The sequence below is a fragment of the Taudactylus pleione genome, unplaced genomic scaffold, assembly GCF_031769625.1.
Source record: "Taudactylus pleione unplaced genomic scaffold, aTauple2 ptg000395l, whole genome shotgun sequence".
Taxonomy (NCBI): Eukaryota; Metazoa; Chordata; class Amphibia; order Anura; family Myobatrachidae; genus Taudactylus; species Taudactylus pleione.
Window position 1 is genome coordinate 6,107,762 of NW_028284796.1, and position 72,089 is coordinate 6,179,850.

Consider the following 72,089-nt stretch of genomic DNA (forward strand, 5'->3'; position numbering starts at 1 on the left):
CTCTAGCAGGACGAGTAATAGCTCCTGTAAGAAAGTATATGGATTTGTGACAAGCTTCTATACGCCTATCTGTAGTCTCCATCAAGGAGGTTGCAGTATGGATGGGTAAGGTGACATTCTTAACCAGACGTGTTACATGAGAATCCACTGATGGGGGAACTTCCCATTTAGTGCAATCAGTAGCTAGAAGAGGTTAAAAGGAACTTAAACGTTTTGGAATTTTAAAACCCTTTATCGGGCATATTCCATGCTTTACACATGTGATCAGATAACTGATCAGAGTAAGGGAACACTGGTAAAACTACCTTTTGTCATTTAAAAAATGGTTGTTTTTTCTTAAGAGCGGTTTGCTCACAAGAGCAGGTATATTTAATTTAGAGGGTGGCTCCTCGTCTCCTGAGACAGAGTCAGAGTGTTAGGTATGCATCTTCTGCCTCTCCAATGATAGATCAGAATCAGATAACTGGGTGGACTGGGAAGATAGCATGTTTAGTAGGTAAAGGCTTTTCCTTTTGCAGCATTTGTTGAAAAACTGTAGAGGTATTAGCCAAACTCTGTACTGAGGTAGACAGTGGGGGAGGCAAAGGATTTGCAGGGAGTACCTGCTGTGGCCCATCCAACAGGGAAGGCTACCACGGGGACTGCTAAGTGGTCCACAAACTTTATCAGGACCCGCGAATAGGCAGCCCAGGGTGGGCCCTGAGGAGGAGGGGCCTGAGCTGAGGAGCCTGAGTCTGTGCAACAATTTGTACAAAGACCATCCTGAATGAGGTCCTCTGGGGCTAAGCCCGCTAAGCAGGACTTCCTAGAAACCAGAGTAGGAGCAGCAGCATCAGCCTGCTTGTTATTCTTTCCTCTGCCAGACATAGCCACAAGAATAAAACACACAGTATGATACAGTGCAGTGAACACCCTGCAATATGTGTAATATGGCACAGTGTAGTGTGCAACCGCTCTATATAGTATGTGACAACCCTCACAAATATATAGATGTGAGGTACAATGAACCCCCTATACCTTACTAAGCCAGAGTAAATTAGAATAAAGGGAAAGGTACTACAATCAACTACACAGACCGCAGTGGCTGGTAAAATATAGCGCTGTATAACCTGGCCCGTGGGAGAGGTATACAAGGAGACTGACCCAGCGTTCCCAGAGACCTGTGAAGAAGAATATGGCTGCCTCATGTCTCTGAGGGGGCGGAGGGTGAGGGAGGAGCAGCTCAGGGAATGGCTAGACCACAGTGGAATGGTGGCCTGAGCTAGGGGGGCTGCAGAGAGAGCGCCTTCTCCCCGTGCCAATGTTAGCCACCGGGTCCCCTAGCCTCTAAATATGCCTCTGCGCCAGTATATTAATGCCCCGGTGGTTTAGTGGAGTTGTGGGTGCACCAGTGTCCACATCAGCACCTCCGGTCCTTCTCCTGAGACTAGACTGCATAAAGATGCGGGCCCCCACAAGCGGGGTCCACCTTACCTGTCCCCTGGACTCCAGGCTGCAGTCTGGGGAGCTTGCTAGCTAGTCCCCCCCAAGAGCCCCGTCCGGAGTACCTAGCCGAGGCTTGGTGTCATGGCGCCGCGGAGGGGTGATGGAGCAGCAGCGCAGACGTCCAAAGGACAGTCTTTTGCTGCTGCTCAGTTTAAAACACTGGAAATAAAAAAAAATAATCATAAAAATAAGCTTGGGCTGCTTGAAGCAGCCCCACTGTTAAAAATGGTGACCCAGTCCTGCCGGACACCAACGAAACAGAGTTGTCCTCAGGCTGTGGGCGGGGTATAGGGGGAAGGGACCGGAGCATCCTGGGATTGAAAAGCTTTGCTGTTGGTGTCCAACCTCCAAGGTCCCACCTACACCCCATTGTCTCCCTGTGGAGCCCAATGGAGCCTGAAGAAGAAATGAGCAATATCTGCAGACTTGGGGATTCTCATGGGTTGATCACGGATCTGTAATTGAATCGCTCCAGGCACTTCACCCATGGGAACAGGCCACGTGACTCAACCTTTGACTAATTGAATCTGGGCCTTAAAATACATTAGTGTCGCTATGAACGCACATACCTTTATTGACATCAGATAGAAAAAAAAAAACAGTGTGCCCTCTCTTTAGTCAAGTACCTTTTGCAAAAAAATTTATACGTATTCAATATAGTGATGGGTGCTAGCTGAAGCTGTTGCAGTACTAATATACTAAGTGATAACTCAGAGATGATATTTGGAAGGCTGACAATCTTCCCATAGTTGTCTCACGGAGTATTTAACCACCTCATGCATCTTATATACAATCTTGAATAGACGTGGGTCTGAAGCGTAACTGTAGTTTGTGTCATTATTGAAGAGATGTGCCCATCCGATCTGCAGTCTATAGCCAATCATCAATTTAGCATCACATATTCAATGTCACTGGACTTGAAATGCTTAATATGAAGCGAAGTCTAGGTGTCATGTAGGGCTAGATTTACTGGCTTTTTACCCTCAAAATAAACAATAGCATTAATACTAAATGCAAAACATCCCTGGTTTTGCATTTAGAATTATAGGCGGTTTAAATTGCAGGGTCAAAATTGCCCAGAATTGACGTCTTGCAAAAGCCACTGCTTCGTAAATCTAATCCGTAATCTTTATAAAATGATCATGTTGTCCTTTTCCCTACATAACTGAAGATCAGTCAGATTGGCAGTGTCCTTAAGCTGGGTACACACCTGACAGATATATCTGCAGATGATGGTCGCTCATACACACTGAACGGCCATCTTCTACTTGTGCCCACGGGTCCCGGCGGCCGTGTCCCGCCCCCTCCTCGCGGCGGCTGCTGTGTGTGTGCACGGGCGGTCTGCACACTGCCCGTACACACTTGCCTATGGACAGATAAGTCTGCAGACAGATATGGGTACATCGCGGGAACACACTACTCAACGGGCAGCAGATACATTGGCTGATCAATTGATTGGCCAATGTATCAGTCAGTGTGTACCCAGCATTAGACTAGCTATTACAGATGAGGCCTCCACAGTGATATCTCTTTAGATTGGTATTTTACACCTCGCATAATGGACTTTTAGGACATGCTTATTTAGAAGAAAATAAAAATAAATAAATAAATAAATAAACTAGCTGGCCTAAATGAATATAAACAAATGCAGCACTATTTTGTAAGCAATTATTATGGCGTGCATTTCATTAAATGGTAATAAATGAAAGAAAATGGTAACTTTCTACATTTAAAAACACCTTGAGCTACATAGATTTAACACAAAATACAACACATACATCAGAAAATAATTAAACAGTATCTAGTTTATTACATATAGAAAGATTTTCCAGAATTTACAAACAACCACATTGCTCATTCCAGGGAGATTTCATTTAAAGAGCCAAGTTTCACTTTTTTTTTTTTATTTTTTTTATTTCTAAACTTTTTTCCTTTATGTTTTACATTATGTACAATGGAAGACTGTTGATTTCATATTTTGAATTTTCTTGTACCTGTACAATGGTCTTATTATTTTTTTTTTTTTCAAACCTGCGAGTAGCATGTGTAGGGTCTTCAGTTCCGACTATCCATTTAGCGAAACGGCAGCCCTATCTGGCACAGATGGAGTTAAAGCACATCACTGTCGGGAGTGCAAAACCAATGTATTCTTATTTACGCTTATATTACAACTGTCACTAAATAGGACTGACAATAAAAAGTCCTAGTAATCTAGGTCCCCCCTTTTTTTTTTCTTAGAAAAAGGAGAATAGTACCCTACCTATAATATTATTAGCCTTACTTTAGCAATTACCCAGTCTGAATACCTTAAGAGTCCCACATAAAAAGATGGGCTCGAGCAGAAGAAAAAGTAAAATAAAAGTACATATATAAATCAAAACCTATGTTAAATATTTAATTCTCACCAATCATTATTAACAGTTTTTCGTAATTAATAATTTACACCAATGATTTGTAATAGTTTTTTTCTTTTCTTGAAATCTTCAGCAGCAACTTAAATTGAATGAGTTGAGAACAATGTGCGAGGCAGCGAGTCAATGCGCACTGCGGCCTCTAGGAGGATCGGATCGTTGAGGTTGACTCCTCGGTTATAGTAGCAGAGCGGACTGTACCAGTCCAGATGTCACAGTGCTTTTTTTTTTTTGCTTGGCACAACAGAGAAGGTGCTGTTAGGTCAGCTGACTCCTGAGGTTTGCGTGTGTAGTAAACAAAGTGAAGTGGATGCAGCGTACCATCTATTGACGAAAAGGATGTGAGGTCCTAGTTGTGATGTGTGGAGGCTACCGAGAGTCCATAATCCCTTGAGATTCATAAAAGGGTGATTTGCTGAGGTGGCAGAGGTTGTTATTCTGGAAACAAAAACAAAAAAAATGCATATGAATATAAATACACTTAGAACAAATAAAAAAGTTGTACAACAAACAAAAAAAATAAATAACCAATGCGGTGATGTTATTTGGAGACTTGACTAAAACCAGCTGTAGAAAATCTTAGGAGTACAAGTTATGACGTGCTTGACCTATTCAGTCAATATGGCTGTTGCAGGTCTCCGGACTAGAGCTACATTTCTCTCCAAGTTGAGTATAATGTAGAGAAAGACATTTCTGATTTGAGGTTAAGCCCCCTGAAATGTTACATTTTTCGGAGGTGAAATACATCTGCTAATCTGTTTTGTGTTGTATTATTTTTTTTTTTTAAATGCAAGCTCATGTGAATATACAAATATGGAGTAACCAACAAGCTAATGCCAAGCTATGCAGCTTTTGCAATCCTCACCGACTGTACAAAATCGCACTTCATGCATCATCTTACAGAAGAGAGAAAGCACTGTCAGCCCCACAAGTTAATGTTCATCAGTACAGACTTATCAGGGTTCAGCAACAATAGCTGAAGAGACGGGGAGTGCTAAACTCTTTGCTTAGATTACAGTCTGGGCTCACCATTGTTTCTCATCAACAGTCGTCAGTATTTCCTTAACAACCTATAAAACAGCGCTCAACACAACAGGCTTAGTGCAGGGGATCTCGGGCTACAGTGAGCTCAGCGAAGGATCATTTAATGTCACTGACATCACTGCTGGCAGCTTCACAACAGGGAAAACCTGAGTTTAATCTATTTCCTACTTACCGCCAGCAATAGCTGGAGTCCCCGATAATACAGCTTTGTGGTTGGAACTGGACATTTTTGCTGGATTACTCAATCCCTTCCTGGCAAGTATAACATGTAACCGAAAGCTACAATGGGGCACATTTTTGTAATGGTTTGTGTTTCACATCTGCTCGAAGGTGTGTTTTAAGGAGACTAAACCTTTCATCTTTAATCACAAAAACAGGAATTATTACATGATAACTCCCCATTATATTAGCATGTACCTATCATTATATTGTGAACTGGAGATAACATACATGAGTAAGAAAAGCACTAGGCTCCGACATAGCGAATATGGTTTTGCCACTAAACCAGATACTACTTAACTCTTGCCACTTCCACAGGATGAACTCAGGAATATACGTAGGAATCTGTGCTAGTCACTACAGAGAGGCTCCAGCACCTACAGATGCTCCCTTTGTGGCCTCAATGTTGTTCTGCAGACAAACCTATTACAGCGAAGATGGAATCTGCTAAATCTTTTAAGCCTCTCACACACTGAACAAAGTTGCCAATGCTTAGCTTGCAGTTCAAGTGCTAATGCAAGCCTGATAGGTGACTGCACTCAGGCCTTGGCTATGAAAGAAGAAAAACTTTAGCTCACATGCACTCTATCAGCAGTTGGCCAGACACACACACAGACCCGTCATAGACACAGAAGGGCCCAAATCTGAATGGTCTCAGGCTCATTCTCCACAACTGCTGTTTAGTGCAAGGCAAGAACTTCACACTTCGTTTTGGACAAAGTTAAATCTCAGAAAATGTAAATCTCCTATGTAACGCAATTGGTTCCTGCACAAGGAAAACTTGCTAAACTAGAATTAATTTACCATATATTTTGTGATGACATGAAAGAACAAACAAAAATCTTAAGGGGAGATTTATCAAAGCTTGGAGAGAGATAGAGTACCAACCAATCAGCTCCTGTCATTTTACAAGCTGTGTTTGGAAAATAAGTTAGGAACTGATTGGCGAGTACTTTATCTCTCTCCAACGTTTGATACATCTGCCCCTATATGTTTTAAACTATAGGCAATTCAAGATATCAGTAGACTTAGAAAGGTTCATCCCTTTGCATGGGCGATACAATAATTAGAAGTAGTGTTCATTATAGCACCCTGCGCCGTATCAGTGAGGGGGGCATGTATTAATTTTTAAGGGCAAAATTTTATACGTGATGTATCACTGCAGCTACAGTAGCTGTAACGATAGATCACGTCTAAAATTTTGCCCTTCGAAATTAAAATACGTGTCCCCTCACTGATTAGGTGCCGGATGCTATAATGAACACTATAGAAGTATTTTACCTATATGTTATAACGATAAACATATAGGGAGAGATGTATCAAAGCGCAAAGTGGACAAGTGGAGAAGTTGCAGCAGCCAATCAGCTTCTAGCTAGCAGTTACCAAGTACATTCTATACAATGATAGGTAGAAGCTGATTGGTTGCTATGGGCAACGTCTCCACTCTTTAGCTGCTTTGATACATATCCCCAATAATTCCTTATGTCTCCATCACTGAGACTTCAGCTGCCAGTCATGGGGGCCAGGAAGAACAACAAGAACAATTCAGAGATAGAAGTATAGTTAAGGGTTACATAAAAATAAAAAATAACATGTGAAATAAAATAAATAAATATTGAAACTAATATGTATTCCTTTATTCAAGGGCTTAAATTTGTAAGTTTGCCCGAGATAAAGGGATATTTAGATTTGTAGTTGGTTCTTTCTATGAGGAACGCATTCAGCGTACTTACAAATTAAATCTGGGTTTCTACTCTGCCCCATAATTCAGAGGAACATCTAATGAGGCAGAGAAAAGACGTCATGTCTGGTTTCATCTAGCCATCTTTAGAAGTCTTGCAAAAGTGATCATTAAAGTTACGTTTCCATATGTATAAGCCGTATTCTGGCCATTGCTTAATAATTTAACCATTACAGCACACAAAATCTTGCAGAAGAGCAGACTGACAAATGTGTACAATTAGGAATTTGGTTACATAGGCTTCCAGACAATGCAAACCTAGCAAAGGCTTTCCAGTACAGCAATCTGAATCATGCACTTAATGGGGTTAGATGTTTTTATAGCTTCATCCTCTTCTAAACTAAAAGCAAATGCATTATTGGGAGCTTGACAGAGTGAGACTCACACTATCATGATATTTTATAAAGGGCAGAATTGCTAGAGGAGTACTATTTAATGCCAGTTAGTGTGTAGCTGTAACACTATTCTCTGTTTCTACATGGCCAACCCAGCCACTATTATTCTTACACTGTGGAGATGGACTGTGCTATGGAAAAGCTGGTGCATGGCATGGCTCAATAACTCGGACAGGAATGGTCCAGCCCATAGGGAAAAGCTGGAGGGTGAGCAGATGGGAAGGGTACATGGGTTTGTGCAGTCCTGCAGGCATCACGGAACATAGCAGTGGTGGGGCTAGTGAGGTCTATAGAGAACATCAGTCATCAGGGTGAGGGAAGGGAAACACTTGTCCTTGTGTCTGTGTGTGACCTTATGGCTGCGTTTATAGATTCCATTGTGGCTGCGTGTGTATGTGTCTCTGTGTGCAACCATGTGGTTGTGCGTCTTTGTGTGTGTAAGACTAGACACTGTTTGAGTATGTGAAGGTTACATTATTGAGGCAGTGGATCTTGGGAAGAAATTGAAGGTGCTCGGCAGAAATTAATTGAAGGGGCGGAAGGAGGAAGAAAATTTCTTATGGAAAAGGTGCTGGGGGATAAATTAATTGGTGAAGGAATAGGGACAGAAATAGGGTTGGGGAGAATTTTAGATGGAGGGTGATGGGGGATAAAGTAAGTAAAGGCCCTTGGGAGAAATGTAAAGGTACTGGGGGACATATTCAATTCTGTGGAAGTGATTTTGGAATTTTATTGAGCTAGGAGGCATGAACTCACCTAAAGGATATTAACAGATTGAGGTGGAAAGGGCATGAATTGATCTGGGTTGAGGGACGTGTAAACTGACATCGTGCAGGAGTCTTCTGAATCACCGAAACAGAGGCCCCTCCATGTGATTATAGGATAGCGGTATCACAGGAGAGTCCTGCTATCTATGCAAGTCAAGAGCCATACACAGATCATTTTGAATTTAAAGGTGGCATTCTAGGTTGAGTCACCTAGGACCACCACTAGTAAATGCAAGACATCTGTCTGTAGCCCGTTGTTTGCTGGAGGAAATCCCAAGTAGCAGCAATGTGTCCAGGTCTGCTGATGCCAATTTCAGCTTCAGCCCTCCAATCCACACTGAGCTGCGTCCAGCAGGGCACCGACTCCAGCACAAGGGAGTGATGCATTCGCAGTGAAATAAAGAATACTCCACAATGCATGCGCTGAGCTCAGGTCTGTATGTCGCCTGTGTATTAATGGAGCTTTGATTGCAGAAAGTCTCACAGTCAATATAGAGTAATCATATGTTGGCTTTATTTAAAAGAGAGAGAAAAAAAAAACACAACCCCCCCACAAAGATTAAAGTTTCCATACATCTTTTTATAGTTATTTTAAATATGACTGCATGTAATATCCAATATATAAAGAATGCTTACAGCTAAATTATATTATGGCCAATGCATCTAATTTAACCGCCCCATATTTATACCTAACAGGCCCATTTCCATAGAGAAATGCACAGGGTAGTTGAAAATAATATATTGTGTGTATTGTAATGTGTGAGTTTATTGTGCATATATGTGCATGGTGGTTCCTGAATGTGCAATGAATGCATCCCTCCAAAATGCCAATAATGTGGCGAGGACAATCCAGATTTGGGGTTTCTACCAATTGCAAGCAGGACATCTTGTTCTGCCTATAAAGATTGTTAGGATATAGGTACTATATACAACCAGAGAGAAGGGAGAGCGGATAGAGGTGGTTTGCAAGACAGTCTAACCCCCCCCCCCCCCCCCGTTCCTGGCAGCAGCACACACTAGGTTCCAGATAAAAATTGCCAGCCTGCCCCTTAGTACTGAGCAATACAGAAAGGAAAGACCACTAAGAAAAAAAATGGGGGAGGAGAGAGAACTGGAGACTGTTTGCAGCTTAAGAAAATGAAAGCTGGATAAGTAAAACCAAATGGGTATTAGGAGCCAGCCAATAGAACATACATCTAGGAGGAAAATATTATGGATTTGAAAAATACCTAGAAATACCAGAGATATGGATATCAATATGATTAAGGAGACTGTAGTGTGCGAGATTCAGTGTACCCTTCTATAGTCCGTTCTGTCTGCTGCCTTATAGTGTTGGAGCCATGCTTTCTTCCAGTGTGTGCGTGTTTCCGCCCGCACTACATACTGGTAGTGAAAGAGGTTTCATGCGGTATTCCATGATTAAATGTTCTGTGTAGTGATGAAGCAGTCATGTGTGGCAGGGAAAGATTTTCCAAGAACGTGAGTGTCATGAAGGATTATTATTGAGACCGGCTATTATGGACTTCCATCCAAAGACCCTCTAGTTCAACTAGCCCCTGGCAGACTGGCCATACCCTCCATTTAGGTGTAGTGTAACTGGTGCTTGCCACAGTTATGAAGAACAGGTCCAAAATACTAGTGACTAGTCAATAAATAACTGTAAATTTAACGGTCTTGGACATTTTCAGAGGCCTTTGTTGAATCTTCAGATTTACTTGTGATCCTTTTAAAAGTTGATAACTTAAGTATGGACAGAAAAGTCCAATGATACCATTTTATATAAGGGGTGTGACCATGTGCCACTGCTACTGTAACTGATCTAGAATGAATTCAATGCTTCATGCAGCCATCACAAAATATCATGCAACTACAAAGCTAGGAGAATACACAGGACCTGTTAAAATGAAAGCTGTCCTGCCAGTTTAAACTAAAGGCATGCACATACTATATATAGAAGTGATGCCTCAGCACCAAAGCTTTGTAGCATCTTCAGCGCCAGGAAATGCCAGGATAAACCCTCAGAGGAGAGGAATGTTTGGACAAGAGATTCAGCATAAACACAAAACAAGAATGCTCCAGTATCAAAATGTAATAGAACTTTCTCTTCAGTACAATACAGTATTTTGCTTTCTCATTTACTAATCACCAGCTGAATCATGTGCCCAGCTAGAGATTAGTACATACATATTTGAATTCCAGTGACTACAAAATACGTGATGAAGCGCGTATTTACGCGCTACAGACGATGAGGGACTGTTTTGTTTTTCTTAAATGACCAGGTCCTGCCCCCCCCCTTTCCGGGTCCAAACCTCTTCATGCAAGACCCCAGCCGTTTCAAAGACAGTCTGCAAGAAGCACCTGGACTGACTGCTGTGGTGGAAGCCTTTTGTGTGCTGCCAGTGTACACTGGAACCCTTCTGTGTGGTGGGGCCCTTCTGTGTGGTGCCAGAATTCTCACAGTGTTTGCTGGGAGCCTACTGTGCAGTGCCAGTGTTTGCTGCAATATGTTTCGGCAGTGCCATTGTGTATTCCTTTTTTTCTATTAACAAAAATGTCCCAGGCAATCAACAGTTAAAATAATTAGTCAAATTTTTACACTGATTCTCCAATTAATTCTTAGGTGCAATTCAATTCAGCAGGTTGTGTGCCAGCACACACTTACAGGTATTACAGTACAGATGTGTCCTCATACATCTAGCCTCAATATGCCACACGGAGCGAGACGCCTGGTGTGAGGAGCCACCACATCCCGTGTAACTCTGCTAGTGCCGGGCGTCTTTTTTTGCCGAAAATGTGTCTTAGTCGCAATGTGATGCCACAAGGACGCACCAGGAGACTGCACTGATTAATTTGTGACACGTGTCTAACTGTGTGTGACGGAGTCTGTAAAGAGAACTTGACATGGAAAACAAAAAAAAGCAAAAGAGATGCCCAGCGCTAGCTGAGTCACTAAACCTGAGGCTGTTTGTCGCGACTACAGCAAAGATGTGCGAGGACACATCTGTATACCAAACATTGCTTATTTTTCCTTTTATCTTTATGAGGTGCGAGCACAGATAAGCAATGATTCTCTTACCTCTGATATCCTGCTGAGTGTCATTGTGCATGGCTCCTACAAGACCCCAAGCTGAATTTAATTGCCCCCTTAGTGTAGGGCTTGATGAACCTGCATTTCCTGTACTTCATATGTAGTTTGGCCATGATATCCAAAAATAAGGGCAAGTGTGAATAAACAGGAATGTGAGCATCTGCTGGAGCTGCGTCACAGAAGCTCAACAGTATCTACCCTCGTCACATAATGAATCCCATTCAACAGCCATTATTATAGAAATAGTTGATTTCATGCCAAGGAAATACATTGCATCACATGATGCATATGGCAGAAAACATAGTAAACCAGTCTTGAATGGATAAAGATACACTATTGGATACAAAGGCAGCCAGGGCTCAGCAAGCTCCCAAGTAACCCATCATGGCATCACAGGGTATGTAAGCGCTGCTAGCTCACAAACTCCAGCAGTAAAAAAAAAAAACACAAAGAGAGAAACACAAATCAATCCATGGTCTGGAATAACTGCATTTAAACCTCAGCAGCCCAACTTAAAGGTCCAAATATGTAATTTAACGAGTGTCCACACAAAAGAATAAAAAGATGCCAAATGTAGGGCAGCCACTGGAAGAGCAAACACAAAGTAGCCTGTGCTCCTTTATTTATAAATGTTAATGTTGCAAAACTTATATATTCAAGGCCAGCTCTGGGTAGCCACGAGTATGCCCCTAAATCACACGATCAAGGACATAACACTCCCTAGGGAAGGGATACAGTAATGTGCGTGCAAATACAACTCATTTACTTCCAAACCAGGGATAACTGCTTTTTGTTGGTTAAACATACATGGTCATTACTTGAAATGAAGTTGCTAAAATACCAGTGACACCCATTGTTCCCAGTTATGTACAGGTATTAAACCTTCTAAACAACATGAAAAAACTATAATGCCCATAATAGTCATAATGGACTTTAGGGCATGTTTTGTTTTTATTTTAACACTGGTTTTAAACATCACATACTACTTTATAATTAGATCTTCAACTGAGTAGAACGGTCAATAGAGAAGTTAAGTTGCTCAGCCGAACCACTTACGCAGAAGGCAAAAGCTTGCACAAATACGCAAGCGCAACCCTCATCTGATCAACACCACGACAGCCCTGCAAAGTAATGCGCTACTCTCACATGCCAATTTACCCAGATTAGGGCATGAAGATTAGGCAAATATTAATTTCACGTCAAAGGTGGTTAAGAGGCGTGGGGGGGGGGGGAAATCAATCGTCAATTAAGCTTTGGGCACTACTGCGTTGTAAAAAATCCAGACTTGTACTTTCCAGTGTAAATAGGTTATATGTTCGTGTCCTGCATGCAAATGTAATGGATAGAAGGTAGTCTCTATCAGAAATGTATTAGCTAATCTTAAAAATTAGTTAGATGCTTCTGCAATTGCTTTGTTAAATTATATATAATTAAAGATGAGGGAGCTTTGACAAGCTACTCTGTAATCAAATGTTTTAGAAATGTAACGTAGTACACAATCTGTAACCTGCAGGTCAGCAGCGTCATAAATGTCTCTGTACAGGCTCCAGGCGCAGACATATGCAGGCCTCTTATAAACTACAGTGTTTACCGTTCGGACTTGCTCATACATGTTCATCCACAGTACACTAATCTTATGGAACACCTATAAAAGGATAACACTGCAGCAGCATTATCATCATGTTGGACTATTAATAAGCAGTTTGCCAGCGGTAAATAAACACAATGTCAACAAATCACTGTGTGTGAACTAGACATTACTAGACGATATTTTGAATCCGGCTGTAAATCTGGTAGAGAGGTTTAAAAAATATATTGTAACATGCATTGTTTCCAGTTCTCACTCCAAATACCAACTGCTACATTATGTTGAGGTTTCCCATCACCACATTTAAAATAAGCTGAGGAATCAGTATTCCCTCACAACGTTAGACCCTTATAAATCAGAACAAAATAATTCCCATCCTTAAACCGCCTATCTGCTGTTTTGTTTTGTTTTTTAGGCCTGAAACACACAATAAAAATAGAATTAATATTTTGTATGTACGCTCTTACAGGCAGGGCCTTCCTCCCTCTTGTTCTTCCCTAAAACACTCCATGTCATCTTGTCTCCTTCAGCGACTGATTCGGTTAGGTCGCCCATAAATTGAGTACAGGATCAAATAGTACGGAATCTATTCACACCCGCAACTCGCCACTGTATGCTCCTACTAGGTTCAGCGAGATGCCTCACACTTGTCTGTTAAAATGTTCTACCCATTCTGCAGTGTTTGGTACTTATGCTATGTAGTTAATCTAGTGTATGCCGTGGTGTATTACAGTAGTTCCCAAACAGGGTGTTTGCGAGGACACTTGCAGGGGTGCCACGGGTTGATTGTCCAGGACAATGTGATAGGAAAAACCAGTGCTGGCAGCTGCCAAACATAAAACGTGTGTACAAACAGAAACACAACTCTGTCATCCTCAGGTTCAGTTTTGTGATGGTGGACAGATAAGCTGAATTGACTTCAATAATAAAAAAAAAAAAATTCTGAATTTCTCTATAAGAAAACTTTGTCTTTGTTTGGGGTGCCGTGATTCAAGAAAGTGTGGCAACTGGTGTATTATACTCAGTTACTGTGAATTTTTTTTCTCGGTTTACCCTGAAGGGCAGTGCATACACTTTGAGGTGCCTTATAAGTAAAAAATAATAATTAGTGTCTACACTAGTCTATTATAGCGGGGAAGTGTGTGGTTCTAGCAACTAGTAACACTATAACCCGCTGGCTGGACATAGCGTTATACCACAACTGCAGCTTAAATGGGTTGCCCACCCTTGGAATCATAAGCAAACATTGCGCAAGACATCACAGAATTCATATTCATAATTAACAGCAATTCAAAACTGAAAGACGCAAACATTTCAGAACATGATTCTGGTAAGAATACACATTTACCTTAAAAAAAAAAATAAATAAAAAAAAAAATAAGTTTAATCTTTTCAGATATAGTTTTATTTGCAAATCAAATGTTTCACATAATCTAATAATGGGATAAATGCAACGGCTGTCCTGTGATGCTGTGCGTCTTATAGCAGAAGTATGAAGCCGTTATTCATATAGTATAAAAGTTCATTGCAGATTTACCACCACCAGGGGGAATACATATCTATAAACCACCAAAGAGAAAGCCATTAAAACTCTGGACATTTAGAACTTTGTGTAGTACTTGCACATCACAAGAGCCCCTTATTATGTTTAACTTTGAATGGCGCTAGAAAGCTCTTGGGATAAGGTTACGCAGAAAGTAAGCAGGAGGCAAAGAGGGAGTGTACTGACCAATGCTTCCCTGGATTCTCGCCGGACTGTTTCAAAGCACTCTAATCCTGGAATGCTTCCAGCTGGGGAACATGACGCACTCACCAATCTCTGAACGCATGTGGGCCAGCATGTGTGACAGATGAATTATTTTTAAACTGCTCATAAGGATGTTTAAAGAAGGGGAAAAGGAAGCATGGTATTACTATTCATTAATTATACTTAAGGGCTGGGGACAAAAGATAACCATTTGCAACATATGGCGTAACTAGGAAAAATCAATTTATTACATAACACGTTCAAGGGATTAGTCTCCATCAGAGTGACTAGGATAGGTAGCACGGAAGCCTAACGTGACAGGAGAAGACAAATGTTCTACAGACGTCATCCCAAAGAATGTAATAAAAAAAAGGGGGGGGGGTAAGTATTACAGGACTGATGTCTGAATTTAAAAAACAATCCATAAAACTACAGATAAGGAAAGTGTGATAATCTCAAACTACAGTTGAAAGCGGCAAAAAAAAAAAAAGTTTGAGGACAAAGACAAAAACAAAAGGTGGTATATACTGAATGTGTGCCACAGAAGACCACATAACACTTGACCGGTCAATTCGAACAATAAAATAAAACGTGTTGTAAGTGAAAATAAATAACTCTTTCTTCCACTATCACAGCAGCTGCTGTATGTTCTGAAACGTTAAACATGAATTAGGAAATGCCTAGTATATAATGTCTAATAGCCTTGCAGCACCTTCCCGACACCAGGACGTATTGTATTGCATGATCATTTATACCTGAAGCCATCCTGAAAGGGACATCACAAGGGCAGGCACAGTACAGCGCTGAGGGGAGCGAGGTGCGCCAATGTTACAATATGAGTACACGTTATACGTACTGCTCTATCATCTAGGACAATACTATGGTTATAACCGGTAACAAACACAACTATAGAGGCAGTATTCTTTCAGCAGAAGTTTAAGGCTTAACCTAGTAATTACATGTCATACATTGACATAAAGTCTTGGTTTCATATTACATTGTGTTTTTCTGTGGATTCCTAGTAAAGCAAATGAATCCACACAATATAGATGCGTCTGAGCACAGCAGGACATAGGGTTACAATTGCAGGTCACTTGCGAGTTTGAAGTACTACATTACTGCTGTTTATGAACAATAGTAATATTATACTGCTGTTCAGGGCCAGTAACAGGTACAGAGGTTATGGGGCCGATTTAATGATCCTCCAGTCCACCAATACGTGCCCATACATTGCCGATATCTTCTGTGATTTGCAGATCTTTTAATCCAAAAATCAGGTCTGCAAATCATGAAAGTGGCCATACATCATCTCAAAGGGATGTAGTTATGATGCGGCTGCCGGTCTCAATCCCGACACCGGAATCCCGGCAAGAGATTTACCATAGGTGTCAACTATACAGACACCTATGTTAATCCCGACGCCAGAACGCCGAGAGGACGCCAGACCGATCATCCTCAGCCGGGGGTAAGTATACACTTAGCCGGGGATGGAGGGTTAGGTTTAGGGACCCCGGGGGGAGTTATGGTTAGGCACCCCCCTGGGAAGGTTAGGGTTAGGCTAGGGGAGGGTTGGTTAGGTTTAGGGTTAGGCACCCCTAAGGGAAGGATGGTGGAAAAAGGGGGGAGTAAGAGGGGTAGGGATAGTATACTTACCTGCACTGTCTGGATTTTGAACCATCGGGCTGCCGGCGTCAGGATTTAAACCGCCGGGCTGTAGTCCGGCGGTCATTCATACTGATTCCATCTCAAACGGTATTCATTTTACTAGTCACATATAAAGAAAACTGTTCTATTGGCAAAACAGTCTGCAAACCTTCTAATGTAATACAATAGCAATCTACATGGTTGATGAGCAATATTGAACCCAAAACGTTGCAGATTTTTTTACCCAATCATCTGCAAAACGAAGAATTGCCCAATTCATTGCTGATGTATGGGCACCATACGGTACGTCAGGTTTTAGATGCACTAACTATCTGGCTTTCAAGTTTTGTCCATCCACGTTTAACCATGCAACACGGCATAAGATATGCAGTACAAAAGACAGAATTGCCTTTGACCTATAGTTTTAAAAACAACAGAATTAATGTTAAACAAGCCTGGTGTAAACATTTAAATCTATTGCTGTTTTGACAAACCGCGCCTTAGTAACTCCACCCAAGGTTTCTATGTGTATATAGGCTAGGAGTATATTAAAGTATATCAAGAATAGAATTCAAGGTAAACCGAAAATAAAATCGACACTACGTACTGATAAGTTTAGAACTGAACCAAAATAATAAATAAGTTGTCACTCCCATCGTATCTACACAATGCAAAGAATACTTAAAAAAGCAACTCAAGCAGTTTACTGTAGGTATAAATTGAGCATATCACTGAGGCATCATCCCTCAACTAACCCTAAAGTCAATCAACCCTTTAACTTTTCTGTAATGGAACAGGCGGTTATTACAGAAATAGGCACTAGGTCGGTATTCAATTGTTATAGCGCGCCCAACCTCCCATCTAAAGTGACGGGAGATTGCGGGGTGCTATTTAATGGTTGACGATTTTTGCGTTGATCGCGCCCATAGTCACTTTCGCTTATTTCAGCTCACACCTCCCAGGGGGTGCGAACTGAAATGGTACGCCGGCAGCTGATCGTGCCCGACAGGAGCAACAATTGAATAGCTCCTGTCGGGCACGGAGTAAGGCGAAACAATTGAATTCCGCCCTAGATGTTTGACACTGTAATGTTACTGCTTTGCTGCAAAGAATTGCTTTTGTGTCACTAGCTGTGTGTACTGCATGTGGCGTGTGAGTGTGAATACTTCATTTCAGCTTGTTTTTGAGATTGTGAACTTAAAGGTCAAGTCCTGGCAATTTAACTGTAGTAACCTTTAGAGAGCCCCCAGTGAGCCTGTGCATGACTCAAAGCCATACTTGAGATATGAACACAAACACACAGAGCTGGATGGAGCCTCACACAGCAGAGCAGAGCTGTCAGAGCTGCTCCCAGCTTCCATTAGAGCAGTGCATTCAGCAGCCTCTGCCTTCCCTGCTGCCTCCATGAAAACCAATACCTCCAAGCTGCACCGTGTGTTGTTTATGTGCAGCTAAAGTTAGCAGCTGAAATAGGCACCGTGGAAAATAAATCAAAATTGTGCGTAGGTATGATATAGATATGCTGTGAAGAAAACGTACGAAACTGGAAACGGGGAGAAGAAAGAATAAATAAATACATCAGTGTCACACACACACACACACACACACACACACATTATATATACACACACACACATATATATATATACATACACACACAGATTTATGTATGTGTGTGTGTGTGCTGCATACAAAATTGTTGCAGGTGCACAAAGATCTCGTCTATTTATGCGATCAAACAGACATCATGGACCACAGAGTCTGCAGATTGCGTAAAATCGCATATATTGGTATAAACAGCATGGGCTTCATGCTCGATGATGTAATAATTGTTTGCCTCTGATTTAACCCTGAGTGTCTCATATAATTGGTCAAGTGACCTTGGTGAGGACTGTCACATCTGCGCTCTGGATTAGATTTTAAAGTTGTACATATCATAAGACTTGTACGTAAACATATTTTTGCAGATACCCTTGTGTGTAGTAGACAATAATTCTCCCTGAAGATGCTGTAAGCAAAAAAAAAAAAAATTATATATAATACAACATTAATGCTTTGAACAAATGAAGAGAACAATCCTGTTTTCTGAGTTTATGGGAACAGAGTGGTCTCAGCGAGTAGATTGGTCTAGTATTAATTTCCTATACAGCAAGTACTTTCCAGAAACAGTGATGGCAGGTCTGGACAAGCAGGGACGGCCTCCTCTTCCTTGAGTCTTGCTTACCCTTACCCCTGAAGGGGACAGCATTCAGGGAGGCAATACTAGGGCTAGAACAAGGACACTCTGGGGTATATTTATCAAAATAATTTGTTCAAAGTCACCAATTCTTGGCAGCTTTGAGCAAATTCTTGGGGCCAAAACGCAAAGAGCGTCCAACTCAATTATTGTCCGTTTGGGCACCTGTGCGCACCCAAAAGCACGGGGTTTAGCCAAGTATAGCAGTTATCTAAAGTCTTGCTTTACCGCACATTTCTGCTCCCACTTCAGGAGGCTGCGAGAAGAAAGGTGTCTAATCGCGGCTATGCACGACTGAAATGAGCAACTGAACTGCTCCGGCGGGGCGCCCATTAGTTTAGGCACCCTATAAAACAATTGAGTCGCCCCCTTTGAACAAACCATGTAGTGCAAATGCATTTTACATGTTGCATGGACAATTTTAAGTAGCATAATGATTTATGTGATGGTGAGGACAATGCCTTGTGCCACCGATTTACTACAGTAAATTACTTCTAACATACAATAATATACATTTGCCATTCATGAAGAAGCGGGACTGTAGTAAAATAGAGGCGTTGGAGGTTTGGTGTACCCACTCCACAGCCCTGATTCCTAGGTCTGGGACAAATCAATACACATAATCTAGCCATTGAAACAGCGACTACAGAACAACACATAGTAACATACAGAATTCACAGGAAGTAGAATGTGTGCACTGAGCACCTACACCACAGAAGCGTGTTATAGTAATCTATGGGGAAGAGACCGGATTAGCTCCTTACAGCCAGATATAGACTATAAAACACATTTCAGAGACAATCGGTTTTTTTTGTATATATGCTTATATCTGTGGGGGAGGGAGTAACATTCTCCTGGACATTGTATGTGTTTTACTATATGGATGTGAGGAATGACATCTCAGCACAGGGTCACACGACATTCCCAGCAGTTTGTTTTGCTCTAGTTAGGACTATTTTTAGCCTCTTTTCATTGCAATTGCTGAATTTTCTCAGCGCCTTCCTTTTATATCAGCTTGTGGTTTTACAGTCTTCAGAAGTATGTAGAGCTCAGAGAGCGTTCTTTGCCTGGGAAGAATAGAGCAGAAACGCATGCCAAAACCATTATAAACAAAACTGCACTTCAGCACTATTTGTGCCACGCGTCAGATACCCATGGCTAAAACTCTGTCACCACAAAGAGAATAAAGAACCGGGAAGCTGATCACACTGCTCGCAGTCAGAAAAGGATATATAGATTACCACAGGAGAGGGGGAAAGCCTACTCTCCCTTCCTAAACGCACATTATAACTTGCATCAGCCAAATATCTCTGTTGATTCAGCAGTGGACACATTGCCTATAGTTTCACAGATCGAGCGATTGTTATCTATTGCATGTGTGATTGCCGCACTGCGCACGTGCAGCAATTGCATTGCGATTACGTTCTTAGGTAATGGAGGGGTGGTTAGCAAAACGCAGGCGTGTCTGACAGTTTAAACGCTGTTTCATGGGCATGCATAAATTAGGCATTGCGATCTCCTCCGCAGCATGAGAGCTCTCAGCGTGTCAGGAGAGCTGCAGTGTTTGCGGCTGGTCAGACTTAAATTATACGCTGCGAGATTGCCCGATGTATGTTTACGCACGTCATCAGACAGATGAGAAGGCAGCAGTGGACATCCCTATTCTCGGGTAAGCTTTGGAAGGCATTAGCATATTTTCACAGCTGCGTTCCGAGCGGAATCACAGCTGCGAATGCATTAGCGTCTGCTGCTGAATCAGGCCCTTAAATAAAAGCTTCAAACAAAAGTTCCTCTATTTGTTCAGGTACAGTGAACGGTGTTCCTGATGCGAACATAGGAAAACAATGTTGTGTACAGCTCAAGTGCATTGCAGCGATATCCAAACCTGTAATGCTTAACCTTTGTCCCTATACCCTCACTGAACCTAGCAGAGTGTTCAGTGAATTCTGACTAACTCCAAACAGATAACCTCAATAAAATATACACATCACTCCTTGGCAGTACAAATACTAAAAAAAAAAAAAAAAAAAGTTAACACCAGAAGTTAAGAGAAAAAAATTATTGAGAAAAAAAAAATACATTGGTGCAAATAAGTAGTATTCCGCAATGAATTTAGGGGGCAAGGGAGCTACTCAATTGTTTGCGCAACCAGCCCCTTTCTCGCGCAACATTGTACAGGATTAGCCGCGTTGAGCAGCTCCTCCCATGCCAAGTGTCTTCAGTTACGGCACGACCCTTAGACAGGAATATACACTGCCATCCTGTTTATACTGATAGCAACACATGGCAAAAAAAATAAGCAATGCTGAAGGTGTAGACTCGGCAATCTCTCCTGAAATAGCGGACAGAATCATGATGTCAGCACTGACGACACAGACAGACACTGGACATATTCAGGACGCAGTCCTATAACATTTGTTTGTACTTACTCATATTTGCAAGATTTCTAGTTTGGAATGAGAGAAGCACATACACTGAAAATGAGAGCAGGCCCCACTTTTTGTTTTTAGATCAGGAACATCCTGTGTGCATGTTACGAAATATCAGGGGAACCATCAGTCAATTGCCTTGTTTTCAGGAAAACTCCACAAATATGCAATAGAAGTGCCACTTAAAAACAAACAAGGATGAGTAGATAAGCAATCCTGCAATACCCCCAAACGCAGACTATAACCTCCTTAGATATATGCAACTACACGTCAAATGGAAATTGATAAATTGGATGTCTCATCTGGCTTTTTGTTCCCACACGCTCAAAATATAAACATCAACCTTTTACACCATGCTGGAACAGTTCTAGATGTATTTTTCCTTCTATTGCTTCAGCATCTGATGAATTTACTTATTCTAAAACTTTTCAATTCAAATACAAATCTGGATTACATTTTCTGGGATCACGTTTGATATCCTGCCCATATAGAAAAATATGTATATGTAACTATGCAGCATTTGGGTTTTTTTTATTTTTACTTCCTTGTCTAGCAGTCTTCATTATAGCCTTTTAAAGTAAAGTACAGTTAGGTGCATAAATATTGGGACATTGACAGAATTTTAATATTTTGGCCTCTATTCACCACCACAATGGCTTTTAAATGAAACAAACAAGATGTGCTTTAACTGCAGACTTTCAGATTTAATTTGAGGGTAATTACATCCAAATCAGGTGAACGGTGTAGGAATTACAACGGTTTCTATATGTGCCTCCCACTTTTTAAGGGGTCAAAAGTAATGGGACAAACTAAACAATCCTAAATCTAACTTTCACTTTTTAATACTTTGTTGCAAATCCTTTGCAGGCAATTACAGCCTGAAGTCTGGAACGCATAGACATCACCAGACGCTGGGTTTCATCCCTGGTGATGCTCTGCCAGGCCTCTACTGCAAATGTCTTCAGTTCCTGCTTTTTCTTGGGGCATTTTCCCTTCAGTTTTGCCTTCATCAAGTGAAATGCATGCTCAATCGGATTCAGGTCAGGGGATTGTCTTGACCATTGCATAACATTCCACTTTTTAGTCTTAAAAAACTCTTTGGTTGCTTTCACAGTATGCTTTGTCCATCTGCACTGTGAAGCGCCATCCAATGAGTTCTGAAGCATTTGACTGAATATGAGCATATAATATTGCCCGAAACACTTCAGAATTCATTCTGCTGCTTTTGTCAGCAGTCACATCATCAATAAATACAAGGGAACCAGTTCCATTGGCAGCCATACATGTCCACGCCATGACACTACCACCACCATGCTTCACTGATGAGGTGGTATGTTTTGGATCATGAGCAGTTCCTTTCCTTCTCCATACTCTTCTCTTCCCATCACTCTGGTACAAATTGATCTTTGTCTCATCTGTCCATAGGATGTTGTTCCAGAACTGTAATGGCTTTTTTAGATGTTTGGCAAACTCTAATCTGGTATCCTGTTTTTGTGACTCACCAATGGTTTACATCTTGTGGTAAACCCTCTATATTCACTCTTGTGAAGTCTTCTCTTGATTGTTGACCTTGACACATATACACGTACCTCCTAGAGAGTGTTCTTGATTTGGCCAACTGTTGTGAAGGGGTTTTTCTTCACCAGGGAAATAATTCTTCTGTCATCCACCACAGTTGTTTTCCGCGGTCTTCCGGGTCTTTTGGTGTTGCTGAGCTCTCCGGCGCGTTCTTTCTTTAAGAATGTTCCAAACAGTTGATTTGGCCACACCTAATGTTTTTGCTATCTCTCTGATGGGTTTGTTTTGATTTTTCAGCCTAATGATGGCTTGCTTCACTGATAGTGACAGCTCTTTGGATCTCATATTGAGAGTCGACAGCAACTGATTCCAAATGCAAATGTCACACCTAGAATCAACTCCAGACCTTTTACCTGCTTAATTGATAATGAAATAACAAGGGAATAGCCCACACCTGTCCATGAAATAGCTTTTGAGTTGATAGTGCCATTACTTTTGGCCCCTTAAAAAGTGGGAGGCACATATAGAAACCGTTGTAATTCCTACACCGTTCACCTGATTTGGATGTAATTACCCTCAAATTAAGTCTGAAAGTCTGCAGTTAAAGCACATCTTGTTTGTTTCATTTCAAAGCCATTGTGGTGGTGAATAGAGGGCAAAATATGAAAATTCTGTCAATGTCCCAATATTTATGCACCTGACTGTATGTTCAACTGCAAAGACCCATAAACCTTTATTCCTGTATGCATTTCAATTATAGGGGATGGGGCACTTTTTAAACTAGATAAGGAAGAACCAAAAAAAGTGGAAACAGATTTAAGTAAAGCATTAAGGATAAACCCATGACTACATGCAAGAAACATGTAAAAAAATTATGGATTAATATACATTTTGGAATTGTTCTCTACATAGTGTACATGTTATTTTTATTTGGAAAGTTCTATAGCCCCATATCAGCTTGAACATTGTGCTGGAAACATTATGAAGAGATGCTGATCTATGCTGCCCAGTTGCACATTCCAAAGGTGCTGCATTTCATGGTGGAGGGGAAGGGTTAGGTGTAGGGCTCCCGTGAGGGGGGGGACTTAGGGTTAGGCACCCCCCCAGGAGGTTAGGGTTAGGCTAGGGGGAGGGAGGGTTAGGGTTAGGCACCCCTCCCGGGGGTCTTAGGTTTAGGCGGCGGGGAAGGGGGGGTTAGATTTAGTCACAGGGGGGGGGAGGTTAGGGTTAGGCACCCTAAAGGAGGGTTAGGGGGTAGATTAGGTTAGTGAATACTTACCTAGGGACGATTGGGATTTCCTCCTCTGTCGGGCAGGCGTTGTCGGGATTTGAACTGCCGGCCAGGGGTCCAGCGGTAATTCATACCGATTCTACTATAGATCAGGGGTGGGGAACCTTTTTTCTGCCAAGGGCTATTTTGATATATATAACATTATTCGCGGGCCCAATGCAGGCCACGCCACCTGGGCGTGACATCACACAAGGGCAGGGCCACATTCGCCGGTGATTACAGCAATGTCCAGAGCGTCCTGAGGATGCTCCAGGGAGCTGTAATAGCAGCGCTGTGACCGTCTGAAGCGCCCTAAGGATGATCCAGGTGGCTCTGCTGCATAGATTCTGGCTGCAGGGTGCCATTCTAGGGACCCTGCTAGCCAGATAAGGCTAGCAGAAAAAAGCTCAGAGGGCCAGACCAAAATTATTCCGAGGGACTTATACGGCCCCCGGGCAGGAGGTTCCACAACCCTGCTATAGATATACAGGTGCATGGTCATCAACAATACTCAGGCAGGTTGCGGCCTTCAAACAGCGCTTAAACGGTATTAAAGGGACCTAGGGGAGAGATCCAATTATGTGAAATATAAACAGCACAGCAACATTGCTCCTTATGCTGTGCACCCACCCTTATGGGGGTTCAAAATAAAAGTTGAGATGCTGTGCCTGTGATATAAACACCATTAACAGCATTTCCATACCACTGACATCACATTGCAGACTTCCCTTTTAAATAAACCTGACCCCTGATGAGTGTCAAAAAAAAAAAAAAACACTCTCCACACAGTGACACCACCACCATAAGCCTGTGCCGTATATACCAGGCAGGATGGATCCATGTAATTATGCTATACCAAATTCTGACCATACCATCTGCATATTGCTGCAGAATCTGTAGCTTCGCTTTCCTATTCGAAGCTGACAGAGTGGTCTTATGCTGTTGAAACCCTTTCAAATATTCAAGGTTCGATATGCTGTGCACTCAGTGGTACTTTCCTGCATACGTTGTAGTGCAAGGCCATTTGAATTACAATCACCTTCTTGTTAGCTTGAACCAGTCTTGCTATTCTCCTCTGACTTTCTCATTAACAAAGGTATGTTCACCAGCAGAACTGTCAGTCACTGGATGTTTTATGTTTTGCACACCATTCTCTGTAAACTGTTCCGAAGAGATCAGCTGTTTCCGAGATACTCAAACCACCCGCCCAGCACCAACAAATCATTCCACGTTCAAAGTCACTTGGATCACATTTGTTCCCCATTCTGTTTGGTCTGAACAACTGGGCCTTTTGACCATATCTGCTTGTTTCTATGCAGTGGACTGCAGCCATATGACTGGCTGATCAGATATTTGCATTAAGGAACCAGGTGTACCTAAAAATGTGGCCACTGAGCGATTGTGCAATAAATATAGAGAACACACACACATATTATATACATATACACACACACACACGCCTTCTCATACCTTGGCAGATATATTTCGTATAGTATTAAGCAGGGTGCGAACTGATGTTCTACAATACGAATATCTTAAGTTGCAGTAAGCTGCAGGAACTTCTACATTAGCGAATACTGTTATAAAATCACTGCTATTAGCCAACATATAATTTTCAAGCAAGAACCGAAACATTGACAGACCGCAACCTGTTTATGCTGCTTGGGTCATTTGCATAACCAAACATTATGTTCAAATGGTAATAAATTTATGTTTTTTGAAAGAAAGGAGAGTGCATCCTTCCTCCAGAGGATATCTTAGCATACATACAATATTATATTATATTATAATATATATATATATATATATATATATATATATATTATGGTGGCACTCTCAGGACTTCAAATGCAAAGAAAAACAGAGCCTAAACCCAAATGTTAGCCGACGTTTCAATCTCTTTTATTAGAGATTTTCCTCAGGGTCAACCAAATATAAAATGCAAAATATTTAAATAGACAAGACACTCACCCTCGTGCAGCCGTATCAGTGGCCAACGGCAAGAGAAATTACGTAATCACACAGCGTCACAAAGACGGAGCGTTCGCCGTACACAATCACCGGGTGGCCTCTGGTTACCATGGTGACCAAACCCAACACCTTAAAACATAATTACACATAGTGACATCGTTTAAAGCAATGTTGCTGCACGAGGGTGAGTGTCTTGTCTATTTAAATGTTTTGCATTTTATATTTGGTTGACCCTGAGGAAAATCTCTAATAAAAGAGATTGAAACGTCGGCTAACATTTGGGTTTAGGCTCTGTTTTTCTTTGCATTTGAAGTCCTAAGAGTGCCACCATAATACCAATACCTAACTTGGAGGACATATAAATTCCCCCGGGGGGGCACCAAGGCAAGGTTTGTCTTTTGTACACTGGGAGTGCCGTTTTTTGTTGTTTTTTTTTTAAATAAAAAATTAGATAGATAGATAGATAGATATATATATATATATATCTATATATCTATCTATATATATATTACTTTAGTAGCCCTTTAAATTCATCTTCAGGTCTCTTGTGTATCCTTAATATAACAGGGTAATTAGTCTGATCCACACTGCTGACAATCACTTTTAGCATGTGTTTGACAATGTCCTATTCCTCAAAAGGGTTAACGCTGCAATTAAGGCGGACAATTATAGTCATTACAGGCTTAGTTCCAGAGATCGGCTATAAAGAGCAACTTTTTTGCTCTTAAGTAGGCTCATTGGGAAACTCTCTTCACAAAGCTATTTTGCCTCTGCAGGCATTCGCAAGATCTTTCTCCAGAAGATCGAGTTTACGGTAAAACCTCCAGCTTTGTGGGGGCGGAGAGAGCTATCGGATGGCTGTAAGCTGTGGCCTGAAGCCATTAAATTCTTTGCTGCTCCCTGCTTTTCCCTGCGTATCATTTTCCGATCGCACAGAGCTTTCATCAGCTGCGTGACCTCACGTTTGAGGACACATTTTGAAAGTAAAGCTCTCTCTCGGGGTTTCCAGCTCACAGCCATCGTGGCTACGCACAGAGCCAAACATGTGCGCTCCAGAAAGATGTTTACAGTCTAAATTCCAGTACAGTTCAACTGTATTACATTATGCTCGTTACTAAGCAATAGGGAAAGGAAGAGTTTACCAAAATTCAGTGGTCACAAGACCATTTTCTGCTATGCTTTGTGAAAAAGCTTTACAGAAGAATGGCACCTGTATTACCCAATCACACAGAGACCATTGCCTTGACGAGGTTTAGCAATCTGTGCCTAGATGCCTTTAAAGTCATCAGAAGTGCTAACAGCTGTTTGAATACTGTTTAGGTGAGACTATGGCAGGCATTGCAGACACTGCTAAATACTGGGATAAAAAAAAAAAAAAAAAGGGCACAGAAAGATTTTAACTGCAAAAGATGCTATAAGTTTAGTTAATTTCCATATCTATGTACCCCTAGCTGCATTAACAGTTAAATGCATGTGCCTAGCAAACAGTTGAAATTAATATGCAAAGATGTCTCCCATATTCCCAGATATTGGAATAGGAGGTCATGCTGCAAGACTACAAGAGTGTGGTTGGTAGCGTGCCTAATAGACCGCTTTCCACTGGGTGCGACAGGACTATAATTTTGCGCCTGAAGTTTTTTTAAGAGGATGCACGTACGTGACAAATCCCAATAGAAGACAGCATAGGAGACGTTAAGGAACCCACTCTACGACAACGGGTTTCAACCGGTGTGCAGTGGCACACTTGTGTGCCGTGGGCAGTTGTGAAGTGTGCCGTGGCGGCGGTCAGAGCCGCCAGGCACACATCACAGTAATTTGTGATCCGGGCTGCTGCTGTGCTCCTCTGGGAGGCTCAGGTGCGCCCGGGCCATCACCTGCCTAGACGTGGAGGCGTGACATCACAGGTGTTACCTCCTGCAAGCCCGCCCGCAGTAGTGACCGAGCCGGCACTTCCGGCCCGTGCCAGTGACAGATCCATGGCTTCCTGCCCGCCCCGCGCCAGTGACCAGCCGGCGCTTCCTGCCTGCCCCGCACCAGTGAGAGAGCCAGTGATTCCTGCCAGCCCTGTGCCAAAGCCAGCACTTCCTGCCCAATCTGTGTTTGTGACCTAGCCAGTGTTTCCAGGCCGGGGGGAAGGTGAGCCAATCTGCTTTATTTGTCAGTTGGGGAGCAATGTGTTTTTCTTCTCTGTGGGGGCCAATGTGATTGCTTTATTTCTGTTGCGGCCAATGTGATTGCTTTATTCCTGCGGGGGCCAATGTCGTGTGTTTTATTCATAGGTCGTGTACGCCAAATCGCTGGATGGTGTGCCTTGGCAATTTTAAAATCTTGTGTAGTGTGCCTTGTTTTAAAAAAGGTTGAAAATCACTGCTCTACGAGCACACATTTTTTCAGACACATTTAGGCTGGGCATTATTGCCACCCTATTTTCACAACAAAAGATAAAACTTTTACCGTAATAAGGAGAGACAACATTGTTCGGATCCACCCTGAAACTTTTGCAGCTCAGGAACAGATAGTGAAAAGTGAGCAGCCAAATGCTTTTCATAACCAGATCACACATTTATGTTAAAAAATAATTTATTCGGGGGCAAAGGATTAGTTGTCTGCCAGATCACGACCTGTTCCTTGGCCTGGCAGGGTCACTGAGTCAGGCTAATATACGATTAATTTTATTACAATATCCCTAACCTAATCTCAGACGTGCGTGTCTAAACTGGCCTGGGACCAGACTGATTTCTGCCAAAGGTTTAGAGAAAAGATGAATCGAGGACACGAATCACAGAAAATGTGTAATACTGTCTAGGAATTCAAGGTCGGATTGTTTAGAAAGGGTGGAGGGTGGTAAAATACTTGACGTTTTCATACTGAATGAATTTTGAAAAAGGGAAAGTGATATTGTTTAAACAAGATACAGAAGCTATGCCAGAAAGTGAGGAATGCAAAAACTTCCAAACTTTAAACCCTTCTCTCACAAAAATACCACCAACTCCATGTCACCACATCAGGAAGGAAATCATTAAGTTGTTTCTGAATGGAAAAGGCAAAACGTAGACAAGGCTATGTATAAATAAATGCTTTGAATGTTAGCTACAGAAAGAAAAAAAAAAAGTACAGGGCTAGCAACGTGTGTGTGAGCAAGTGTGTCTAACAACAACTGGTGATAAAATCTTCCAGAGTCTAGAATTTAGTCCCAAAGGCATCTTCAAAGTAATTATTAGAGGACGAGCTGTGTATTCTCAAGAAACAGATATGTAGGATTGCTGGAAAGGCAAAAACCCAGTTCAGATACCACCTACCCTGAGTGCTGTGCGCAGAAGGACAATGGAAGCTACAGCACTCCTGGCTGCATGCCATTTCTGCAGCTAGACAGAGACTCAGTACTGCTTATATAGTGACATCTGCAGTGCTGTCCATCTAAACTGGTACAGATGCAACATTTTTATATATCTGCACTTGTACTTTCATGGGCTGACTGCACAATATTTGTTTTCTCTAGAACAATGCGTACCAGCAGTATGTACCAGAGATACGTTGTGAGGACAAACAGGGAAATGAAATAGGTTTCTTGGTTAATACACCACAAGCATCAGCTGTAGTTGTTCAAAGGGAATGGGATTGCAATGCCGACGGCTGTATAGCAGCCGGTTCAAATCCCGACAACACTAGCCCGATGCGGAGGAAACCCCGACAGTGGAGGTAAGTAATCTAACCCTCCCCTCTGCCCCCCACTAACCCTCCTTTAGGGGTGCCTAACCCTAACCTTCCCCCGTTAGTGCCTAAACCTAACCCCCCCCCCCCTCTCCGCACCCTAAACCTAACCCTCCCGGGGGAGTCCCTAACCCTAACCTCGCTCCTTAGTGCCTAAACCTAACCCCCCCTTTCGATAGCCTAACCCTAAGTCCCCCCTGGGGGTCCCTAAACCTAAGCCCCCCATCCCCAGCTACATCGCTACTTACCTCAGGTGCTAGGCATCGGTCTGGCGTACTGTCGGGGTTCCGGGATCAAGATTAATAAAGGCGTCAGTATTTTTTTACGCCTATGTTAAATCCCCTGCCAGGATTGTAGTGTCAGGATTGAGACCAGCGGCCATCATCGGTCTCATAACTACATCCCGTTCAAAGGCATCTCAGATTCAGTTATTGTTAATTTGGGGTTTTAACCAACAGTGCATTTTGTTTAAGAAGGGGAATAAAAAAAAAAAAACACAAAAGAAAAACCACCACTATTCAAAGATGACTCACTAAAATCAGCTTCCATTGCTTCGTCCTACTGAATAAAACACTGAAGCCCTGAAGATTAATAGGCATCGCCACCCAATTAGATCAGAATGGGAAGGCTGCAGGGGCTTTATGTGTGCCTGATAATAGCAAGCCACTGCCCCACAGATCCGGCCCAACAAAGGCCTGTGTGAAACAAGCTTTGAAGACACAATAACATTCCTCTGCTGAGTTTCAAGCCCCGCGGGCTCAGCAGCGCCAAAAACAGCCACTCGCTGGCTCTTCCGTAGTGAAGCACATTCCAAACCAGAAGTTCAAAGGCCTGCAAGATAAAATGCCAGAGCTGCACCTTTCTACTATGCGGCTGTTCTGGAAGATTAACCTGTTCAGTGCAGCAACACAGCTATCAAATAAACAACATAGGTATACGGCCATTTTGACTAAAAATAATTATAACTGTAGCATTTGGGGAGAACTTGCTTATTAGGAGTAGGTTAAAATAAAATACTGCAGTACTCAATTTTACAGACATAGGGGTAAATTTACTAAAGTGAGAGTTTTTAGAAGTGGAAATGTTGCCCATAGCAACCAGATTCTAGCCATTATCTTCTAGGTGCTAGTTAAACGTTAAGTAGAATTTGATTGGTTGCTATGGGCAACATCTCTACTTCTAAAAACGCTCACCTTAGTAAATTTACCCCCTAGACTGCATCTTTTCAGGCTTAATTTGTTTTACTTCAGTGACATCACTGCTACGGTCGTCCTGTCATCATGAGACAAATATCTTGCTTGACCACAGTAATCTTGCCCCCAGTGAAGTGAGCACTGCAGGCTGCATGTTAGTTGCCCTTTGGCTGTCTGAGAGCTTAAGTAATGCTGACTGCAAATACTCCGTTAACAACTCTGAAATGCAATATAAAGAGATAAAACCTAGCACAAACATTTTACTCAGGACATTACCTTAAGTAATTTTAGACACAGCAGAGCCATTATGGGTGTGGGGAAGATGCATTTTTTTTTTCAAATTGCTGACTTTACAGAAGTTAGTCTGTAAAGTGCGATAATCAAGGGTCATTAAACTATAAACATTGCGGAGATGCTTGTTTACAGTTACGCATATATACCAATTTGTCTTCTTAGAATAAGGCGAAATTCAGACTCTGCTATAGAGAGCTGTGCTGACTACAGAGTGATCTGGCACTAACCAAATGTTAATAATAAATGCCCTAACAGTGGGCAAGTGCCTACCTTTGCAGGTAATCATGAAAATGTGCAAAGTTAGTATACAGACGACACTACCCACTTCTTCTTGACCGTATTGTATATCTGTCAAGCATTGTGATTATCTTCACATATTAAACCAGTTAATAAGCTTGGTCTTATCAGAAGCCATTTACCTGTGGATTTGGCCAATCAATCCTACTGTACTACAGGTTATTATTTGGGCAATGATAACTGGCACCAATTGCAGTTGTGTAGAGCTGAAGACATCCTACTTGGAGTGAGTAGATCATGAAAAAACTTTAGTGGTGGCAGAACCTGAGAATTAACAACAGTAAGTGTGTGCGATACTCATGAGTGTAATCATTTTAAAGCTGGGTACATACAGTATGATGTATCACGCGATATAATGTTCCGACACATATCGAAGTAAATATTGTACACATTGTGTAGTGCATAAACCTGATCAGTCGTTCATCGCTTCTTCCCATCTGCTGTGCTGCACGTCAGATGGAACTATGCCATGAATGACGCGGTGTAGTTACATGCAATATGTAAATGATACATGGCGTCGTCGTGCAGTGTGTACAGCGTGCTCAATGTATTGTTACATTGCATCGTCGTATGGTGTGTACCCAGCTTTAGACAGACCAAGTGGTTATTTTTTTATTAATGCTGTGTCACACATCTCAAGTGACTGCTGATCATTCATGACAAGTTCTTGACCGTGGTTAGAGACTGGGCTCTCTTAGGACCAAGTTTGTGACACGTATAAGAGCCAATTGTGCATGTGGTTCTCGGCTCCATAGTGGACTGATCTTATGTGGCAAGAGACAACAGACGTAGTATATTCGTATAGGAAGGGATCTACCTGCATCGCTTTATGTAAAAGCAAACCAACTACGACAATTACAGCATCAGTTTCAAACAAAGCTATGATAATCCCACATACTTTTTAGAAGAGATCAATCTGTAGAGTTACTACTAAAGCACCTCTGTATTAGGCAGGCTGTGTGCAGCTCCTGGGGCTTCATTTTACCCCAATGACATATTAAATATTCAAAAGTAAATGCACTGTCTGCAATAAAGGTTTGTTCACAATCGATTTTTCAGATTCTGGCAAGATAACAGCGATTTCTACAAAAGAGTTTTTGTAGGATAAGAGGAGGCAGGTCACAGGTCATTTTAAACTGGCTTCTTGGGAGTTAATGAAGTAGCAGGCTTGAAGAGATTCCAGAAATAAAAACGTCTTGGTTATAAGTGTCTGGAGACAAGTCCGAAATTTGCTTGGTCTAGAAACAGCAGGAAATTCAGGGGATGTTCTGTTTCGAGGTGCACTACTACAAACTCCCAGTGCTGACCTGAAGTGATCCTCCTGGCAGATTAATTATTAAGAGATTAGATCTTTTCATCATATCTGTGGCATTAGGTACCGCTGCTGTCTGTCTGGCAAACCCTTTGCAGCAATGAGGGATTTTCTCAAACGCCTCAGACATCGTGCTAATTAGGTAACTGCAGGTGGGATGCAAATCTGCAGCTGGCTGTCAGCGTTGTGAAGTTCTGATAAAGCCGGCGTTTGCTGGCACACGTGTAGCAAACACAGACTGGCACAATAGACAGGAAAATGTAACTTGTAAATTGGTTCACTCTATTATTGTAAGCACTTTCAAATCAGCTGTACTTATCTATAAATATTAGGATGATTTAAATAAGAGTGCTATAGTTTCTGAATATATAATATATATATATATATATATATATATATATATATATATATATAATTATGCAGGAAGGTCATTTTATCCTTCAGCTTAAATGAACAATGAACTGTTAGCTATTCAGTAGTCTGATATACATTAGCATTAATAATCACCAACTGGCTGGTAGCACTTTCAGTAACTGTTTCTATAGTTGATGAACTCCCAATACGTCACATTTTGCAGATTTCCCTCTATAAAGAAAACATTGGAAAATTACTAGCTACAACAACGAAAATAAATATTTATAACCCTGCCTGCTGAGGTTATATTGAAAACCCTGCAGTATATCCTGGAGAGTTTGCGTCAGAATGAAGTAATATAGGGCACTAGGTAAGAGACGTGACTGCTGTGCAAGGCTCTTGTTGCAAACACTGCGGCCTCAATCATGAGCCGCACTGAATGTATCTGAAAATGCTTGTAGTACAGATCTGAGAGATGCACTCTGCAAAAAAAAAAAAAAAAAAAAAATTAGGGCCTGATTCAGCAAGGATCACATGACAGTGGAAACTGCAGGGGGCAGATACTTTCCCTAGCCCACTAGAGGAACAAATTAGGTTATGGGTGTACTTTCCAAATGCATATAAGGCACACAAGTGTACCTAATGTAGATTTCATTGATGGGTTTATATTAAAGAAATAAGTGGGTGAGGTAGTGGCATTTTCGCACTGGGCGATATCTGCTTTATGGGAAGGTGAGGAGTAGTTTTTTCCCTGCGAAAAGCCCTTAAAGGTGCCTACACACTTGGCGATGTGCTCACGATCCGACATTGTGTCCGAAGCCCCCTTGAACTCTCCCCAGCAGCTCCCCGGCAGTCGTGGGCACGATTTGGTGTTAAAAACTGTCAAACGTGACAAACGAGCTATTTCAATGCATCGAGACTGAGTTTGTCAGACCTGCCCTACAGCACGGCAGTTCTGAAGATGCGATGTACAACCTGTGGGGACGCGCATCTGCATCGTGAGTGGACACTCATGATTTGTCGTCACGATGCGTCGGAATTGGGCAAATCGTGTAAAATATTGTGTAGGCACCTTAACTGTCACCCTCTTTAACAGCCCTTTCAGACCTAGCCTTTCAACCTGGGATATTGCCGAGCTTGTGGCTCAACCCGGGTTTCAGCTATGTGTGAACAGACCCGACCCGGGTCGGATGTCCAGGGTCCACGACCCTGCTCGGTACCAGGATTATTCCAGGGACAAACCCAGATTTTTAGACATAGGTTGCACTGAAAAATACTTCATTCGTTGTTTGGAGCACCAAGCAGCCAAGTCACCACCCAGATTTCATGAGCTCATTACTGTGAGACAAAAAAAGACCCCTTTCAATGACTCACACAATGACAGGGCATACAATGGTTCAGTGTGAATGGGGTCGACCCATGAATTTCAGGGTCCAAGGAAAGGAGAAAGGAGGTCCCTAGCTGAGACACAGATTGAAGCAGTGTTCAAAAACCTGTGTCGGAGCCTGGGCTCATGTCTAAAAGGGGAGCAAGAAAGGATTCTACACCTAACAGTATCTTAGGAAAAAAATTGAAGCACTAAAATTAAGGAGGTGTACTAAAGACCCTTCATGTGAATTTCTTAATTTTATTGCCGTCGTCGACAACCAGCACATTTCCTGAGACATCCACCAACCTGCACAACTTCTGAGTGCATGTCTCCATGACCACGAATAGGGCACAGGCTTCAAAACGCACTAGGACATTGAAGATTTTTTCTGGATGTAAACGACTTATCGTTGGGGAAAATAGCACAAAAAGAAAACAACTCCCAATTACTTTAAAAGATAGATCTCTAAAGACATCTTCTGAGGAGGTGACCTAGATATGTCAAATTTCATCAGAAAATTGCACATCAATACATCTTCAAGCTCTCCAGCATGAAAACAAATTAAGTGCTAGAACCCATCTTATGATAAATTAGATATTTATGCTGCAATGGGTAGTTTCTGCAAGCATGTTAAATTATGCAATTTACAGTTTACTAATTTTCAATACTTAAGGTGCCCACACACATAGCAATGTGTTCCCGATCAGCCGATGTACACGATTTCCCACTGAACTCTCCCCGGGAGCTCCCCGGCAGTCCTGCACACGATATGGTATGAAAAAGCTGCCAATGTGACACACGATCTATCGTGCCTCCTAACTACTCCAGTGCAGATTGTCAGATCTGCCCTACTGCACTGCAGATCTGAAGATGCCATGTGCGACCAGCGGGGATGCGCATCGCATCGTGATCGTGAGTGGGGACTGACGATTTTGGCATATTTTACAAGATCTGTCGTTCCAATGCGTCAGAATTGGCCAGATCGGTTAAAATATCGCTATGTGTGTGGGCAGCTTTACAGAGAAGAATATAAACAAAATGCAGAGTCTACCAAATAGAGAATTGTGCAGTACCAGTGCCACAAACCCTATACAACTACACATATATAATTACACTTTGTTTTGTTAAACATCTAAAACCCCTCTACTGTTTAACTGCTATTCATTTACACAGATCCTTCAGAAATCAGTTTATAGTTTCATCAAAATTCATTGGGCACGATTCTATTCTATGCGATGTGAATAGCGCCGGGAGATAGCTCCCAGAGCTATTCAATTGTGCGCGGTGTTTAGTCGGAGAATGCCCGTTCTCGCGACTAAACACCCTGTTTAAGGCGCGATAACGGGCATTCCCCGACCTAACTTCCCGCGCGATGCTGTTTTCCCGGCGCTAAGGGCAGAAAACAGCCTCGCGCCGGGACTTTTGTCGGATTTCTGCTCTCATCCCCGGGGGGATGCGAGAAGAAATCCTAGTCGGACTTGGCAGCGCGGTGTATTGAATAGCTCCGGGAGCTCACTCCCGGCGCTATTCACATCGCATAGAATAGAATCGTGTCCATTGTTTACTAATTGGTCGACCCATTAATAACAGGGACTACACTGGAGTCCAGAAAAAATAAATAATTCAGATACACACAGAATGAAAAGCATGTAAATGGACACAATACATAAATGGACACATAACCTTGAATCTTTACTATATAAAATAGTAGCAATCTGAGGGTACAGAATATTTTCCTGTACTCAGCTGCCATTTTCCGTTTCTACAAGTCTATAAACATGCATGGTTGACGTTAGTGAAACCATCAGTGCGATGGCAGTATGGACAGCGCGCTACACAAAATACAGCGCAAAAATAAAAATATTACAACAGTGAGATTCTTCACAAAGCAACTAAGCACATTTCTTGAGCAACAATCGTCAACTGGTGTAATGTGAGCTTTATCTGCAGGAGCTAGTCCTGGATTTCACCATTCATGCGAAAGGTCAGATGGAGAGGAAAAAAAAACAACAAAACAAGAGGTAAAACAAATCTTTTGTCATAATTTCAGTACAACTAACAACCAAAACGTGTTTAATGCTGGGTACACACTGGCAGATATATTGTCCGATCAATTGATCGGCCAATATATCTTGTGCCCGTCGGCCAGTGTGTGCAGACGATAAGCCTGAACAACGTCATTCACAGACATATCGCATCGGCTGTGCTGCACAGCCAATGCATATACAGATATACTGGGGCATCGTGCTGTGTGTACGGGACAATCAGACGACCGCTCATACACTTAATAGCAGAGGCCGTGGGGAGGCGGAATAGCAGAGGCCATGCCCCCCAGTCAGCGGGACCCGCGTCCAGATGATGGTTGTGCAGTGTGTGTATAACAACCATCATCTGCAGATACAGTATATCTGCTGATCATTTGTTAGGTATGTACCCAGATTTAGTCATTATTAAATAATTTAGTCATTATAACCGGTTATTAAAATGTAAATTGCACAATAACCTAAAACAGCATCTAAAAGTTGCAAATGTTCTTTGTCTGCAGAAGATATGAACAAATTCATAGCACTGATGCTTTAACAATACAAAACAGAGGTCTGGGAATGGAATTGCATTCCTCTGGTTTAATTAAGTAAAAAATACTCTAGTAGATTGGCCTGAACATGGGAAACTGATATACCATTCTCAGCAGTCAATCACTACTTTAGCCTTTTGCTGGTTTGGAAGGAGAAGAGAGCCTGGCCTGTGAACAGAGACTATAAAGGAGGATTGCGAAACGCACATTAACACAAGACAAGGAGGAAAACAGCATGTGACAGGTTCATATCAATCCAGCATTTGCCAGCACAGGAGAAAATAAGAAATCAGCATCTTTGTAGCCACTTTCAAATAAAAAGCCATGAGCAAGTCTAACAAACCCATTTGTACAATTAACACTATATGACGCAGTCTGCGTTATTCCGCAACAATATTCCAGGTGCTCTATGACGTTTATATAGAGTAAAATACAAATAAGAGATTTTATAATAGGTTTGCAAAACCACAAGCGACAAAAACACAACTTCAAATACAAAACACACACATTTATACCATATATTAATATACACATATATACACAAGAGGTAAATAAGAAAATAATATATTACAAATTGGAAATTATGTATCAATTGACCTTTAAGACATTGGCAAGGTCTTTCACTCATAATCAATAACTGCATAAGATAAGATGACTTTCAGACCACGAGTTACAGGACAGTATACTAAATAGAGAATTCCAGGCACTCATCTGTTATGCAAACATATCTGCAGTTATTTCGCATTGTGCTGGTCATAAAATGCCTTCATCAGAATACCTGTTGAGCCTGCTTGCTACTAATAAGGTGACCTCCAATAGACTGCTACCAGTGAACGCTTTTAATAGAAAAGTGCTGTGGTGTAGAGGAGACACATTCAAAGATCACATCTTTGGAAACCCTCATCAACTGGATGGTTAGTACTTTATCTCTCTCAAATTTAAGATTTGATAAATCGCCCCTTTAATCAGCTTATATACAGTCTGTGCTAGAATAATGACAGAAGCCGATTGGTTGCTATGAGCAACTTCTCCACTTTCTCTCTCTCTAAGATTTGATAACGATCCCCCATAGAAAGACTAGACCAAAAGCAGAGACTACCCAATAACGTCAGCATTTGCTGATGTAAGTGCTACCACCAATGATTTCAGCGCCCTCACTTGAGTCCTGAACATGAAGTGTACAAAGCGTACACACTTGGTGATATACCGCTTGTTCTATTGACGACTAATACGTCACGAGTGCAAAGGCGGGTGTATAAACTCAATATGGGGTCTATTTACTAAGCAGTGTTAGGAGACAAAGTGAAATGAGATAAGGTACCAGCCAATCAGTTCCCATGTCATAGGCTGTGTTTGAAAAATGACAGTTGGGAGCTGATTGGCTGGTACCTTATCTCCTTTCACTTTGTCTCCTAACAATGCTTAGTAAATATACCCCTATGTCCGCGAACGTCGTCCTTCACAGACTTATCACGTCAGACCTAAAGAGCATCTGATACGATATATCTGAAAGTTATATCCGTGTGTATGGGTGTCCCACCAACTGCCCGTATACTTGCTGCTGGGACCACCAACACTGAAATCACAACTGGGCAGGCAATTTTAAATGTCTGCCCAGTTGTGATTGTCAGGCCAGACACATTGAGCTGCCGATTGGTGTGTATAGCTTACCAATTGGCCGTTAGGACGGTGGATCAGTCTGTTGACCTTTCGAATATCAAAACGAGGAAATTCTTCAAGATTAAATTTACTGACAGATGAATAAACCCAAATAGAGACCTACTACTAGAGCTAGATATTGCTAAAGCCGCGTATCCACTTATATACATACAAACGAGAGCACATTTTCGACATTACAATCGTGCTATCATTTGTATATCTAGTGATGTGCCCAGACTGAACGTTCACTCGTTTAGTCCAGGCACATCCATCATCCCCGTACATGCTGAACCTGACTGTATTGTCAGGGTGACCAGCATGTACGGGCGATGATAGATGGCAAAAACGACCAGCGGGCATGCGCATCGCTTGTCGTTTTTGTCATTTACATGCCCAATTTGCGGGCGATTGCACGATAACGACGTTGTTATCGTGCAATCGCCTGTCAAAAACGCCTAGTGGATTAAGACAGTGCAGGAAAACAATTTTTTTTTTTTTTTTAAATCAGACTAACCTCTGCATTTTTAAAATAGGGATAATATGTATCTATTTTGCACTTGCTTGGGTAGAAATTTATTAATCTTAGCATTGGATAATTACGCTTTTGTGGATTTATTTTATCTTCCCACAACATTATTCTAACCATTGTCTGTTTTTTTTCCCCCCCCCATAAAAGTCTTATTAAAGCTGGGTACACACTGAAAAGGTATATAGGCCGATCAATTGATCGGCCAATATATCTGGTGCCCGTCGATCAGTGTGTACCAGCGATATGTCGCGCACAGGCATATCGCGTCAGCTGTGCTGCACATCCTATGGACAGATATATCTGCAGACATATCTGTCCACAATATATCTGCTCTGCCTGTACACAAGCAGCGGCAGCCATGGGGAGGGGGGCTGCCTGGAATAGTGTTCACTCTAGGTCCAGCGGCAGGGCGCCAGACCTAGAGCAAGGGCACTTCTGCGCGCATGCGCCTGGCATCCATTCACCAGCGGTGACTGCTGCTCTGCCATTTTCCCCACCCACGGGACACTGCAGCCCGCGGGGTGGTGGACAGAAACAGCCTAGCGGGAACGCTACTGGAAGTTGGTCTTTCTGTGTATATGAACGATCATCATCTACAGATATACGGCTAGGTGTGTACCCACCTTTAGAGTCCGTTTTTTTGGGGGGTTTGGGCAGATGCCGCTTGGCTAATCAGTTTCACTGACAAGTGTGTAGATTACTTTGAGACTTGAGGAAGTTCTCCATTAAAAAAGTACAAATAAAAAGGTCACAATAAGGACAGATGGTTTACGTAATTACGGGTGAGGTTAAACCTGACAGTGGGGTAGAAGAAAAAAAAATATATATAAAATTAGAAAGCCTAAAATAAATAAAATGGAGCAAATAACATGCAAGTAGGTACAGTAGTACTAGAGAAATGCGGTGAACAAAAAATTATAAATGAGTGAGATTTGATATTATTGCTGCCTTGAATAACAGCAGTATTAAATTAAAACCCCATCTTTAGAGAAATTCCTCTTTTACGCGGACTAAGGGTCACACTACAACACCACCTACACAATGGTCTCCTGGCAGATTTATACATTGGCTAATTAAGGCAAAACCAGAGTAAGATAAATTGCTTTTCTCTAATTAGGATACTATGTAGATGGTCAACATCCATGAATCTAGTGCATTAGAGCACTGGATAATTTAGCATCTGAATTACCTTCAGGTTTCTACTGAAATGCGGGCTATTGATCCATAAACAAAACTTGGTCTTCGCAATGCTTCAAATATAGCTTCTACATCTACTATAGCTTAAGATTTAAGTGAAATAGAAGTATGGTTTCAGTGTAATCTACAATTGGACAAAGTACACAATCTACCAAAGAAAAAAAAAAAAATAGTGCTAACTTACAGGCTGATCATGCGAGAGTGACCAGAACTGTGCGCTAACATTTACAAAAAAAAAAAAATGAAGCAACAAAAAAGATCAGCAAATAAAGTTATATAGACAGATCTAGTGCCAAATTACCCATTTTCAGAAGTCATGTAGTAGCATCCTTTGCAGGGAACTACAGGCATGATAATAATTATTTATTAAAAACAGTGACCTGCCAATCACCGAGTGGCCAGACCACCTCAGACACTTGTACATGTAGCCAAATCTTAAATAGCTTGCCATTCAGTGCTTATGCTGAACAGCAAGATCCATCAAGGCACCAATATTGCAGCTGGACAATGACATATACAGACATAAGATGCCATTGTCCAACGGATTTCAATTAGAATATGTCAATTATTTCACAGTATCTATATAAACAAGCAATGTACTCGTTACAATGATGAAAACGATCATTTACATCAGGGGTGTAAAACTCGTGGCCATCCAGTTTCTGTGGGACTACATGCCCTAATAGCAAAACTGTGGCAGTGCATGCTGGGATGTGTAGTTCCACTGCAGCTGGAGGGCTGCAAGTTTGACACCACTGTCACAATGACACATTGTTAGAAATCACTGAGGTTTAATCAATAATTAATGAGTTTATTAATTATAAAAGGACCTTTCTCTTGTTATATATTAGCAAGACATTCACACCATAACATTATTAGGAATAACTCATCGATTGGAGTTACATTAAAAATTTCTACAGTTAAGAGGTTAGATTTTTTAAATACTATTATCCTACAGTATAAACCTAAACACATAAAATAAACAACTTTTGCTTTTTTAGAGTACAAATATATTCTGCAGCATTTACAGAGAGTATTGAAACATTCATATTAGTTACACTGGAACCGTCTACTTCTCTGCTTCACCGGTTTCCGCACACCAGGGTCCGTTCGGCAGAAGCCAATCATTTAGCCTTCTGTGGCTAAAGGAACTGTGGAACTGCTTTAGGAACTGTGGCAGGAAACCAGAGCAGCCAAAAGGTATCAGACGTAAACACAGGGACTCCATATAAACTTTACACAGATAGGGTCCAGGCCAGAATCAAACCCAAGCATCAGCACTGTGATACAGCAATACTGACCACTGTGCAATAAAATGGAATAGTGCAAAGTCAGATTAAGTGTTCTAAAATGCATACATTTCTCTTATGTAAAGCAACTAAAGAAAAAGTAATGTCTTAACATGTATCAACAGGCTTGAAGAGAGATGCAGAAAACTGGAACAAAGTAACAACTGACCCATAATTCTGTATCTTATGACAAAACATAAAAGTACAAACAGAAATGCTAGACTGACACTTCTTTCCCTGTTAAACAGTCTACCCAACTTATCCCATAATAAAAAATCCAAACTTAATGAGAATGGAATATACAGCACAAGTCTGTACATCTGAAAGGACAAAAAAATTGTATCAATTATATCTGTCCAACATATCTCAAGGTCTTGCTGAAAGCAGACACCTATTGGGACACACAGTTACTCTCCTGCGCAGCACTGTGTAATGGAGGACTCTGCACAATGTACAAAAGTCTAAAGCCGCATATCCACTAGGCGACTAGGGAAAGACAGTATGATTAACACATCGTAATTGTACCGTCGTTCCCCATACCCTGCAGTGCCTACACTGAATGATTAGTCATTAGAAACCCTCCCTCATCCCCGAACATGGCCAATCTGTCATTATCGGCAGTTTGACCGGTATGTTCCGGTGATGATTGATGTCGGAAACGACCAGCGGGAGCGAGCATCACTGATAGTTTCCGATATTACAGTGCACGATTAATGAGCGATTGCACGATTACGATGTCGCTCATTAATATCTGCTAGTGGATGTGCGCCGCTAAGCCCAATCTATTGGAATGGAGTATTCTAAGTAGCAGCCTGGAAACTCAATCACAGACCAGAACCAGAGGTTTATCAGTCTGAACCATATCTCAAATCAAAAGGTGGCCACACACATGACAATCTGCACACGATCAGCCAATGTGTACGATTTGTGTACAATTTCCCTTGAAACTCTCCCCGGCAGCTCTGCACACGATCTGCACACAATCTGGTGTCCAATCTTCAAACGATCTCTCTTGCATCCAGACTTTCACAGTGCATCGCCTCCTAGATTGTCAGATCTGCCCTACTGCACAGCAGATCTGAAGATGCGATGTGCGACCAGCAGGGATGTGCAGCGCATGTGGGGACTCACGATTTACTGAGGATTTGGCCATATTTTACACGATCTGTCGTTCCAATGTGTCGGAATTGGCCAGATCGGGTAAAATATCGCTATGTGTGTGGCCAGCTTAAGACATGTAAACAAAACTGTTTTATTTAAGAAGCCTTCATCTATATGGACATCAAACTGTGTTAATTTGTTGGTCAATCAAGAATGAACAAAGGTTAAAAAATACAAAATTTCCATTTAAAAGCAGTATGCCATATAAAAGATATGAATTTGTGGCTGGAGGGTAAAATGTGGGTTTAGATAATATAAAACATGTAACAGCCATTTAAATGCATTGTTGTGTCAATTGAAAGGTGTATGTATAGCTTTGCTGATATAGAATTTCATGTCCAGGCCGGTATAGGAGTAAAACAATAATTGTGTCTGATTATAATGGCAATGGGCAGAATTAATTGTTTCCAGCCACCTTCACGCCCGACAGAGCTATTCAATTGTTGCTACCGTCGGGCGTGATCAGCACACCATGGGCAAAAAGTGACCCGTTTGGGCGCCCAAATGGCACTTTCGCGATCAGCGCGATATTCTAATAAAATGAATCTCGACCCACGTTCTCCTGTCACTTTAAACGGGAGATTGGGCGCGCTAAAACAATTGAATTCCACCCAATGAACATACTGGGTGTCTCCATACTGTAAGTAGTGAGTGCCCACACCTGCTGGCAACCAGGCAGATAGCTAGGCTTTTCAGAAATGTGGAGAGAGGATTGCCTAGCTGCTGTTTGCCAACAGTTCATGGAAGGAAGCTTTAACGGAAATAGAAGGTGCTGCATGTTGCATTTTAACAAGTCAGTTAATGGGGCAAATTAGTCGCGGTACAGTCTTTGTTAACCGCAACTTGCCAACGTGCTTATCACACGGTAATCTTACTTACCGCGTGTAAGCGCACTCCAGCTTAACGCACAATTCAATTGGAAAAGGCATATCCCGGCGGTCATGTGTTAATTCTGGCTGATAACGCCCGCATTAAGTGAGAGGAAAAATCAGGTACCCAAAAAAGTGCAAACTCATTTTGGCTAATATAGAACCCCATTAGTGGCCAAAAGAAAAACAGTATTTGGGGCTCTTAAAAAGTGGCCAAGTTTTGCAATTTTTATCATCAGCAGTGAAAAAAAAATAGAAAAGTGGTTTTCAGCAAATTAAGGCTCTGGGGTGCAAGTCTGTAAGTTGATTTTATTTTGTGTCATTTTAGCTACTTTAAAAAATAAAAAAAGTAAAAACCACTTGTATTTCCCACCTGCAAGCCTAAAGACACCTGTCCCATCAATACAACACCCCCATATACCTGTCCCACATCTTTTAACCCACAATATCACCCCAAAAATGACATTTCATCAGTGGCAGATTTCTAGAGCCATTGAATTAGCAGCAATGGCTTCTAATTGTAAGCACTTTCTGCTAATCACAAGTCAGGCAGGCAGGCAGTCCCAGGGGGAGGTTTTTCCCCACCCCTGGGACTGTCACTCTGGACTGTTATTAGCAGAAATCGCATACAATGGGAAGCCACTTCTGCTTTTAGGATAGCTGATCCCCCTAGGCGATGCCATATTTCTGCACTTGTGTTATTTTCTCATTTTTAGTGCATTTTTTTCTGTTCTTTTTATGCACCTGCACATTGAGTATGGACCTCGCAGAATGGGGGTTTGGACTGCAGACTGTGCAGTGCCCCCCCCCCCCCCTTATAGTAAAGAGGTAGGAACTGCCACTGCTTGTCATTATTGCCCAAATTACTCTAACTAAAACCTTCTAGTGCCTAATTAATTATTGGGGGGGGGAGGGCCGTAACCCAGGACCCCCCCTGGGTTACGGCCCAGGGGTTCTGAACCACGTCCCGATATTTTCCCCTTAAAATAGGGATATTCCCCAACTTTTCACCTACTGTGGGGCTGCAAAAAAAAAAAAAAATTGTACCCAGCAACATTAAGTTGTTAATTCCCCCGATGACTTACAGCCACTCTAGTGTTGCATTTTGAAAGAAGATAATAATAAAAGACATGTGGAAACACATGGGGTCTTTTTGCTGTTTGAAACTTCCGAAAGATTAATACAGTGGAGCAGAGCGTAATGACACAGTAAGTAATGCAGATGGTGGCTGCCTAAGACAATGTAATGACATAAAACATACAAGCAAGGAGCACACTTTGTTCATTCAGAAGTAAACAAGCAGACACAGAAAGGCATTTGGCTGCCAAATGGTTATGAAGAGGCTTGGAGGGTTAAGCGGATGTGTGCTAATAAGAAGGAAGAGAGAGAGAGGGCGGGATAGGAGCAATGAGCCCATGAAATGATAGATTCCCACGGTCTCATTTTCTTCATTCATGAAGCTCTGACCTTGCCATGCTAGTCTACAAACACAAAAATAAAAGGAGACATTTAAAAATACGACCATCTTACACTGAACATGCTCATATCCGCTCAGTCACACTAACTTTATTCTACATATACACAAGTATTTTGCCATTTGAGAACTCAGGGACATTCTGAAAGCATTTATGAAGCACATGTTGTTGGATGACACCACTATGAAAACACACAAGCCCTACAGCAGCCCAAAACAGATCAAAGTCCAACTTGAGAAAATAGAAAGCATTGTTGAAATGGTCTCTGATGTGGAAGTGATCACAAGGTAAACACAAGTTTCATAGTAACGGCACCAAAAGCAGTAGTACAACTAGGTGTCTAATATTATAAAGGTTTAAGTTAATTAGAGAATAATTGGATATTGCATAGAATAGTGTGACCAATTTTTTTAGCAGGATTTCATCTAAATGGGTTTTTACCGTATAATTAAACTTGTAAAGAGCAATGAAATCATTTCATGCAAAACTCATTAGGATTAAATTTTTTAATTATATTCCTGAAGTTCCAATACCCAGATCCTTAGATGAGTTGTGTGGAATGGACAAAAATGTGCAATAAAAGGAATATATAATACCAAGGATTTTAGAAAAAGCTAAAAATGAACTGTTACATGCAAATACAGTACATATAACAAATAGACTGGTGCATCAAAGATTGCTTCTGCTAAACAATTTATAAGTAAAGCCCCCCCCCACATGGTACGATTTGCAAACGATCAAATCTCATTTGCGATTTTCCTTGAACTCCTGGACAAACGATATTGTGCCTCACATGGAACAATTGTACAAACGACCAAACTATATACATGGATCGTTAACAACTGCAAATCGTTAACGATATATTGTCTGGCAGTAAACAACCTCACGATGCATCTGCTGGAACATTTAAAAATAGTGGAGGGGAGTGGCCGGGACTAGTGGCGACAAATCGTCCATCGTATCGTTCACACACACACACACGAAACGATGTGTGCCAAATCGTGAAAGACAGGTCGATATCTTTCTGCAGGTTCAATTGATCAGCGACAGCGCGCATCGGCATGGTTATGGCCACACGCGGCACTTTTTAAATGATTTGTCATTCCGATCGGTCAAAAACGTCCAAATAGTTTGAAAATTTTTATTTTTTTTTAAACGCACCGTGTGTGGGGGCCTTAGGGGGTGTCAGCACTGCTCATAAAATTATTATTTTCCCCTCGGATACAAAGAAATGATAAACAGAATAATAATTCAAGGGGAGAGGAGGCTAATCATTGGTCCACAGCATAACAAAAACCTTCAACAATTTGGTCAACCTACAAAGTTTGGGTGCTTAGAACAACATTGACATTCAGCAACTCCCACAAATGATGGGCAAGTAGGAGAATTGAGACCAATCTAAAATAAAATACATTTCAATAACCTTCTAAAAGTTTTCAATGACTTTTAAAAAATGCCCTCTCAGAACACACAACTCAGACCTTGCACAGTGCTATACTTCCTTTACCCAGAGAAAAGAAACACGTGGCTTTGTATTACAAGCTCTCATGTTATGATGGAATAAAGACCTGGATCGTTTAGGCGTTTTCTCCCCTGATCTTAAATGCTGGGAGGTTTCAAAAATGTAAAATTTTCTGAAGGCAAACATTTTACCTTAGTCAATTTCATGTGTAATGGGCTTTATATTGTGTAATATATTATAAAAGTGTTAATTAGTCAAAAGTCAGTCAAGAACTGAATTTCTAATAGATTTAATTTTTTTTAAACTTTACAGGTACACCAGCAATTAAATGAAATAATTATTCCCCCTCCTTTAATGGTCATTGATCTCATCACATCATTTGTACAAAACTGAAACATGCATAGTGTTTTACATTCAGCAAAATTAACTTATCGACAAAAATGATTCCTATAAAAATATTGACAAGCGTGTTAAACGCATGAAAACATTTTTATGTCAGGAGCAAGTAATATTTAGCATATTAGTTTTCAGGAGTCACACGATCTAATCCATTTATTAACACTCCGAAATTCATGAGAAATACATACTACTAGCCAACTGAACACTCAAATACAGTCATATGCCTTAAAGGGTGAAATGTAGAAGATAAAGTGATGTATACATTATAGGTCTCATGTCGGTTCACAAAGCACTTCCAGCGTTCACTAAATTATGCAGACTACAAGTTGTGAAGAAATTACAAATTTAACATAGGGGAATGAATCTTTGCGTCGGATTACATGTGTAAAAGTTAAATGGTTGGGAGTATTTAAAAGGGGTGTTTTTTTGAATCAGTGGACTGGAATATTTCTATCCCTAAATAACCAATACTAAATTTGGAACTTGCAAAAAAAAAGTAACCATTTAAAAACATGTAATTTAGTAACCTACCTTCTGTTTCGGCTTGGCTTCTGCGTTCTTCCAACTTGTGGAAAGTGATGCTAGCATAGGCGCTCAGATCATCTGAGGGGTGAGTTATCCCAGACTGATGGGGGTTACAATGTTCCAGGCCACTCAAATCCTTTACTAGGTCCAGGTCAATGTAATTGAGGCCATTATGATGGTGATCTGAAGTTTGCAGAGACTCTCTCCTAGCTGTGTCTCCAGACTTAAGCCAGACATTCTCAAATGAAGCAGAACTATGTCTCTTTACATCATCCCCAGAAACAGGTCCAGCATTTATCCGGGCTGTAGTAGGAGTAGAGGAAAAGGTTTCCGAACTGTGTCGCCTCCGGCCCTGTGGGTCACCTGCCCGGACAACTTTGGCACTCTGGTTGCGATTTGGGCTTAGGCTGACACGAGTAAAGGCGCTGGGGCCAGAGCCCTGGCCCAGAAGAGTAGAGCGGGCTGTGTCATTTAGGCTTTTACTACCAGAAGGAGGTGCAGCAGGCAAGTTATCGGGAACTCCACCAATTGACATTTCTGCATAATTACTTTTACAAGGAGAGATTGGCTTGGGAGTGGTCCTGGTTGGCGGTATTTGACTATATTCTGAACAAAGGGAACCAAGTTGCATGCTCATATAGTCCCTTGGAACTGGCTTTCCTCGGACAGGTGGGCGACTACTACATATGTCAGGAGAGCACACGCTACTGGCAGGTTTACGTGACTGTTTATATGATGCTGTACATGAGGCATATGAGTGTTTTGCCCTCCAGTGCTTAAGATCCATATTCATGTACTCCGATAAGTTCTCTCTCTGTGGAACCACTCTGCTTTGAACATAAGATGGTGAATGTATGGAAGATATCAAGCCCCCAGTGAAGACCTTCTCATTGAATTCTATGTTGACATATTCTCCAGGGCTCTTTGGCTCTGGAGGCAAGGTAGGCTCTCGAGCCCTAGGCAACGTGCTGGCCTTACTAGTACTTTCCAAAGACAGTCGTGAGGGCCTGGTCAATCTACTGCTCTTTCCTTGGAAACAAGTTTCACCTTTCCTGCTTTGTTGGGTTTCTTGTCCTCCCAGACTATCACTGCTTGTGGAGGAAGAAGAGGATTCCTCAGTGTACAATGGATGACCAGAACTTACAGAAATCCGTAAATGGCCATCTTCAGTCTTCCTATGTAAAGGTTTAAAGGACCTTGGCAAAGAGAAGTATGAGCATATAGGTTTGGTTGGCTCTTCAACAGAATTCAGATAGCAGTCAGGTGGGGTGCTAGTAGTGGAGCCACTAGCTGGAGACATATTAATGTAGTCACTGCAAGCTAACTTGCCATCATTGCTTTCTATGGACAACTTTGGGTTGGTTCCATTTGTCCAAATTTTACTGTAGTTACAGCTGTCTGGGGAGCAGCTACCACTTGGAGACATCATCATATAACCATTGGAGTCCATCTGTGAATGTCGCCGTGGGTTAATTATCTGTTGTGGGGCCGACACACTCTTAGGACTCATAGGCATGTAGTCACCATTTTTTGTAGGCACAGGAGCGACCCCAGGCGACATTGGCATGTAGCCATCATCACTTTGGTTTGGTCTGTTATTTTCCAGGTGGAGGTCCAGGCACTCTTCTGGATATGAGTAAGTGGGCACAAAAGCAGAGTGCCTAAAGGATGGGAGGCGCAGAGGATAAGAAGGCATCATTTCGGTGTATTCCTCTATTGATGACTGTGATGGGGTCTTCTGATGAGATACAGTGGGAGGGGAAGTTCCAGATGAATGAGTCCTCTTCCTGAAAACCTTGTCAAGGTCAGAATGCTCCTCACCCTTGCTTGACTGATACCTTGGTTGTGCGCCTCTCTGAAGGAGACTATTGGATTTGCCCATGCTGATGTAATTATTCAGATCTTCCTCTCGAGCTGGAGGTGTGTGCCCTAGAGAATCTGGAGTCACACTCCGGAAAGAGCTTCTGAAATCACAAGGACTGGATCCATACTCATCAGATGAAATGAAGCCACCATCACTAGGAGAACCAGAAACGGAGGCACTAGATCTTCGAGGACACAAACAGTCAGAGGTGGAGCCATGACCACTGGTGCTGCTTGAGGATAAACTTACAGGACTGGTGGCTGAGGGTGAGCAGCGAGTTGCAGGCATTGGAATGGAGCGACTATGGTTAAGAGGTGGGTGAAGTCGAGAACTGCCTCTGTGCCGATGTGACTGAGCTCTACCTGCACTGGGGCTCACTGGGCTACCATCCATTGAGGCTGGCCTTGACATTGTGCCCTCTCCATCGCTTGATGCCCGAACTCTGAATGAGGATGAAGATCCATGTCTAGCTGTTCCTCCAGCAGGAGAAGTGGCTGTGACACTCTCTGTGCGGGCTCTCCGGTTAAGCCCCACTTGACTGGGTGGGGGGTGATTGAGGTGATGCCTTCTAAGAGGAACAGAAATAGGGTTGGAGCAATTTGAAGAAGATTGACTCTTACTGCGCGGTCGAAACTCATCACTCAATGCCTTCATAGCTTCTAGGATGGTCTCATGCATGTTCTGGGCCACCACCGAGTCATCCACCTGCATCCAGAACTCACCAGCACCTGTGACTGCAGAACGTCCAACCTCAATGAAGAAGAAATTCTCTGAATGACCACATCGACGGATGTTCATGAGCTGTAAAACTACAGCTGCTGCATCAGAATTAAGCTTAACCAAACTGATTGTTCGGTGTGTCAGGCACAATCGGTAGATTCCAACAAGGTTTTTAACCTGTCCTAAACCCTTAGGCTTCATGATCACTTGCCACACTTCCTTAAAGGCAAGACCAGGGGGTGTTACTTCCCCATAAATATCCTCTCCATTGATTCCATCATGGACCCCATTGGCAGCACCTTCACTATATTGATGGGAATTAGTTTTACCTCGGTTATGCAGGTCCACCAAAGCCTGATACCATCCTTCCTGTTCTTGTTCACACTCAGCAGCAATAGCAAAACACTCATCTTTAGTGTATAGAGATACTAAATGTTTGTTCTTTGAATCCGCCCTCTTGTTGATGTTAAAGCAGTTTTCAAGAGGAATGGACCTCTTTGGGGCCCCAGACTTGTGCCTCCACTTTTTCTCATTCTCATAATACTCCAGGCGGGCTAATCCTGACTCACTGGCGGCTCTGAGAACGAAGAACCTTTTGTGCATGCTCTTAGGTTTTCTAAGGTAGCCCACCTTCTTGACATCAGAGAAGTTCTCTTGAGGCGGAGGGTCTGTTGGGCTGGCCATGGTACCAAATGTATAAATAGTGAAAAAATAATAATTATGCAGTTCTTGCAAATAAAAGTACAAGTACACTATGCAAATTCACAGCTCATTCAGCACCAGCAGTGAGTGACTGCAATAAGACAGGAGCGTGCGGCAGGGAGACACCAGCACTTTGCAGAGTTGTTGTATGCTCCTTAGATCGCTCCTAACACATCCAAAGAGCATCAGCAGAATCTCCCAGCAATAAGCCCAATGTAATCCGGTGCAGGAGGGAAAACAGCACACACCCGGCTAGGGACATCTCTGTGTGCATGGGTCTGCAGAGCCAGTCTCAAGTTTGTATCTCTGCATGCATGCACGTACTGCGGGGAATCGTGTCTGCTGTCTGCGCTGGGCTCAGTCCTCCCACCGGGCTGCAACCACCAGACACCCCTCCAAAATCAGCACAATGTCACCGCCGGGAGCGATCACTGCCCCTGTGTGTCCCCATTCAGTCCCATCGCGTTGCAGAAGTGGCATCTGATGGGAAGAGGAGGGCAGGTAGCTGCACTGCCACCCCCTGCGTGCTCCTCCAACCCCGGCTGCTAACTGGAGACTTGTCACCCTCCCCTCTCTCACACTCTGGGGTGCACGACCGGACCCTGCCCGGCCAGGCTGCAGCAGTGAGGGGAGGGCGGCTGGTCCTGTGCTGAGAGGAAGAGAGATAGGAGTTGCTAGAGTTGCTGCCAGGCTCTCCCTCTTCCCCCGCCTTGCCTTGCGAAATAAACCAAAACAAGCTGTGTCTGTGTCTGAGTTGTTCCCGGGAGCGCAGCAGCAGCAGCCCCGCCCCTCTCCCAGCTCCCGCCGCCGCCTCCGTGACCGTCTCTCTCTCTCTCTCTCTCTCACAGCGACACGTGACCCCAGCAGCAGCAGCACCACACACACTGCCTGCCAGGCGCAGCCTACCTCGTTGTTGCTGCGCTGCCCCCAAATGCCCCGACGCCACGCCCCTCCTCACTTACTGCTATGGAGCAGCGAGAAGGCGTTGGAGGCATATTGTGGGATCTCATTGGTCGGTGGTAGGTGTCAGTCTTCGCTTTTCCTCTCCACCCATCATGGAAATGTGTGGTTGAGAGGCGGCGTAGTAAGAAGGCGTAGACGCCATTCAGCAGTTTGCCTCGTAGCCACCGTGTTATTTGTATGTCAAGCGAAGGGAATTGCACTGCACATTGCTTGGGTGCAGTCTGCTAGGTTCTCCTGATCTAGTGCATCCAGCAAACGGGCATTAGCCCTGCCTGCCTTACTGCTAATATCCCGCACAGTCACCTGAGCTCAGATCAATAAGCACGTCGAGGAAGATACTACTTAATAATTTATTAAAGAGCAATTTTTCTTCTGATTGCATTGCAACGTGCTATATATACAGAGCTGTGGGATAAACATACATGGCCTGTATTTGTACTGAGTTGCTATCCATATATGCAAAGGCAGCACTTACATTATTTGTAAATAGATTATATTATTTCATCATAATAATATATTAATTAAATACATTTCATTCTTTTGCAAAATCGTTTGAGTGCCATCTGAAATCTATTCCTATGTCACCAGGATTGCTGTTATTTTACTGAGAATGCTAATCTTTCTCATAGCTAGATCTATCTATCGCATATCTATCAGCATGCTGGATGCCTACGGTCTAAATACCGGTGCTGAAATCCCGACAGGTCGGGATCCCGGCATCAGTATCCCGAAGGTAAGTATCGGGGTGTTAGGGGGAGGTTAGGGTGCGGGGAGGGAGGGTTGGGGTAGGACTTAGAAAAACACTTACCGTTCGTTCCTATGGGTATCGGGATTCTGGCTTTCGGTATTCTGACCAAGGGCATTCCGACAGCCAAGATTTGATAGCCTACCCTTTATATCTACAGTACACACATCACTGATTTACAGGTAAATTCAAACTGACGTTTCAATGTCTTTATTTCACATTTTCCTCAGGAAAATGTGAAATAAAGTCACATCAGCTTGGACTTACCTGTAAGCCAGTGATTATTTTGTCCTGAGTGCTACTTCCATGATTCTGTACATACACTGCACATGAGTTGTTGAAGGCATATGCCTTGTACTTCTGGATACTGCTTGTGGCAGTTGATTTGTACTGACAGTTTTTGTTTAGGTATAGTATTATCTAAAGGAAAGAGTCAGAGATTGTTATTTATGGACTCACTACTATAATTCTAAGCTTTTGTTTTAGTCTGACTGATAGCTGGAAATGTGACCTCATTATTACTGACATGCCTTCTCTTCAAGACTTGTTTTGCAGAGAGCAACAAAACCTTCTTTATGGACATCCAGACTGAGCAGGAATTAGAAGTGTACGCATAGCTCTTATTTGTGCAACTGTTCCTGCACCTTGAATATATTTAATTTCTGTTATGTTGACTCAAACATAAAGCTCAGAAAGATCCCCCTGGACTGACGCTTCCTAAGATCACCGTATTGCAACCAGTTTTGAAAGAACATCTTATATTTTTCAGGATAAATGAGGGGGAAACGTATTCACTTTAATAGGATTTTATTGAAAGTATGATTGTGCATAATAGCAACATATCATCCTAAAGATCAGTATTTAAAATCACGTCTGACTTTTTCTTACTAATTGTCAAGTCATTACAATAATTGTCAAGCATAGACAGAACTTCAGATCCACCCATTCATGAAACTGAATCAATGTTTCCCACAAAGTATAACTTATGCACATAGCATTACATAATGTATACAGCAACTATTCTCACACACAATCCTTTGCATCGTATTTATACTGTATGTTCACTGCACTGTTACAAAGAAACAGTTTTACAGTTGTTTGATCAAATATATAATGTCTGGACTACCATGGCTAACATGAATAACTCCATACAGCTTTACTTATCTTCATACTCCTGAAAGAAAACAAGCATCATAGAAATAAACATCATTTTTGCATAGTTAAACACTGATTACTCACTTTCCCATGCAGTTAATAGAATCTAACTAAGCTACTCTGTTTACTATTTATACTATGGATATTTGCCTGGTTTGTTAGTCACCCATTTATCTTCCCACTTTGTGTGTATTTGTGATCCTCAGAAGTAATTTTACTAACTTTGTCCAATTTTTTTTTTTATTTCCTAAGTGTCTGTTATAAGTAGCTACTACACTAGTTCTATTTCAGAGCTGGCAATCCGTTTCTTTAATCCTTTGTAGGTTACAATTTAATACAGCAAGTGTGTTCATGTTAAGAAGATTGCTTTTTCTTTTTGCTATTTGGTGTCTATATTGCTGTATTGGGCTTTCATGCTACAACAACCCCTCGTCAAGTTTATGTTACTTATTTCTGTGCAATGCCTACTTCTTGCAGAAATAACCTCCTATTATTCTATAGTATTAGCAAAGTACAATACGTAGAAGGCACATGTTCATTGATAAATCTATATGAAATTCATTTCATCTACTACTGTATGTAGAAAGCAAACTCAATGCTGCCATCTATTGGTCATTTTAAAAACACATATTTCAGTTTTAGACAGTGAAACACAGTCATGTGGGCTTCAACATTAAGAACTAGGGGGGAGATGTAAGAAGCACTGAAGCATTATCAGCGCACGTTATGTGCGCTGATACCGCTTCTCCCCGATGTATGAACGGGGGTTTTGGCGGTAAATGACGGGTGCTATGCGCCCCTGTCATTATCGGCGTTGCTATCTGCAAGATAGCAGCGCTGATAGCCTGGGCCATGTATGAACGGTCAGATTGCCTGACTGTTCTGCCAGCTGACGCTATCGACAGCTACAGCCTGGCGATGCTCTATCCTCACAGCAGGCACAGCACTGTCCCTGCTGCGGTGGCTGCCGGCTCCAGGGCTATACTTGCGAGATCCCGCGCATGCTCAGTAGAGCCAGACGTTAGTGTTTCCTGCTTCGCCTCGGTAAAGAGGCGAAACAGGAAGCGTTATAGCGGCATGTTAAGTGCCGCTATAATACATCTCCCCCAAGCAAATATAAAATGACTTTACATTTTTTTATGAAATGGGTATTTTATTGCTTAAGACCTGCCTTCACTGTTGCATGCTAAAAAGCATATATGGTAGCACGTTTTATTTTATGAAACATTTTTAATGTGCCACCATTAACGGTTTATAGATGATTTGTTTTTTGTTTGGGATGGAGATAATGATTCAATATTAGAATTTGTAGATTATTTGAATCAGAATGATTACAACCTTACTTTCACCCTTCTTCGATTACCTTCTTGGATATTAGGCTCACCATTGTGGATAATGTTATCCAAACCAATACCTACCAAAAAGAAGTTGATGCAAACAATTATATTGATTATTCAAGCAACCACAATAAGAAGTGGTTAAATAATATTCTCTCTGGTCATTTTAGACGTTTACGCCGTAACTGCTCTTCTAAAGAAATGTTTCACAACAAGCAGGACATCTTTTTGAGATTTTTTTAGATAAGAATTATCCTGAAGATCTATTGCAAAAATCCTTTAAGACCACTGAAGAATTTGATAGTACGGTCCTATTGAATCCTTCGGTGAGACACAGATCTAAGCATAGTATTGATAGATCAAGTGTCTTTATTTCAAAATTCAGTAGTTGCTCTCATCAAATTTTTAAGATCTTTAATAGAAATGATAAAACTCTACTTTCGGATCCTCTTTTAAAAAGTGAATTTAATGTTAAGCCCACTATCATATTTAAGAAAGCAGATAATCTTAAAAACATGCTAGATCCCAGCTTTTTTAATAGGAAAAAAACAATAGAAATATCATCTAAGATGTCAGTTTGGCCCTCAAATATTTTAGGTTGTTATAGATGTGGCCAGTCACGCTGTATCACTTGCGGTTTTATTGAACACAGAGCATTGTTCTTTCTGTCTAGGCACTCTGAAACCACATTTGTTATAAACTCCTTTATAAATTGCAATAGCACCTATGTGATTTATATGTTACAATGTCCATGTGGATTTCAATACATTGGGCGGACGACTCGGTCATTGAAAACATAGTTCTTAGAACATCGTAGAAATATTATTAATGGATATGAGAAACACAGTGTCTCTAGACACTTTAGATTAGAACATTCTGGGGATCCTAAGGGGTTAATAGTAGTGGGTATTGAACTTATTCCCCCCACTTTAAGAGGGGGTGACAGGTTTCGCAAGTTATCCGTGAAGCTTTCTGGATACGCTCCTTGCGGACTTTATACCCAGAAGGGTTAAATGAGATAGCAGAGTTGGATTTTTAAATGCAAGTAATATTGTTACTATAAGCATAAGACGAATAGTACTTTAGGGGATAATTATAAAAAGGTTTCCAGTGGAGAATGTCTGTTGTGACTATTTCTTTTTTTTTTTTTCCTTTTTATTATTATTTTTATATTTATTTTTATTTTTCATTATTTTATTATTTTATTTGTATTCATTTATTTTGTAATAATATTTGCATATTTATGTATTATTTAAATATATGTTGTGGTAACACTCTCAAATATATATATAGGTCATAAGACAAGGGACCTGATTCAGAGCCGCTCACTCTGAATCAGGGTGGCCACTTTGTTTTAAAAAACCCGGCCTTCTGGCCGCACGCTAAGCTGTGGGTGACCACCCACAGCTTTAGCGAGCGGCCAGGTGATGGTCGTGACCATTGGGCTTGCGACGAGACCCTTGTGGTAGGGTCTCGTCTGCCGCAAGCCTCAGTGAGCTTCCTGCTCTAATAGAGCCGGAAGTTCACTACTGACATCACTCGTGATGTCAGTACGGCTGCCCACAAACGGCAGGCGTTCCTTCAGGAACGCCTCCGTTTGACCACCCACCCCCCACCCCGCCTACAAAACGGGGCGAGCTGTCGATCGACATCGACAGCCACCCCGTTTGTAGCGAGCCGCACATGCGCAATGCCCCACCATCGACCCACTTGCGAGCGGGTAGGAATCAGGCCCAAGGTGTATACACTCAGAGTGATTTTAAAGGTGTTGATCTTTTTTATAATTAATACATAATTGACATCTGCTGATATACTAGTGGCTACTGATACAAAAATGCTGCTATTCACACAATGGTCACTATTGCCTTTTGAATAAACCCCTGTGAGAGGGGAGAAACTAGTCAAGGGAACAACATTGTGATCTGCATCAGTCCTATGGATTTTTATTTTGGTGGTGTGAACTATTATCATTGATTGTGGTCCTTGCGATCCCTTGTTTTCGGAGACCTCAGGAATCCCCGCATACCCCTGTTCAGCTGAAGAAAAATATACCCAGTGTTATTGCAGGTAACAAGCATTTTGTGGCACTTTCACTTAACTACCGCCTATTACATGGCCACAACTAGGGGGGGGCTGGAGGTGCACGTGCACCGGGTGAGCCGCTGTACCCGGTGCCAGTGACCTAGAGCCCGGCGCTGCAGAGAGGCTCCAAGGCGGACGTCCGCTGGTAATATTTATTACCAGCGGGCGTCCGGCTCCTCCTCTGCAGCGAAGCAGTGTAGCCGGAGGCTGGAGTTCTCTCCCGAACTCCAGCTTCCGGCTCTCCCCACGGGCACTATGGGGGAGACGTCATGACGTCTCCCCCATAGTTCCGAGGAGCAGCCGGCGGACCGGACGCGACGCTGGATGCAGGAGCAGGGTTCAAGATAAGTATTTTTTTTTAATAAGCTGCACCACAGGGGCATTATTATGGGGGCATGGGCATTACCACAGGGGCATTACTATGGGGGCATGGGCATTACCACAGGGGCATTATTATGGGGGCATGGGCATTACCACAGGGGCATTATTATGGGGGCGTGGGCAATAAGGGGCATTACTAATGGGGCATGAGCACTACAGGGGCATTATTATAGGGGCATGGAAATTACCACAGGGGCATTACTATGGGGGCATGGGCATTACCACAGGAGAATTACTATGGGGGCATGGGCACTACATGGGCATGAGCACTACAGGAGCATTATTATTGGGGCATGAGCACTACAGGGGCATTACTACTGGGACATGGGCACTACAGAGGCATTACCACAGGGGCATTATTATGGGGGCATGGGCATTACCACAGGGGCATTATTATGGGGGCATGGGCATTACCACAAGGGCATTAATATGGGAGCATGGGCTCTACAGGGGCATTACTATGGGGGTATTAACATATGGGCATTACTATGGAGGCATTACAATATGGGAACTACTACAGGGGCATTGCTATGGGGTATTACTATGGGGGCATTATCATATGGGGACTACTACAGGGGCATTACTATATGGGCACTACTACAGGGGCATTACCTCAGGGGACATTACTATAGGGGCACTGCTGCAGGGGGAATTACCAGGGGGGGGCGCCAAATTACTGTCTTGCCCCTTATGACAAATATCCTAGTTTCGGCCCTGCCTATTATATCAAACACACTAGCAGTGACCCGCTGTGCCTGGACTTCTCACTGTATGTGGGACTTCTATCTGACTGCGGTCTCTGATACAGCTAACTGCGGCAGACCTATGCACTGACTATTATACTCCAAGTGACTGACAGGAGTTACAGTGCAATCACACTGCACCTGCATTGGATGTTCAATATTTTCTCTGGGTCCATAGTGCTGCTAGATGGGGAAGCGGTGAGTGACTGTTTTTTTCAATTGACATTTACATAAATTCTTGAACAGTAAAAGGACTTCGCTGCATCTGAATTTGGAAATATATCAATCTATTTGCAATCCTATTTCATGTTTTCTACCTAGAATGGGATTGGATTAAATCATATGTTGTTATATTCTCCCTAAGAGATGTATAAGGACTATTTGAAATTTGAAGCAATTTGATATATTCTGTGTAATATTTAGTTATAATGTATCTTATTTCGACTGCAGTTCATTTTAGTGTGTATGTTATATTGTGTGAAATAAATTGATATTATTAATCTGTAAGTGTATATACTACATTTTTATGTGGTTATAAGCACAGACATATTTATTTCCTTATTTTATTGTGTAAGGCCTGCCTTCACTGTGCATGCTAAAAAGCATATATGGTAACACGTTTTATGTTATGAACCTTTTTAATGTGTCACCATTAAACCTGGTTCTGTGTGCGCACAAACAATGTTTTTCCACATTAAAGAAAACTATACTCATTCTTGTGCGTAAAGCATCATCATAACTAATGTTCTACATCTATGTAAATATTCATCTTTTTTCCCCCAGTCGGTAGTCCCATAGAAATCTATGACTACAACATCTGTACTTTCTTCTTGATGAATCTTATGTATAATTGAAGATAAAGAGGTTTATTTGTTTAGGGTCCTTCCTCTACCAATTACATTGAGATTCATATAAAAGGCTAGTTATATTCTCAATGCTGAAAATTGTTGTGCCTAGAATGTACTCAGTGTGGCATCATTTACAGGACATCCTGGCTGCAAAAGTAAAGTGCATACACATCTCTGTGTATGATACTGCACATAAGTGTATGTATCTATATCAATATAGTATGATGCTGTATCATTGGGTGTGGTATATTTTGTCGACATTCATCATGTAATGATGCCAACAGACATTGACCACATCAACATTTATCATGATTAGAATGTCAACAAAAACGTCCCTGGTGGTCTAATGGTGACCTACTTGGTGCATGCCGGAAGCACGTCAGGTATAGTCTATTGATGATACTGTACTCCGAACTGTTGTTTACAGAGACAGGTAGTAGATGACCACAAGGAAGTGCCTGTAGTACTGGTGTCAGCCTGCAGGAGATGATACTGGAGTGCTGCACAGGACTGATAGATGGATGCACCAGTATGTAGTGGGATACACGAGGTGCAGAACAGCCCATATGGTAGATCCTTGGGATGAATGCGGACTGAATGGATACAGGAAGCACTTATACGCAGGTAGCTGGTGTTAGAGTCACTATGCACTAGAATGCAGGATACTGGAAGCTGAGGCAAATGCACTTTGTAAGCGCGGGACACTGGAAGTTCAGTCGAAAAGATACAGTTCTCTGTTCCAGTCAGTGCTGTAAGAGACTGTTCTTAGGGAGAAGACAGGTTTGTTCTGGTAATAAGCTTGATGCAGGAGAAGGTTTAAATAGGACACTCACAGCACCTATTGGCCGAGCAGGTCATGTGAGTGCAGCCGCTGGGACCTGGTTGGCATATAGTAGTCATGTGGACAAATCCAAGATGGCCACGCCCATGCTCTGCCGCTGGAACTGGCAGGAGGGTAAACACCGGGTGCTCATGTCTCAAGAGTGTCAGAAGTTACCAGGAATGGAATTGAGGGCAGTGATGTGACATGCCGATATGTTCAATGGCGACATTTCAGCAATGTTAGCATCATACTGTTGACATTGTGATAGCGACATTATGAATGTTGACATTGTAAATATAGAAATTATGATTACATCCCATGTCATTATAGGTTTTGAACTTTCTTCTCCAGCCCCTTAGGTATTTTTTATTTATATACAGAATACATCATTATGACTTAGGCCCTCATTCAGAGCCGTACGCTCTGAGCAGCCGGTCTCCATGAAAATGGAGCGTCCTCCTGGACGCTCGTATAGCTGTGGGTCACCACCCACAGGCTATACGAGCGTGCATTTTGATGGCCGCGATGGTCGTGACCATCGCGACCATCGAAACTGTGAGCCGGAGCCTGCGGTTGAGGTTTTCACTAGTGATGTCAGTGGGCCGGCTTTTGACGGGAGGCGTTCCCGTGGGAACGCCCCCGTCAGGGAGGCACGCCCCCGGCACGCCTACCAAAGGGGACGTGCTGTCAAGTCAACATTGACAGCACGCCCCCTTTGATCTGACACAACGAGCGAAGGACTTTCCTTCGCTCGTCGCATCTGGCGCATGCGCACGACGGTGCTCCCTCCGTCGTGCGCATGCTCAGTCCAGAACATCGACCCACTTGCGAGCGGACAGCCGCTCGCGAGTGGGTCTGAATCAGGCCCTTTATTCGGAGCCACCATATGTGCATGAAATTAGTTGACAAATATTAAAGAAACCCAAGTATGTATTATTATACATTTTTCCAATAATATGCTTGGTGAAATTATTGATAGGTGGCTCATTTAGGTTCTGATACAGGGTTGAACGCTAGTTGATTTTTGTGAATGTATCTTGAGTGTTTTTGCAGATTGGAGCTGAGCATATGAAAGTCAGGTGAGGCAGAGTTGTACGCAATTCATTCGCAACTTCACTTGCGGTTAAAGGGGCTGTCACACATCGCCCTGTTAGGCACTGACATGACGGTGCCGCTTTACTGCCATTGAGAACTTGGTGGGTTACAGCAAGCCTTCACTTCTATCTGCCCCTTCAGTCAGCCATGTGGGTAGCATTCCTGCAGCACCTTTTTGTGTGCCGCCTCAGCATGAGCTCCACCCTCTTGCCATGTCACATGATAGCATTTCCACCAATTAGGCCCACAGTTCTGACCACCTGACTTGTACAGCATTTAGGGGAATACGGTGTCCTATCTAACTCCGCTCCTGTGTCCTGATTTTTGTCAGAACAACATCACTCTAGTGTAGGGGTGAGCGGGTTCGGATTTCTGAAATCCGAACCCCCCCGAGCCCCCCCGATCCGAGTCCGATCCGAGTCAGGCTCGACTTTTCCCGCCTAACTCGGATCTGAAATCGAGGCAAAACGTCATCATCCCGCCTTCCGAGTCTCGCGGGTTTTGGATCCTATATAAGGTACCCGCGTCGGCGCCATTTTCTCACTCGGCTGTGGACAGTGAAGAGGGAGGGTGGGAGTTAGGGCTGTGTAGTGTAGTGTAGTGCTGCTGTTGTCCACTACTTCAAAGTCCATAGGGGCTGGCTGTGTTGTGCTGTGCTGTTGTTGTTAATAGGGGCTGTGTCCACTACTTCAAAGTCCATAGGGGCTGGCTGGACTGTGTTGTGCAGTCAGTTCTCCATAGGGGCTGTGTCCACTCCAAAGTCCTGTGCAGTGTCCCAGTCCTAAAGGGGTGCTGTAGTGTTGTCCAGGGGGTGCTCTGTCCATCAGGGGTGCTCCCCCCAAGTGCTAAAAAAATAATATATTTTCTGTGTTTGTGAATTGTGTGCGCAGTAGCCGCACGTGCATCAACAAAGTAGTGCCAAGCGTGCGCCTGTGTCATAAGTAAAGGGCCGGCTGGCTTGACCGTTAAAGGGTGCTGTAACCCCCAAAGTACACTCCAGTCCAAACCAAAAAAATAATAATTTTCTGTGTTTGTGAATTGTGTGCGCAGTAGCCGCACGTGCATCAACAAAGTAGTGCCAAGCGTGCGCCTGTGTCATAAGTAAAGGGCCGGCTGGCTTGACCGTTAAAGGGTGCTGTAACCCCCGAAAGTACACTCCAGTCAAAACCAAAAAAAAAATTATTTTCTGTGTTTGTGAATTGTGTGCGCAGTAGCCGCACGTGCATCAACAAAGTAGTGCCAAGCGTGCGCCTGTGTCATAAGTAAAGGGCCGGCTGGCTTGACCGTTAAGGGTGCTGTAACCCCCGAAAGAACACTCCAGTCCAAACAAAAAAAAAAAATATTTTCTGTGTTTGTGAATTGTGTGCGCAGTAGCCGCACGTGCATCAACAAAGTAGTGCCAAGCGTGCGCCTGTGTCCCATAAGTAAAGAGCCGGCTGGCTCATTTCTTAAAGGGTGGTGTAACCCACAAAGTGCACTACTCTCCAGAAAAAATAAAAAAATATTTTCTGTGTTTGTGTGCGCTTTAGCCGCACGTATATATCAATATAACAAACTTTCTCCGATAAAAATAAAATAGGGAAAGATCAAGAACCACTTCCTCCTAGTGCTGTTGCTGATGGGAATTGTTCATCATCCCAGAGAGGAAGTAGGAACATCACTACTTTTACTAAACAATTGACCCTCCAACAGTCCCTAGCGATGAGGATGAAGTACGACAGCAGTCATCCTGAAGCAAAACGTATAACTGAGGCCTTGACTGCTATGTTGGTGTTAGACGTGCGTCCGGTATCCGCCATTAGTGCAGTGGGATTTAGACAATTGATGGAGGTAGTGTGTCCTCGGTTCCAAATCCCGTCTAGATTCCTCCTGCATCCTCAAAGCAGCAGCGACAAGCGTGCGCCTGTTAAAGGGTGGTGACACCCTCAAAGTGTGCTACACAAACAATTAAAATATTGTTCTTTTTTTTCTGTCTTTGTGAAATGTGTGGGCTGTAGCCGCACCTGCATCCTTAAAGCAGCAGCGACAAGCGTGCGTCTGTCTGTTAATGGGTGGTGACACCCTCAAAGTGTGCTACACAATCAATTAAAATATTGTTCTTTTTTTTTCTGTCTTTGTGAATTGTGTGGGCTGTAGCCGCACTTGCATCCTCAAAGCAGCAGCGACAAGCGTGCATCTGTCTGTTAAAGGGTGGTGACACCCTCAAAGTGTGCTACACAAACAATAAAAATATTCTTCTTTTTTCTGTCTTTGTGAATTGTGTGGGCTGTAGCCGCACCTGCATCCTTAAAGCAGCAGCGACAAGCGTGCGTCTGTCTGTTAAAAGGTGGTGTAACTCTCAAAGTGCTCCAAAAAATAAAAAACTATTTTTTTAATGTGTTTGTGACTTGTGTGCGATGTAGCCGCACTTGCATCCTCAAAGCAGCAGCGACAAGCGTGCGTCTGTCTGTAAAAGGGTGGTGACACCCTCAAAGTGTGCTACACAAACAATAAAAATATTCTTTTTTCTGTCTTTGTGAATTGTGTGGGCTGTAGCCGCACCTGCATCCTTAAAGCAACAGCGACAAGCGTGCGTCTGTCTGTTAAAGGGTGGTGACACCCTCAAAGTGTGCTACACGAACAATTAAAATATTGTTCTTTTTTTTTCGGTCTTTGTGAAATGTGTGGGCTGTAGCCGCACTTGCATCCTCAAAGCAGCAGCGACAAGCGTGCGTCTGTCTGTTAAAGGGTGGTGACACCCTCAAAGTGTGCTACACAAACAATAAAAATATTCTTCTTTTTTCTGTCTTTGTGAATTGTGTGGGCTGTAGCCGCACCTGCATCCTTAAAGCAGCAGCGACAAGCGTGCGTCTGTCTGTTAAAGGGTGGTGACACCCTCAAAGTGTGCTACACAAACAATTAAAATATTGTTCTTTTTTTTTCGGTCTTTGTGAAATGTGTGGGCTGTAGCCGCACCTGCATCCTTAAAGCAGCAGCGACAAGAGTGCGTCTGTCTGTTAAAGGGTGGTGTAACTCTCAAAGTGCTCCAAAAAATAAAAAACTATTTTTTTAATGTGTTTGTGACTTATGTGCGATGTAGCCGCACTTGCATCCTCAAAGCAGCAGCGACAAGCGTGCGTCTGTCTGTTAAAGGGTGGTGACACCCTCAAAGTGTGCTACACAAACAATAAAAATATTCTTCTTTTTTCTGTCTTTGTGAATTGTGTGGGCTGTAGCCGCACCTGCATCCTTAAAGCAGCAGCGACAAGCGTGCGTCTGTCTGTTAAAGGGTGGTGACACCCTCAAAGTGTGCTACACGAACAATTAAAATATTGTTCTTTTTTTTCGGTCTTTGTGAAATGTGTGGGCTGTAGCCGCACTTGCATCCTCAAAGCAGCAGCGACAAGCGTGCGTCTGTTAAAGGGTGGTGACACCCTCAAAGTGTGCTACACAAACAATAAAAATATTCTTCTTTTTTCTGTCTTTGTGAATTGTGTGGGCTGTAGCCGCACCTGCATCCTTAAAGCAGCAGCGACAAGCGTGCGTCTGTCTGTTAAAGGGTGGTGACACCCTCAAAGTGTGCTACACGAACAATTAAAATATTGATCTTTTTTTTTCGGTCTTTGTGAAATGTGTGGGCTGTAGCCGCACCTGCACCCTTAAGCGTGCTTCTGTCTGTTAAAGGGTGGTGTAACTCTCAAAGTGCTCCAAAAAATAAAAAACTATTTTTTTAATGTGTTTGTGACTTGTGTGCGATGTAGCCGCACTTGCATCCTCAAAGCAGCAGCGACAAGCGTGCGTCTGTCTGTTAAAGGGTGGTGACACCCTCAAAGTGTGCTACACAAACAATAAAAATATTCTTCTTCTTTTTTCTGTCTTTGTGAATTGTGTGGGCTGTAGCCGCACTTGCATCCTCAAAGCAGCAGCGACAAGCGTGCGTCTGTCTGTTAAAGGGTGGTGTAACCCTCAAAGTGCGCTCCACAAACAATAAAAATATTCTTTTTTTTTTTTCTGTCTTTGTGAATTGTGTGGGCTGTAGCCGCACTTGCATCCTCAAAGCAGCAGCGACAAGCGTGCGTCTGTCTGTTAAAGGATTACATCGGTGACAGCATCCAAGTAGGCATGTCAGACAGTCCGTACCTGTACTGGCAGGAAAAAGAAGCAATTTGGAGGTCCCTGTACAAACTGGCTCTATTTTACCTGAGTTGCCCCCCCTCCAGTGTGTACTCCAAAAGAGTGTTTAGTGCAGCCGGGAACCTTGTCAGCGAAAGGCGTAGGAGGTTGCTTCCACAAAATGTGGAGAAGATGATGTTCATAAAATGAATTATCAACTCTTCCAGGGAGACCAGCCTCCAGAACGTACAGAGGGACCTGTGGTTCCAGCAGGGATGAATTAATACTCTGTGAGGATGAGGATGTACACACTGAAGAGGGTGAGGAATCGGTGGATGAGGAGGATGAGGATGACATCTTGCCTCCGTAGAGCCAGTTTGTGCAGGGACAGATTAATTGCCAGCTTGTTTTGTGGGGGCCCAAACGAACCAATCATTTCAGCCACAGTTGTGTGGCAGACCCTGGCGCTGAAATGATTGGTTTGTTAAAGTGTGCATGTCCTGTTTATACAACATAAGGGTGGGTGGGAGGGCCCAAGGACAATTCCATCTTGCACCTCTTTTTTTTCTTTGCATTATGTACAGTTTGGGGCCTAGTTTTTCAAACTGCCATCCTGTCTGCCACTGCAGTTTCACGCCTAGATGGGTCACGTGTTTGTGCCGCCCACTCGTGTCGCTTAGCATAGTCATCCAGCTACCTCGGTGCAACCTTTTGGACATAAAAACACTATTGTGAGGTGTGAGGTGTTCAGAATAGACTGGAAATGAGTGGAAATTAAGGTTATTGAGGTTAATAATAGCATAGGAGCAGAAAAACCTACAAATTCTGTGATTTTAGCTGTTTTTATGCTTTTTTTAAAAAAAATACAGATCCAAAACACAAAACCCAGAACCCAAAACACGGAAGGGTGGTTTTGGCAAAACCAATCCAGATCCAAAACACGAAGAAAGATCCAGATCCAAAACCAAAACACGAAAAGTGGCCAGTGCACACCCCTACTCTAGTGTCCGTTTCCTGGCTGTAGACTGTATATGCAGTTCTGCTATTGTTCAGTCCATCTGTGCAGTTATCACCGGCCCTGCAGTTCTGTTCCTTGTTAGTTCACCTGTACGGTTACCTCCAGCCTTGCATTTCTGCTCCTGTTCAGCTCACATATGCAGTTATCACCAGCCCTGCAGTTCTGTTACTTTTCAGTTCACCTGTGTGGTTACCATCAGCCCTGCAGTTCTGCTCCTGTTCAGTACACCTGTATGGTTATCACTAGCCCTGCAGTTCTGTTCCTGTTCAGTACACCTGTGTGGTTACCATCAGCCCTGCAGTTCTGTTCCTGTTCAGTACACCTGTATGGTTATCACTAGCCCTGCAGTTCTGTTCACCTGTGCGGTCATCATTAACCTTGCAGTCCTGTCTGCTTCACTAACCTGAGCACTCTCAGACACAGCTCTGTTCTGAAAATCACAGTAGCAGCAGTCATCAGTGCTGTTCCAATCTACCAGAGCAGACATCAGTACTCCCTGCAGTACGGGTTGGCGCTTTTTCCAACCACCACTGTACACATAGCGCTCTCTGCTGTTGCATCTATACAAGTGACAGCTGCATCCAGCATCAAGAGCAGTGGTTCTCAAACTCAGGACCCCACACAGGTCATGTTTTCCAGGTCACCAAGCAGGTGCACAGGTGTAGTCATTACTCACTGACACATTTTAAAAGATCCACAGGTGGAGCTAATTATTGCACTGTTTGGGGTCCAGAGGACCAAGTTTGAGAACCTGTGCTCTAGAGGACAGAGCTAGCAGAGTGGTGTATCCGGACTTCCCTCTGTTATTTATCATCACCTGTTTGTGACTGAGATCTAGTAAAGCAGCCACCTTGGCTCAAAATATTTTTGACATTTCAAATTTTATGTCTGATTGTTTTATCTTGGAAGGAATACATTTTATATGTCTTTTATATATCCATGCCTTTGGGGTCATGTGTTGTAGCAGCATACCCTATTATTACAGCTTCATCACTGTATGTTTCTGTATGCCTTCTAAAGTGAAGCGCACATGCATTCTAGTAAAATACCACTATTAATCAAGATGAGCCCCTTCGACTTTTTTGCATTTTAGTTAGTTTTTTAGTCCCCCTAGGTGGTGCTTTGGAGATCATCACTTTTGTTTTTTACAGCGCTGTTTCCAGATACCAGCACATACACCAGTACTCTCTGCTGTTGCAGTTAATAGCACTGTCCACAAAACCCAGCACAGTCTCTAGTTCTCGTCACTGCTACAGCCGTCTGCATTGCCTGCCATTTCCAGTCTTACCTGCTGGTATCCTCGTTGTATCAGATCACTTTAAACCACAGTGTATCAGTACTCAGTTCTGTCTGCTGCCTACCGTGAAGAACCACTTCCATTTGTGACCTGCTTCCTCAGTACATTCGTACCAGCAGCTCAGTTCTTTCTCTTATGATGAGGAACTTTATAAAGCCCCCAAGCTTCCATCATTCCACCCACACCCCAGCCAACCCTACGGTCCCTGAACCGAGTACACCCAATTCTAGTGCCCTGACAGGTTCATGACTGGGTGGTAACAAGGTGTTCGCATGAAGTCTAGGGACAGAGGGCGTGTTGATGGAAGTGAGGGCTATACAGAGCTATGGTTAGGTATTATTATGCCTGTGTTCAAACAGATCTTTTGCAGGGATAGGACTTGTACAAGTGCGCACTGATAATGATGACGGCTATGAAACCAAGCATACAGATAGGAGAAGCCTAGCTGCAGAAAAAGCCTAGCTGCAGAGATGTGGACAGCTCTACATATGGACAAATATATATATTTAGCTTCGTGCAAGCAATGCTGGAGCAATTCCGGTCAACTTACCTACAGTTCGACAACAGCCCCTAAATGTTGTGTTTCATCATAGATTGTACATTTTGTTCCTCCATTTTCTGGATGGATTTTTAGAAATTTAGCTACCTGCTCTATAATTATACCACTATATAATTCCATTAAAGTATGCTTTTGAATATACAGCTGTGAGGTTCTAATGATCGGAGAAACTACTGCACCACTCTTGGGGTATTATTTATGGAGCCACGGCCTATGTAAGCTGCTGCTTCCCGGCGGGTTGCAGGTGAAAATTTAAAGCGGCACTCGGGTTGTACACTGACTGCAGGTGCTGTTTTTATCTGCAACCTGCCAGGAAGCAGCGGCTTACAAAACATGTCCCCAGTTGTAATATAGTAGGTGTATTGGTTCATGTCAAAAACATCTGCTACTACCTACCATATATATGGCAGAGGGGCATTTTTACCTAGATGAGTGGGAATCATATTTACTTATTATTATACAATATTATTTTCAGAAGATGGAAAAATAATTTTCAAATTCAGTATACCCAATAGAGAACTTTCATCTACACAGGGAATGTGGGACTTACTTCCTATCTACCCAAACTAGTCAGAGGGCTTACTGCATGTACAGTGGTCCTGATTCAGACCCGGTCGCAAGTGCTGAGCGCTCACAACTGTGTCGATGTGTGCCCACTGGGCATGCGCGCGACGGAGCCGGCTCCATCGTGCGCATGTGCGAGACCCGGCTAGCGATGCGTGCTCCGTCGCTCCGGGTCTCGCACCAAAGGGGGCGAGCTGTCGATGGTGATTGACAGCTCGCCCCGTTTGGTAGGCGGGCAGGGGGGGTGGCTGGCCAAATGGAGGCGTTCCCGAAGGAACACCTGCCATTTGTGGGCGGCCCCACTGACATCACCAGTGGTGTCAGTGAGAGAGCTTCCAGCTCTATTAGAGCCAGAAGCTCTCTGGGGCTTGCGGCCACGAGACCCTACCACAAGGGTCTCGTTGCAAGCCCGATGGTCGTGAAGGTCTTGACCATCGCAACCATCAACCTGGCCGCTCGCAATAGCGTCCGTCTCTGAATCAGGCCCAGTATTCATATGGTGAATATCCTATGTTGAAAAAGCTTTGTATTATTCTGCACTTCCTGTGAAAGCAACTGTGTAAGAGGTCATTTGTGTTTTTGAATAACAATTTTACAGTTTTGTAACTTAAAGTTTATTTTTTAATTTTGGATCTAGCCATTTTCATAACCGATATATTCTGGTCACGTTAACCCAGTCTTAATAAGAATTTCTCCATTTTCATGCCAACAATTCCATACCTACAACACTGTTACACAATATGTTGCATATTGAGAGCAGATTACCTTCTTGCTTTTGCATGAGTAGGGGGCATTGTTTTACATGTCCATGCAGACTACTAAAAAGAACAGTTTCACTGTTAGAATACCAAAGGTGAATTGTTACAGGGTAATATATTGTTAAATACTCTTTAAGCATAAGTACTGAAAGTGTTTATGTACAGTACACTAAATGATGCTTATTGAGGTTAGAGAACAGTTTTGGATTTAACACACCAGTTACACATTATTACTAATGTTTATATAGCGCAAATCAAATTATGCAGCAAGTATATGTAATCATTCAAATTCTTCCCTGTCCCAGTCGAGCTTAGGGCTTCTTTTTGTCATAAGCCACTTTAATTATGCGAGAACACCCACACATGGAGAACATGTGAGGAAACCTACACAAGCACGCAGAGAGCATACACTGAAAAGTCTGTGAGCAGGAAACCTCATGTACTTTTATTTTCTATCTATACTCATCCCTATTTCTGTAGGGTACAAGCACGTTATCTTTATCACTTGCATTGACTGCATTAGATAATACAGACTGTATTTTCTTAGATGAAATCTTGTCTTGTTTATCTGCAAATGCTTTTCCTCTGCTGGTGCAAGCAGAGTGCTAGTATTCCCAAGGATAACGAATATGGAGGCCCCTCTTTATGCAGGGCAGTCACGGGTATGTTGAGGGAGGTTCACCATCCACTTCAAGAAGAACATTTTAGTAACCAATGCTTTATGTAATAAGTATACATTAAAACAGAATGTAGTCGGCATCCCGGCGGGCGGGATGGTGACGGTCTAAATACCGGTGCCGAAATCCTGACAGGTCGGGATCCCAGCACCAGTAACCCGACTGTTGGCATCCCGAAGGTAAGTATCGGGGTGCAGAGGAAGGGTAGCGTTAGCTATCGGGATTAGGCATTAGGGTTAGGCATCGGGGAGGGAGAGTTAGGATTAGGGTGCGGGGAGGGGGAGGTTAGGTTTAGGCACTAGGGGGGAGGGTAGGTTTAGGTACCAGGGAGGGGGTGTTAGGTTTAGGATGCGGGGAGGGGGAGGTTTAGGCACTAGGGGGAGAGGTTTAGGCACCGGGATGGGTGGGTTAGGGTAGGGGTTAGAAAACTACTCACCATTCAGTCCTATGGGTGTCGGGATTCTGGCTGTCGGGGTGCCGGTGTCGGTATTCCAACTAGCAGCATCCCGACTGCCGGGATATCATACCCAACCCCATTAAAACAGTTACAAATAGTTTATACTTTACATGCTTGATAAAAAAAATATTTAGGAGTTTGATTTGTAACCGGTGAAAAGCCCTATCTCTGCCAAAAAGTTTTTTCCTGCCGGAAATAGTGATTCCCCCTATAATCTATCAAGGTAACCTATCGAGGTTACCAACAGTAGTAGTCCTGAAGTTGGCTTTCATCCTTTCCACTCCACAGAAACTGCCCTCACTAAAGTCAGCAATGACCTCCTTGCTGACAAATCCAAGGGCTACTACTCTGCTTCTTTTGACACTGTGGACTACCATCTAATCCTGCAAATCCTTAATTCCTATGGTCTGTGTGGTACTGCCCTCTCCTGGCTGTCCTCGTACCTCTATGACCGTTCTTTTCTCATGACTTTACTTCCACTGCACTTCCACAAACTGTAGGTGTCCCTAGGTGTAGGTTCTGTTTTTAGACCTCTCCTATTCTCCCTGTATACTTTCTCTTTAGGTGAGCTCATCAGCTCTTTTGGCCTCCAATATAATCTCTATGCTGATGACATGCAGATCTACCTCTCCTTCCCTGACTTCTTCCCTTCTCTTCTCACTCATACATCCAACTGCTCTCTGATATTTCTTCCTGGATGTCCCAGCGCTTTCTTAAACTTAACATATCTAAGACAGCTAATCATCTTCCCAACCCCCCAAATAACCTCATTTCCTACAATTTCATCATCTATTGACAGCACAACCATCTCTTCTACCTCTGTCTTGGAGTTATCCTGCTCCTACGTCTCCTTCAAGCCAAACATTTAGTACCTGCTGTTTCCATCTCAGAAATATTTCTGGGATCACCCTGGAGGCAACTAAGACCCTCATCCACTCACTGGTCATCTCCAGACTGGACTACTTTAACCTCCTCCTCTGTGGTCTCCCTGACTCCCACCTCTCTCCACTCCATTTTGTCTTCAATGCTGCTGCCCAGCTAATTTTCCTCTCCAAATGTACTACACCTGCCTTCCCTTTCCTACAGGCCTACACTGGCTCCCCTACTCCTCCTTCAGAACTCAAAACTTCTCACATTTACTTACTAAGCTCTCACCCAATCCTCTTCTACTTACATCTCTGACCTTTCTTCCTTCACACTCCTGCCTGCCCACTTCGCTCCACAAATGATTGCCAATTGATTACTTCCTCCGACTCATGCCTCCAAGTTTTTGCATGTGCTGCTTCCTATGTCTGGAACTCTGGGCCTGATTCAGAGCTGCTCGCTCTGAATCAGGGCTGGGCTTTTTTTTTTGGTTCGGCCTCTTGGTGACCACCCACAGCTATTGCGAGCGGCCATGATGATAGTCACGATGGTCAAGACCATCGCGACCATCGGGCTTGCGACGAGACCCTTGTGGTAGGGTCTCGTGGTCTCAAGCCCTAGAGAGATTTCGGCTGTAACAGAGCCGGAATCTCTCCACTGACATCACTCGTGATGTGAGGCCACCCCCAAACAGCAGGCGTTCTTATGGGAACGCCTCCATTTGGGCAGCCACCCCCCCCGGCCCGCCCACCAAAGGGTGAGAGCTGTCACTCAACATCGATAGCTCGCCCCCTTTGGTGCGAGACCCGGAGCGACGGATTGCCCATCGCTAGTCGGGTCTCACGCATGTGCACGACGGAGCTGGCTCCGTCGTGCACATGCGCTGTGGGCCACCATCGACCCGGTTGCGAGCGCTCAGCGCTTGCAACCGGGTCTGAATCAGACCCTCTCTCCCTTCCCCTATCAGACTCCCATTCTCTCTACAAGTCCCACTTTCCTTCCCTTAGTTATACTATCATCTATTCCATACTCCCTACAACGGCACCTAACCCTTGGTTTCTGTAGCCATGCTGCTTATTTCAGTATTATAACCACTGTTGCATAAATGTTTATAAACCATGC

General features: G+C 42.8%; 1 protein-coding gene across 1 annotated transcript; it reads right to left on the minus strand.

Annotated features, from left to right (window-relative positions):
• Window positions 1–3,270: 3,270 nt before the first annotated feature.
• Window positions 3,271–51,337, minus strand: IRS1 (insulin receptor substrate 1). The gene is made up of 2 exons (XM_088446282.1): window positions 47,230–51,337; window positions 3,271–4,334 (listed from the first exon to the last, which is right to left on the minus strand). The coding sequence occupies exons 1-2, from the start codon at window positions 50,489–50,491 to the stop codon at window positions 4,330–4,332; spliced, it is 3,267 nt and encodes a 1,088-aa protein (XP_088302408.1). The 5' UTR covers window positions 50,492–51,337; the 3' UTR covers window positions 3,271–4,329.
• Window positions 51,338–72,089: the final 20,752 nt, after the last annotated feature.

Bases quoted from the DNA above. Each gene is read 5' to 3' on its own strand.
- IRS1 (XM_088446282.1), bottom strand. From the start codon at position 50,491: ATGGCCAGCCCAACAGACCCTCCGCCTCAAGAGAACTTCTCTGATGTC.